This window comes from Primulina tabacum, chromosome 2, assembly GCF_025594145.1.
Source record: "Primulina tabacum isolate GXHZ01 chromosome 2, ASM2559414v2, whole genome shotgun sequence".
Taxonomy (NCBI): domain Eukaryota; kingdom Viridiplantae; phylum Streptophyta; class Magnoliopsida; order Lamiales; family Gesneriaceae; genus Primulina; species Primulina tabacum.
The window spans coordinates 18,071,446-18,143,534 of NC_134551.1; the positions used below are offsets into that span (position 1 = coordinate 18,071,446).

General features: G+C 36.0%; 2 protein-coding genes and 1 non-coding gene across 7 annotated transcripts; 1 reads left to right on the forward strand and 2 right to left on the reverse strand.

Moving 5' to 3' along the window:
• The first annotated feature begins 344 nt into the window (after positions 1 to 344).
• On the forward strand, positions 345 to 1,663 carry LOC142537553 (uncharacterized). The gene is made up of 4 exons (XM_075643061.1): positions 345 to 451; positions 578 to 737; positions 1,236 to 1,335; positions 1,403 to 1,663. Exons 1-4 carry the CDS (start codon positions 385 to 387, stop codon positions 1,661 to 1,663), a joined length of 588 nt encoding a protein of 195 aa, XP_075499176.1. The 5' UTR covers positions 345 to 384.
• A 13,310-nt stretch (positions 1,664 to 14,973) lies between these two features.
• On the reverse strand, positions 14,974 to 21,923 carry LOC142530777 (uncharacterized). 5 transcript variants are annotated; one of them, XR_012816164.1, is made up of 3 exons: positions 16,166 to 16,501; positions 15,742 to 15,818; positions 15,076 to 15,197 (listed from the first exon to the last, which is right to left on the reverse strand). XR_012816164.1 is itself a non-coding variant. In XM_075636603.1 (2 exons), the coding sequence occupies exons 1-2, from the start codon at positions 21,496 to 21,498 to the stop codon at positions 15,127 to 15,129; spliced, it is 1,374 nt and encodes a 457-aa protein (XP_075492718.1). In that variant the 5' UTR covers positions 21,499 to 21,923; the 3' UTR covers positions 14,974 to 15,126. The 5 variants fall into 5 exon arrangements, 1 of the variants encoding a protein (XP_075492718.1); XR_012816165.1 differs by having other exon boundaries at positions 15,082 to 15,200; XR_012816166.1 differs by having other exon boundaries at positions 15,168 to 15,197; positions 15,762 to 15,818.
• A 45,194-nt stretch (positions 21,924 to 67,117) lies between these two features.
• On the reverse strand, positions 67,118 to 67,222 carry LOC142538178 (small nucleolar RNA snoR100). The gene has a single exon (XR_012818715.1). It is a non-coding gene; the product is annotated as a small nucleolar RNA snoR100 (small nucleolar RNA).
• Between the last annotated feature and the right edge of the window lie 4,867 nt (positions 67,223 to 72,089).

Below are 72,089 nucleotides of genomic sequence, written 5' to 3' on the forward strand. Positions count from 1 at the left end.
AATAATTACTCCTCGTGGGATCGATATATGTACTCTAACCAGTACTAAAACTTGACACCGTACACTTGCGGTAGTAAAAATACGCAACACATGGCCTTTCATAATCACATCAATTATCAATTAATAATTTCGGATTACAATGATCAAATCTCAGGCCTTACAATGCAAGAGCTAACTTTGGTGATTTTGTTGACGTAGTGGTAAAAGAAGTTGTTTCTGATTTGGCTAAAGAAAAGAAAGAGTTGGATGAATCTCATTCGTGTAATGCTTCGGTTGATGAGAGCATTGGTGGTAGTTTTGTTGCTACTTCTGAAGTAGAGAAGAAATCTTCAATTGCGGATCATGTGAGGGCTAGGGATGATCGTGTGAAGAAAAAAAGGTTCCATGTTTGTGACTTCACCTTGCTCAACACCAAGACGTAAGAGGAAGGTGACAAAACAGGTAATGAAATGTCAATTATTTCCAAATCGATTGTATTAAGTTTAATTTAGTTTTTCTGTTTTCCAGTACTATTGTTGGTATTGATGTTTGGATTTTTTGTTATATTTTGAATATATCGCCGCTTTTGGACATGAAGTTATAGACGTTGAGAAGAAAGGCAATACTCTTGGCAAGGTTGCCATGGATGAGTTTCAAGGTAGATCAGATTTCTGTGGACATGAAGAAGCTAATGATGAAGAGAGAAAATTGGTGACAAACTTTCTTGCTAGAAAAGAATTGGAGTACGTTGATCTTCCGTATGTTTCTTCTTCTTATTTTCGTAATAATGTGTCCTAATTTTTTTAATGAAATTGAATTTTCTATTTTGTAGTGTTGTCGTTTGGCAAGATATGGTTATGAGTTTAAATGGACCGATATTATGTCATTTTCTTTTTGGTGATTCTGTCGAGTCTGAGATAATTAATGTTTACATGAGAATTATGCAAAAGCAAAGTTTCCAGCATGGATTTAAGATTTATTGCATTGATACAATGGTGCAGGTTCGTAGCAGTCCGAGTTTTGCGTTTTTTTTGTTTTCGTTTTACTTTATTAAGATAAATGAGTATATATGTTCTTGAATGTGTAGAAAGAAGTCCTTACGAAATTGGAATAACATGGGAAAAGATCAAAGGTACATCGGGATGATTATGGAGCTTTTCTTTCACTGATGACATCTTTCACGATGGGTAGACTGCAGGAACTGACTGAGAATTATTTAGAAGATGCAGATACATCATTTTCCCTATGAATGACAGGTGGCATTGGTTTTTGTTTGTTTACAAAAGAGATGAAGGGATATTTAAACTGTGGAACTCCATGCATGATCCATTCGCAGTTGGGAAAGCAGAAGTTTATGTTAGTTTAACCATAATATATTTAAATACAAATTAAGATTAAATTTTGAAAGTATTGTTTGTTGCAGACAAAGTTTTTGGCTGGTTCCATACGTCACTTATGGGGATTCGACCTTGTAAGTGAGCCAGTGTTAAGAGAACCTTGTCGTCAACAAGGTGCAACCCTCGATTGTGGCGTCTATGCATGCATGTGGTTGGAGTGTCTAGCCCGTGACACATATGAGATCTGGAGCTATGCACAAGATGTGAAGATGGACACTTATAGAGCACGTTTGGCAGCCACAATATTATCTTATGAAAATGGATTGTTAAAAAACAAGTTTGAGTAATTAATTACTCCTTACTATTCTGATGGTTAAGAAGCTACAGTAGTACTGGAGTTTGAACATTTCAAGTGTATGTTGTTTTGTTGGTTTAAATTATGTAATGAAGACACAATTGATTATTATCGTGATTGTGTTAGCTGTTACGTACTTCAATATCTATTTCTGTTAAAATTTATTTGTTTCTGGGAAAGTTTGGTGTATCATTTGTTCACTTTTCAGAGTTTGGTTTACGTGGTATTTTAAATGGTACATATCAATTTAGAACAGAAAATTGAGTACAAAAATTGCTTTATTGGGTATATTATGTGTAACTACTGAGTACAAATGTTAAACAATCGAGTATATCTAACTAATCTAATATTTAGTCATACATTAGAAAACACACAATAGTATTTAACTAATCTAGGAAAATGTACACACAAACTGAGCACAATATACACATGAATGGATTACAATATACATATGTATTGAGTACGGTGTACCCATAAATTGAGTACAATGAACACATGAATCGAGTACAATGACTTGTCAATCCAGCACAATGTAGAATAGTTCATCTATTCATGCTAGGATCACCAAGTCATTATCTGGGTGAAGTTGTTATTATTTCAATTTTAAAGTACATAAAATGTCCGATTGACTATATAAGTTAAATAATCCAGGATAATTTAAATGTTTACTGAGTACAATATCTCTTCCATCGATCACCAAGATATAATATTATCTAGAGTTGTAGTGTGTCAATTTTGAGGTACGTAAAATGTCTAATTGAGTATGTAAGTTAGATAATCGAGAATAATTTACACGTTGGTTAAGTAATCAAGGATAATGTACACACGATTTGAGTACAATAGATGAATATATTGAGCACAATATACACATGAATTGATTACAATGTACATATTTATTGAGTACAGTGTACGCATAAATTGAGTACAATGAACACGAGAATCGAGTACAACGACTTGTCAATCCAGCACAACGTAGAGTAGTTCATCTATTCATGCTAGGATCACCAAGTCATTATCTGGGTGAAGTTGTTATTATTTCAATTTTAAAGTACATAAAATGTCCGATTGACTATATAAGTTAAATAATCCAGGATAATTTAAACGTTTACTGAGTACAATATCTCTTCCATCGATCACCAAGATATAATATTATCTAGAGTTGTAGTGTGTCAATTTCGAGGTACGTAAAATTTCTAATTGAGTATGTAAGTTAAATAATCGAGAATAATTTACACGTTGGTTAAGTAATCAAGGATAATGTACACACGATTTGAGTACAATAGATGAATATATTGAGCACAATATACACATGAATTGATTACAATGTACATATTTATTGAGTACAGTGTACGCATAAATTGAGTACAATGAACAAATGAATCGAGTACAATGACTTGTCAATCCAGCACAACGTAGAGTAGTTCATATATTCATGCTAGGATCACCAAGTCATTATCTGGGTGAAGTTGTTATTATGTCAATTTCAAAGACCATAAAATGTCTGATTGAGTATATATATTAAAATAATCGAGGTACAATACACAATAAATCTGGTATACATGTTTTAAAATCAGATATACATGTACATAAATCGAGTACTCAAATTGAAGATATATATATTTCATGAAATTGACATATAACATGAATTTTAGTACTCGATTAATGTACATGTATACCTGATTATAACACATGTATACCCGATTTATTGTGTAATGTACCTCATAACATATTATATGTAATTTCATCAAAATATAGATGAATATGTTGGATTTACCTTGAAAATAACCTATGTCCACCCGGAAAACACACCAAGAAGAGAAGTGATCTTGTACGCTTTAGAAGTTCTTGTACAACACATCAAGTGATGATACTATAAAATGATATTCATCCTTCTACTTTACTTGGTGAAGTATTGTATCTCATATGTATTCGTCTATAAAGAAGTTGTTATTATGTCAATTTCAAAGACCATAAAATGTCTGATTGAGTATATATATATTAAATAATCGAGTTACAATACACAATAAATCGGGTATACATGTTTTAAAATAAGGTATACATGTACATAAATCGAGTACTCAAATTGAAGATATATAAAATTCATGAAATTGACATATAGCATGAATTTTAATACTCGATTAATGTACATGTATACCTGATTATAACACATGTATACCCGATTTATTGTGTAATATACATCATAACATATGATATGTACTTTCATCGAAATATAGATGAATATGTTGGATTTATCTTGAAAATAACCTATGTCCACCCGAAAAACACACCAAGAAGAGAAGTGATCTTGTACGCTTTAAAAGTTCTTGTACAACACATCAAGTGATGATACTACAAAATGATATTCGTCCTTCTACTTTGCTTGGTGAAGTATTGTATCTCATATGTATTCGTCTATAAAAAAGTTGTTATTATGTAAATTTAAAAGACCATAAAATGTCTGATTGAATATATATATTAAATAATCGAGGTACAATACACAATAAATCAGGTATACATGTACATAAATCGAGTACTCAAATTGAAGGTATATAAAATTCATGAAATTGACATATAGCATGAATTTTAGTACTTGATACATGTATACCTGATTATAACAGATGTATACCCGATTTATTGTGTAATATACCTCATAACATATGATATGTACTTTCATCAAAATAAAAATGAATATGTTGGATTTACCTTGAAAATAACCTATGTCCACCCGGAAAACACACCAAGGAGAGAAGTGATCTTGTACGCTTTAGAAGTTCTTGTACAACACATCAAGTGATGATACTCTAAAATGATATTCATCCTTCTACTTTACTTGGTGAAGTATTGTATCTCATATTTATTCGTCTATGGGTGAAGTTGTTATTATGTCAATTTCAAAGACCATAAAATGTCTGATTGAATATATATATTAAATAATCGAGGTACAATACATAATAAATCGGGTATACATGTTTTAAAATCAGGTATATATGTACATAAATTGAGTACTCAAATTGAAGATATATATAATTAATGAAATTAACATATAACATGAATTTTAGTACTCGATTAATGTACTTATAACACATGTATACCCTATTTATTGTGTAATGTACTTCATAACATATGATATGTTCTTTCATCAAAATATAGATGAATATGTTGGAATTTACCTTGAAAATAACCTATGTCCACCCGGAAAACACACCAAGAAGAGAAGTGATCTTGTACACTTTAGAAGTTCTTGTACAACACATCAAGTGATGGTACTATAAAATGATATTCATCCTTCTACTTTACTTGGTGAAGTATTGTATCTCATATGTATTCGTCTATAAAGAAGTTGTTTTGTTAATACTCGATTTATGTTTTCATGCCATAATTTTGTACGTAACACTGAAAATTTGTACATATATATCATTGCACGAACTACTCTACGTGGTGCTGGATTGAAGATACATTGTACTCAAGTCACGTGTGAATTGTGCTCGATTATTTAATATATATACTCAATCAGACATTTTATGTACTTTGAAATTGAAACACTACTACTCTAAAGAATATTTTATCTTGGTGATGGATGGAAGAGATATTGTACTCAATAAACTGTTAAATTGTCCTGGATTAAGTAACTTATATACTCAATCGGATAATGACTTGGTGATCCTAGGCAATAAGAGATGAACTACTATACGTTGTGCTGGATTTACAAGTCATTGTAATCAATTCATGCGTATATTGTACTCAATACATGCGTCTGATGTACTCAAATCAACGTATAAATTGTTCTCGATTGTTTAACTTATATACTTAATTAGACATTTTACGTACCTCGAAATTGACAACACATCAACTCTGGCGAATATTTTATTTTGACTTGATCGATGGAAACAATATTGTACTCAATAAACTGTTAAATTATCCTAGATTATGTAACTTATATACTCAATCGGGCATTTTATGTACTTTGAAATTGACAAAATACAAGAACTTCATCGGATAATGACTTGGTGATCCTAGGCATGAATAGATGAACTACTCTACGATGTGCTGGATTGAAAAGTCATTGTACTCAATTCATGTGGACATTGTTCTCGATTCTTTAATGTATATACTCAATCGGACAATTTATGTACCTTGAAATTGACACATTACAATTTCGGCCAAAAATATATCTTTTTCTCTAGCTCAAAATATACTCGATTATTTAACATTTGTACTACAATTTACACATAGTATACACAAGAAAGTGAATTTTGTATTCAAATCTCTATTCATATTAATGTATGACTAAATATTACATTAATTAACTAAAGTTTGAATAGTAAACAACTTCTAATTTGAACATATATTTTGTACTTTCGGTATAATATTAGTACAGTTTTCTTGTGCACAAAACATACCTAATTATTTACTATTTGTACTCATATTTACACATAATATACCAAATTAAGCAATTTTTGTAATCAAATATCTGTTCAAAATTGATATGTACCATTTGAAACACCCCTTAAACCAGACATTAAAAAATGAACAAATGAAATACCAAACCTTACAGAAACAAATAACAATAAATAGAAATATATATTGAAGTGCTTAACACCTAACACAAACAAAACAATAAATTCTCTAACTTAAAAAATTAACATAAACAACAACCTAAAGCCCGAGTTTTTTTCCATAGAATATATAAGAATACAAGACATAAACAAGCACTGAAACAACATGACAGTAAGGCAAACCAACTTTTTCCCAACATTTTCAAAAACAAAACAATCACATAATGTGTAAACCACCAATGCTTTCACTCGAATGCGTACGACTTCTCACTGGTATCAACATGCTTGATTCCCCTTTTAGCACTCTCTTTTTCCTGTTAAAGTTTCGAAAAATCTTTCAGGTGTCAATCATAAACAAAAATACTGAATATTGAAAGATACTAACAGTAAGACAGTTAGTAATAATAAAAACATTGAAACACCATTTTCATGAAACAATAACAGCTAGTTTATAGCTTCTTTGCATCTACGTCTGTTATGTCCTCCCTTATGACAACGACTACACTTTAACACACGTGATTCGATTTGCGATGGTATCCTCTTGGTTTTCCTACGACCAGGCTAACTCCTCACATCAGGAACATTGATTACATTTCCATCATCAAGATAAGACTCATTAATGTCAAACATTGGGATGGGATTAATAATTCCTCTGTAAGTTTGGCGGTACATTTCAATTTTGAAATACTTGTCGCAAAAATCATAAAACGACATCGACTTCGACTCAATAGCGGCGCAAGCATGCTTGCAAGGAAGCTTGTTGATTTGTCAATATCTACATGAACAGGTCATGGCTATCAAGTCAATAGTAAATGATTTTTCACCATCGACTACTTCAAACCTTCAATTACAAGACCGGTGCACTCTCGACTTCCGAGATTCCACATATACACTACCAATAGCTTTCTCCTTTTTTGGACTTAATTCTTTAACCATCATAGCTGTTGATTCACGTCGTTGGTGCATAATGTTCATGATCTGCACTCGTATATGGTCCACCATACCCACGATAGGGAGATAACGAGCTGTGTTAACCCAATTATTCCAACATTCGGCGATGTTATTATTTATAACACCCCATCTATTGCCAAGAAACAATGCATTTGCCCAACTCTGTGGTTCAGAATTTACAATAAAATCCCTAGCAAGTGGCATGGACTCCAGGATATTTTTTATATGTTGTTCATGCTCCTGCAAAGATAGAGCATAAGCAGCTTTGGTTACAAAAAATTCAGATTAAATACATCTATTTATATACAAAACAAAATCGGTCTAGATAAAAATAAGTAATTGATTATGTGTAGAGGCCCGTGTTTCATATTTGAAAATTTGCGGAATAATTTAAAATTTTTCTCTTTAAATAAATAACAAGCCTCATCCATAAATAAACTGATAAAAGATTTAATGCTTAAAGTAGCAGCGGAAGTAAATAATGTTTTCAAAACCACAACTTAAAATAATTCTTCAAAGTAAAAACTGAGTTTGAACAAAAATAGTAAATGATAAACATGAGGTCCTCGGGTTCCTACTACTGCTGACCCAAGCTATCTCACTGGTCCCCGCCCTCAGCCTCGACATCATCAGTACCTACAAAAATCAAGTCTAGTGAGTCTAAAGACTCAGCATGCATATATCGTGAATAACAAGTAAAATATATCATAAAATTTCGTGCCATGTAACGATATCATATCGTAAAGCGTGATGTAAAAATCGTGTCATAGATAATTATAAATACGTGCATAACTAAAAATCATACGTAAAATGTTTGCTCGATAGAGCCCTGTCATAAAATAGCATATCCTAATTTTCTGTTGAGATAATGTTCTACGCAAGTGGCCCATAACATATCATAACATAACATGCACGTCTGATCATACTAAACCACAGTATACTGGGCGGTAGAGATCATCACAGCCCTTGGACTGGATATCCGTACCCATACATGAACATGAACCGGTCGTAAGTCATCGGGTGAAGTAATAATCCCATAAGCTGAATCCCATAAGCGTGAGGTGACCACAAGACATATAGCATATATCTCAAAAATAAACATTTTCTATTTTTATGCACGTAATATAATTAAAATCACATTTTTTTTACCAAATTGGTTGGATCGTTCCCAGGCTCGCTGCGACCTAATTCTAACATGGGAAACATTCAAATAAGTTAACTTGACCAATACTTCAAAATCGAACTAAACTGAGACTATTACGCCCAACAAACTTAATATTCAACCATGGCTTCGTACCAACCCGAACCGACATTGAACCATCATTTAGCCATGATTAAAATACACCTAAAATACTGGAAAACATGACCCTAGGCTGTAGTACACGAAAAGATGTGAATGATGGCCAAAATTGTGAAACACTCTTTCGAGAGTTACTTTGGCACATTGCACCATAAATTCTCGTACGACCTCTAAACTTAACCAAATCATGAACGGCCAAAAACATGATATTTCTAACTCAATGAGGTACTGTGCAGTCCAAGGCCATAGGCTAAATGCCAAATAAGAACTCGAAACAAGCCTCTGAACCGAAGCCCAAAGCTGCTGTCAAAAAAATACAGCAGCAGCTACTGTGCTTCCTTGTTTTGTTTACAAGGCTAATGGCCATTGGGGCTTGAACCACCGACCAGAGCCTATTCCCAACATCCTAAGGCATGGCTTGGACCATGGCTAATGGCTACAAGCCAACCACAAACCAAGCAAATCCATAGGACAATGCCAAGCTCCACCCGAGAACACCATGTGCTGTACGTGGGGGGTGTTGCTTGTCTTTGCTGTCATGTATCATTCCAGTGGCCATATGATTGACCATGTCTTGATCTAGTCATCATAGGGTATAGTGTGAACCGTGGCTAAGGGCTAGAAGCCAACCAAGATCCACACAACACCCTAAAATTCGAAACTACTCACACAAACTCGGAAAAATGAAAACCGAAGGGGCACTTGTGTTGTTTGTTTAAAAATATCGATGAGACCATGAACAAAGCAATGAAAGGCTGACTTGGTCACGCCCTAGGCATGCTAGGGGAGATTTATAACCATGGCTACAGGCCCTAGGCCAACCACAATCCAAACCCTAATCTTAGGCATCCAAACAACAAAAATCGAGACACATATTGCAACTATGGGGAAAGTTGCAATCACGTCTCTTCCTAACGTGCATGGGCTGGAACCAACAAACCAACATGATCTTAATGTTAGAGTAGGTGCCCGATGAGCCAAGTGTTGGTCGAGGGTTCATGTTTAAACTCTATGTATAAACAATCTTTATTTTAATAATATTTGAAATTATTGTTTTGGCACTTCTTTATCTGTACACTCATGCTAGTTGCATAGATAAAGCCCTTGAATATACAAATAGTAGAAAGAATATGAGATGCTCATATGATGAGTATCATGAAACTCATATTTGTAATACTGTATATTCTAAACAGTTCCTAGTAGATTCAGCCGCCGCTAAGAAGGATATAGGCCGCTCGAGTTTGAAACTAGTATCTGCGATGTGAGTACCAAGTTTCATTGGTAGGGGACATTGTGATGTCCGAGCATGCAGATAGGTGCTCCTGGTACAGTGCACTGAACAACCCTCCATAAAGGACATTCCAAGTGGTTCTCACTTATCGAGTGGAAACGTCCTAGTTTATTGTTGTACACCATTAGTCCTTATGACCCGAGACAACATTGAGACTCTATGTGCTAGCATTACACTTTGACATGTTTACCGAGTCTCATGGGGTCATGAGGTGGCAAGGTTGGTTGTTTTGTCGAAACATATAGGAGTCGATGCATTGTAGTCGGGGATTCACCGCTTACCTTCGGGTATGGATATCCTATGTGATCTCATGTGTATGTAGTTTGAAATCTCTGATCAGAGTATGGTGGTAATTAAGAAAGGGGTTTCTTATATTACACCATTGATGCAACTACGACATGACACATAGTATTGATTCATTGACAACTGTCGATATACCAATGGTTGTCGAATCGGTCGGGATATATGAGATGAAGGGACCGTACTGTACGCTAACCATAATTGAATGGTTCTTGCAGGCACTATCATTTGATACCTAGGGAATCATGTAAGCAATGCTGCTAGGCGTTTAACATGATTGGTTGGGTACTATCAGACTTGAGTTCTGACGTTCTTGTTATCAAGGAGTTGATAAGTAAGACTGGAGCAATTGGGGTATGCTCATATAAGGACATGTTTAGTCGAAATCACATGGAGATGTGAACCCACGGCTAGTTGTATCAATGAACCATTGAGGGCCACACAAGTACTAGCTTTCTAGATCCTGTTGAGAAGTAAAATAGTTCAATGTGTTGAACGGCTTATAAAGGAGTTTATAAGTGTAAAGAAAAATAGAAGTATGACTTCTATGAGGGAAATGTAACTTTTAATTTGTGGAAGTGTTCCTAAATTAAAAGTTGGCCAAATATATAATGTATTTGAAAATTGTGATTTTCATAAACATTATTATGGACTAAATTAAATTAATTCAAGTGTTGAATTAATTAAACACTAGTGGACCTAGTAGAGTCCAAATAATTAAATTAATTCAAGTGTTGGATTAATTAAATATCATTAGGCCTAGTAGAACCCAATTAGAAATAATTATTAAACTAGTGGGTTTGAGTAAAATCAAGTAAATGTTAAATGGTCTTAAATGTGTTTGAGGACATTTAAATAAAGTCCATGGGCCTTGTAATTGTTACAAGCCCAAGTCAAAAGCATGTTTTGGAGGTGAAGAGTTGGGGAATAGTTTTTATTAAAAAAATTGCATGGCATGCAAATACTACTTTTTACTTTTTTACACACCAAGGCAACTCATCCTCCCCTTCATGAGACATGAAATGGCCGAAACTTTGAGTGTCTTCTCCCTCATTTTTCTCTCAATTTTCTTCTTCAATTATTGAGGATAGAAAATACTTCTCCTTGAAAAATCTTCTTATTTTTCTAGTGCAAAATAAGAAGGGTTCAAGCTAGTTGGTGGTGGGCCTAATTTTGAAGAAAGGAGGAAGCTTGTAGATCTTCTTGCCATCAAGAGCTAAGGTGTTTACACCTTAGTTGGAGCCAAACATCAATCTCAAGAGATTGATAGGTATACTTTCTAAACACACTATGTATGACATTTTTGTGTTTTCGTATTTGCTACAAACTATAGTTGAGGTGTTCGGTTTTTCTTGCTAAAAATTAAATTTTTGAAACTTCCGTTGCGCAACCGGCACCGTAAACGATCCTCTTTCAAGTGGTATCATGAGCTAAGGATACTATTTTGTGTAGCATATACATAATATTATATTGAGGTCGATTTCTAACCGCATGAGATGAATTTTTGCAACAAAAATCGAGGCCGTCGTGGGGTGTTTTTGGGCAGCAAGTTGCTGCCCATTTTGGGCAGCTCGGGCTGCCCGAGGGGCTGCTCATTTTGGGCAGCAAGGGCAGCCCGAGGGGCTGCCCGAACAGCCCCTAGTTTTTAATAAAAAATTTTTTTTTGTTTGCCGGAATCCGGCGACGGTGATGACGACTAGGGTTTCTAAAAGTGTTTTGAATTATCAAAGTGTCATGAGCTTTGAAGTTGTTGGGCCATGAGATGGCTAACATATTTGTGAAATTTAAATGGGCCAAAATGTTTTTGGTGAAAAATGATTTTTTGGGCCCTTAAGTTTAAATTTACAAAAGTTGCAAATATTATCTCATGAAATAAATAATTTAAGTTGGACTTTAATTATTTATAGTAAATGGTGATTTAAAAAAAATTCGGTTATAAATAAATAAATAATAAAGTAGGCAAAGGAGTTTGTATACTTTGTTAATTTAGTTTATAATCGTGGCGTTTAGTGATTGGATCAAGATATATAATATTGGATCAATTAATTATTGTGATAATTAATTGATGGTGTATGATATGTGATATTATGCATGAAGGATGATCAAAAGCCCAAGCCCAATTTGCTAGGTGTATGCTAGGATATTTTGTGTTGAATGATTGTAATAATTATCAAATTTAAAGTGGGCTTGGTTTATGGCCCGTTCCCACCCCATGAGATGTATCCCTATTTGCCATGGATATATATTTGTAAATATTAGAATAGTGGAAGATCAAGATTAGAAGATGGTGGCCTTGATGATTATGAAGATCGAAGACATGTAAATATTGGAAGCTTACGTAATAGTTGCATTTGCATCCCATGCATTTCCCTAGGATTGGACATAGGCCCGTGCTTAGCTCACACGGGCCATTAGTTTTGGGGCAATTGATCATCCTTGTTTTGTTTACTGTTTATAATATATGCATGATATGTTATAAATAATGAGTATGTGCGTTATTATTATGATAATAACAAAGTTGCATGAATCCGGAAAACATACGATCAAACATGGCGAGCTTTTAAATAAAATTAATGATGAGACCTTTCAAAATTAAAAACCCTCATTTTGAATAAGATTCAAAATTAATATCAAGCCCGAAAAGAGGAATTATAAAGTTGTTTATAATTTCCATGTCTTCCATCGACAATGGGTGCATGATGAACGCTACCCGTGCTCGGGGCTCGGCTCATATTATTGGGGGGCCCCTGGGTGCCGGAAAGATGTGACATCCATTGACATGGTGATGTGAACTACGTGGAACTCCCATGATTTCAGCTCATATTATTAAAGGAACTCATGGCGACCGTTCATTAAGGTTCAACATCGATGGGTAAGGCTTGACACGTAAATATGAACGACGTCATATTATTGGGTCCTAATCAAACGTGAGACAAAAGTTTACGTAGAGGGTTGTATGGTGATGCAATTGGAAACCACCTTTTAGGAATTGTGATTGGCTGATATTATTCGGGATCATAATTCGTTAATTGGACCTTGCGTACCTACTGAGAAAGGAGTTTCCCGTTTTCACTAGAGGGTAGTGAAATATGTCAAAACAGTGGGAGCGAAAATTTATAAAGTAAAAGTCCATGCTTTATATCTTATTAAATATTTTAAAATAGTCATTAATATTTATCTGTTTACTTTTCAGTACAATTTTTGATAATGTCTTCGATTCGCAATCCGCTGTCTGCTATACTCGAAAAACACGTATTTACCGGACCTAATTACCTCACTTGGCTAAGAAACCTGAAAATCGTCTTGAACTTGGAAAAGATTGCATATACACTGACTGAGTCGCCCCCTGTTGCGGCTCCGACTAGCCGCACTCCTGAGGAATTGCAGACTTACAAGGAATGGTGTGACCATGACTTGAAAGCCAGGTGTTATATGCAGGCTTCTATGAACGATTAGCTGCAGAGGCGTTTTGAGGATGCAAAGAGTGCTGCTGACATTCATTTGCATCTCAAGGAGCTCTTTGGTTAGCAGACGCGGCCTCTTAGGCATGTTACCGTCAAGGAGCTGATTACTTTGCGCATGCGAGATGGGGCCTCGGTCCATGAGCACGGCCTGAAGATGATTGGGCTCGTGGACAAGCTCGTTGGCATGGATCTGGTGTTGCCTTCGGAGTTGACCACCGACGTGTTGCTTTTGTCACTGCCTAGCTCATTTGATCCTTTTGTGGTGAATTTCAATATGAACAAGATGGAGCCGACCCTTGAGGAGTTGGTGAACATGCTTGTGACCTTTGAGTCCACCATCAAGAAAGAGAAGCCGGTTCTTTATGTGGGTTCTTCATCTGGTACGAAGACCGATCCACGTGGGAAGGGAAAGAAGCGTTCTTTCCAACGTCCCAAGAAGAACGTGCCCTTGAAGAGGCAGACTCCGATTCCCGCTATGGCAGCCATACCAGTGAAAGCTGACAAGACTACTGATATTTGTCATCACTGCAAGAAGCCTGGACATTGGAGGCGTAATTGCAGGGAATATCTTTCCCAGAAGAGTTCTGGAAACGGTATGTTCTATATTGAAGTAAACATTTCAATTACCTCTACTTCTTGGGTATTGGATACCGGCTGTGACTCACATCTCTGTAATGATTTGCAGGTGATGGGAAGAAGTAGAAGGCTTAGGGAAGGTGAGACCTTCTTGAGGATGGGCAATGGAGCAAGAGTTGCTGTCAAGGCCGTAGGAGATGTTTACTTATTGTTGAACAATGATTTTAAGTTGATTTTGAGAGATGTTTTGTTTGTACCAGATTTGGTAAAAAACATTATTTCCATCTCTATGCTTGATAAAGATGGATTTTCTTGTTTATTTAGCAAAGGTGTTTGCAACATTTACAAAAACTAAGATATGGTTAGCGAGTAAGTTCTCGATGCAGGACTTGGGTGAAGCATCTTTTGTATTGGGAATACAGATCTATAGAGATAGATCAAGAAGATTGCATGGTCTCACCCAGTCCACATACATTGATACCATCGTGAAGAGGTTCTCGATGGATGAGTCCAAGAGAGGACATCTACCAATGTGCCGTGGCGTGTCCCTATCCAAGTCTATGTCTCCCAAGACTAATGCAGAGATAGAGGCAATGACACGCATTCCGTATGCATCTGCGATTGGTAGCATCATGTATGGGATGATATCTGTGGGGGCCCGTGCTCCTGATTAATCTTTAATGACAAAACAACCAGGATTTATTAATGTAAACAGCGAAAGCGATTAAAAATTTTCCTTTTGGGCCAATAGAAATTTCGACATGACCTTCACGTAAGTAGGACATCCCAAAAATTTCCAAACCATACAAACAACATTTATATACTCGAAATAAAGTCATAACATCAATTCACAACCCTATAGCCGCACTGGCCAGGACTAAACACATATAGAGCCGGCAAGGCTCGATCACACAACTATCAATACAAAACATCGTAAAAATAACAGTACAGCTACACGGGGAATCTCCCCGGTAAATGTATAACTCCATAATATAGTATATATATATCTGGGAACTCTCAACCATGACTCGACGATTGGGCACCACTACCTGACGCTCCACCAGACGCGTCAAATCCTCCTGGATAACCTGCTATGGCATCAAAAACAACCAAGCATAAAAAGAAACGAGGGGTCGGGCCCCAGTACGACGAACCAGTAATATTACGACAAATATAACTGACATGAAATAAAATCAAGTAAAATGCAATGCAATGCGTGTCGGTAACAACAAAATAATGGATACCAAAGTGGAGTCCAAATGAAACGCATCAGCAACAAGAACAGTGGCCACCCGTGCCAGGACTGCAGCAACGTAATATCATGCCGCCGCTCATCCATGCACGTAGCATCGAGGGTACGGGAGCGACCCGCTCAGTCCTCATGCAAGTCATCGGGAGTGCTAATCCTACCCACCCACTCCATCGATGACGCAACAACTCGATAGATTAATATCAATAGCAATCAAAGGAGTCAAGGCTCGAAATGCTATGCACTAATAGTATCAACTCAAATAAATGCATGAATGCAATCACGTATTCACAGAAGCACATAAGGCACGCCACAACTCATTACAAAGTACTTAACGTCATTTCACATCATATAGACGTCATAATAAAACAGTTCATGCGTACCTCAACTGACTTTAATTTACCACAAAATATTTTAAATCCTCAAGAAAGTCCGGTAAATGCCAACTCAGACAAATCACCTGAATATTAATTTAAATGGTCTTATCATCATATAAAAATTCTAAAACCATTTAAATTCACTAAAAATCCAATTTCAACAATTTAGGCATTTTAAATTCCTAAAATTCCAATATTCGACTAAATGCCTAAAATCAATTATTTCTATTTTATCGTCGCAAAATATTCTTTTTAGCTTTAAATGACGCTAAACTAATATTTAAGCGACTGCGATAAATTCTAGGTTCACCAGATTATACCTCCAACTCGCACAATTCCGGAACCTACAACAATAACCCAATAATTAATCAATAATGATACATTATTTGAGTCGAAATTGAATTAACTTCACGTAGGCAACAATTTGCACCGAGGTAGCTTGTAATCCGAACAACAGTGGCTGAAACCGAGCCTCAACCAAAGCTAACCGGCAACAGGCGGCAAACTCGCCGGAGAAGATGACCGGAATTACGCAGAAAACAGAGGGTTCTCGAAAATTTGCAAAAGTGGTATCAAAAGAAAGCTTATGACATAAGGAAAAAAACCCCTCAATCAATTTTTAGTTTTGAGCGGCGGAAGACGACGAATTTAGCGGTGAAAGATGCGGCGTTTTTCGTCGGGTTTTCGGAAATCACGATTTCACCTAGCAAGAGTGGTATCAATGGATAGCTCTCGTCGAGAGGATTTCGAATATGTATTTACTTAAATTTTTTGGGCGATCGGTGTGGACACAATCGACGGTCAAAGCTTCGAAATTTAAAAACAAATAAAACGCAGATCTCGGTCGGGAAGATGAAGACGAGGAGAGAGAAAAGAATTTTACGTTTATCCTTTTTTTTTAGCTTAATCTTTAACTTTGGGCTGGGCTTGGGGTTCACTTGGGCTGAGCTCTAACATTCTCCCCTACTAATAAAAGATTTCGTCCTCGAAATCTAGTATACACAATTTATACAAAAGTGGTTTACAAACATTTACCACTGATAGTACATTGGGAAATCAGAATACATGGAATAATTTATTACATTTTCAAACAAATGAGGCCAATCCTGATGCATCTTAGCCTCTAATTCCCATGTTGCTTCTTCTCTCCCATGTCTACTCCACTGCACCATAACCAGTGGTATCGTCTTATTCCTAAGTTGCTTTTCTTTACGATCAAGAATTTGAACTGGATGCTCAACATAGCTAAGGGAACTATCCAACTCCACCTCATCAGTCCTCAAGACATGAGAAGGATCCGGCTCGTACTTTCGTAACATAGATACATGAAACACATCATGTATCGCAGACAAACTCTGGGGTAAGTCCAAACGATAAGCCAAAGTGCCAATCCTCTCAACAATCGCATATGGACCAATATAACGCGGAGCTAGCTTCCCTTTGCGCCCAAATCTCATAGTACCACGAAACGGTGATACTTTCAAGAAAACCTGATCGCCAACCTGAAATTCTAAAGGCCTACGCCTTTTATTAGCATAGCTGGCTTGATGATCTTGTGCTGCTTTCATTCTTTTTCTAAACATTTCAACCTTCTCTTTCATTTCTTGTATAAATTCTGGCATTGACATCTGTCTTTCTCCTACATCTTCCCAGCATATCGGAGATCTACATTTTCTACCGTACAAGGCTTCAAATGGTGCCATTCCGATGGTTGCTTGGAAGCTGTTATTGTAAGAGAACTCAACAAGTGACAATGATTCCTGCCAACCACCCCTGAAATCCATCACGACTGCTCGCAACATGTCCTCGAGTGTCTGAATGGTCCTCTCAGACTGACCATCTGCCTGTGGGTGATATGCAGTACTCATCGCCAACTTTGAACCCAATGCTGATTGCAAACTACCCCAAAACTTCGAAGAAAACCTGGGATCACGATCTGATACTATGGTTACAGGCACACCATGCAATCTCACCACATGATCGATGTACATTTTTGCCATTTTCTTATAAGTACAAGTACGATAATAAGGAATAAAATGGGCTGATTTAGACAATCTATCAACAATCACCCAAATCGCATCACAACCACGATTAGAACGAGGTAGGTGTGTCACAAAATCCATAGTAATGTGCTCCCAATTCCACTGTGGCACTTCAAGACTATGTAACATACCACCAGGTCTCATTCTCTCAGCTTTAACATGTTGGCACGTCAAACATCTAGCCACAAAGTCAGAAATCTCTTTCTTCATACCTTCCCACCAGTAATGGGATTTCAAGATATGATGCATCTTTCTGATTCCAGGATGAACATTGTGTCGACTACAATGAGCTTCTCGAAGTATAGCTTCTTTTAAGTCTATCAAATTTGGAACCACAAGTCTACCATTATAGTGTAGACATCCATCAGAAGCAACACTGAACTTGTCTGATTGACCTGTCTGAGTCAATTCTTTCAATCTATGAACATGTGGATCAGTTCTCTGTGCTGCTTTGATTTTAGAAACAATCTGTGGTTCAACTTGTATAGATGAAACTATAAAGTAGTCGCCCTTAGACTGATAAGTCCATCCTGAAGTTCCCAAATGCTCATGAACCTTTGAAATAGTCAAAGATGCCAACATTTTAGGCTGAACCTTTCTGCTCAAAGCATCTGCAACTTGATTCATTCGCCCTGGTTGGTACTGAATCTCACAATCAAAGTCCTTAAGAAATTCCAACCATCGACGCTGTCTCATATTCAAGTCGGACTGTGTGAAAAGATACTTCAGACTCTTGTGATCAGAATAAATCACAAATTGTTCTCCGTACAGATAATGACGCCATATCTTCAATGCAAACACAATGGCAGCTAACTCCAAATCATGAACTGGATATCGAGTCTCATGTGGCTTCAACTGACGAGATGCATACGCAATCAATCGTCCATTTTGCATCAAAACACAACCCAGTCCATTTAGGGAAGCATCTGTACAGACAACAAATCCACCTGAGCCTGAAGGCAAAGATAGCACTGGAGATGTGGTCAATTTTTCTTTCAAAGTCCGAAAACTAGACTCACATTCTGCAGTCCATACAAAACGTCGATCTTTCTGTGTCAATTGGGTAATAGGCCTAGCTATTCTAGAAAATCCCTCAATGAAACGCCTGTAGTACCCAGCTAATCCCAAAAAGCTTCGAATCTTAGACACATTGGTTGGTTTAGGCCAATTGATAACAGCTTCAACTTTACTAGGATCAAAAGATACTCCTTGTGCAGATATAACATGGCCTAAAAATAAAACTCTGTCCAACCAAAACTCACACTTAGAAAATTTGGCATACAATTGCGCTTCTCTGAGTGTTTGGAGAACTAATTTCAAATGTTCTTCGTGTTGTTTCTTTGATCTGGAATAAATCAAGATGTCATCAATAAAGACGATAACAAATTTATTTATGAATTCCCGGAACACACGATTCATTAAATCCATAAAAATCGCTGGAGCATTAGTCAAACCAAACGGCACGACTAGGAATTCATATTGTCCATAACGTGTCCGAAATGCTGTCTTAGGAACATCTTCCTCTCGGACTCTAAGCTGATGGTATCCGGAACGAAGATCAATCTTGGAATACACAGAACTACCCTGCAACTGATCAAACAAGTCGTCAATAAGCGGCAAAGGATACTTATTCTTCACAGTAGCCCGGTTTAACTGCCGATAATCGACGCACATTCTCATCGTTCCATCTTTCTTCTTTACAAACAATACTGGAGCTCCCCAGGGCGACATACTGGGTCTGATATAGCCTTTCTCCAGTAAATCCTGTAGCTGTTCCTTGAGTTCTTTCAACTCTGTTGGAGCTAAACGATATGGTGCTCTAGAAATAGGATTTGTCCCTGGCATTAATTCAATGCTAAGATCTATTTTCCTTTGAGGCGGAAAGCCTGGAATCTCATCAGGAAATACATCTGGAAAATCCTTGACAACGGGAATGTCTGAAACTTTCAATCGTTCTTCCCGTGTTGCATCAAGAGCATAAATAAAAAATCCTTCATTGCCGATTGACAACAACCTGAACATTTCCATTGCAGATACTAATGGAATTCGAGACTGTGAATCATAACCATAAAAATTCCATTTGCTGCCATAATATGGTCTAAATCTGACAACTCCATGGAAACAATCCACAGTGGCTCGATAATTCGTCAACACATCCATACCCAGAATACAGTCAAAATCAGTCATGGCTAATTTGATTAGATTTGTTATCATAATATTACCCTCAAATCTAATCACACAGTTCAAAACTATCTCACGGGACATCAAATATACACCGGAAGGAGTAGCAACTGACACAGTATCCAACAAAGGAATAGTAGCAATCTCATGCTCATCAACAAATACAGCAGATAAAAATGAATGAGATGCTCCTGTGTCTATCAATGCGTGCAGGATAGTAAAAAACATAACAAATACCTGCAATCACTCCTCCTGGTGCATCCTGAGCCTGGTCCTGAGTCAAAGCATGGACTTGGGCTTGCTGTGGCCCTGGAAATTGCTGCTGAGTAGGACCTCTGGGAGGTGGATAACTGGACTGCTGAAATGATGGAGTAGGAGCATATGGTCTAAAGACTGGTCCACGGGGAACTTGACCAAGCTGCTGTGGCTGGAACTGCTGTCTCCCTGCATTAGGACATACCCTGGCGTAATGTCCAACCTGACCACAATTATGACAAGTCCCCTGAACTCCTACACATTGGGAACTAAAATGTCGACCACCACATCGATCACAATGCACAGTGCTAGACGACCCAACAGAACCTCCCCCTCGTGCACTACCTGAACTGGAAGAGCTGGATTGAGACTTCTTCTTGAATTGCTTTCCTTTTACTTTGTACCTCTGCTGTTTGGGTTGTTGGTATGCCTGTACAGGCTGATATGGAGGTAAATCCACTGGCATTGACATACTACTCCCAAATCCCTGAGAAACAGATGATGGACCTGGCTGTGGGTCTCCTCTGAGCAAACTTGCTTCAATTTTCTTCGCCTTTTCCACTGCTTGAATATACGTATTAGGCGATCCAGTCATTACCAAAGTATGAACAGTCCGCTGCAACCCGTACAGAAAACGTAATAGTTTAGCCTGATCATTCCTGGCAACATGTGGAACATAGGGCAAAAGAGCAGAAAACTGTGAAGCATATTCCACCACTGATTTGTTTCCCTGCACCAACTGATTGAACTCTTCTTCTTTAGCAGCATAATATGATGGTGGTGCATATTCTTGGGTAAAGTGAGCACGAAAAGCATCCCAAGTAATAATTTCACCAGAGTCCTTCATTGCTTCCTCTGTGGCTTCCCACCAGAGTTGTGCTCGGTCTTTAAGTTGGTAGATGGCAAGCTTCAATTTAATAATTTGGGAATACTCCAACAAATTAAATAGATGATTTATACTTTTCAGCCAGCCTGCTGCTTTTTCTCCGCTCTCGTTGCCAAAGAATTTTGGAGAACGTAATTCTTGGAACTGAGAAATTATTAACTGCATTCCTCCAACTTTCTGTGTCAGCTGTTCCACTTCTTGCTCAATAGCTACCTGTCTAGCTCCAGGTCTTTCAGGTCGATGAGGTTCTTGGTTCACTTCTTCTTCAACATTTTGAGCGACTTGTCCTCGAGGTCGACCACGTCTACCTCTAATGATATCTGCAAGTCCTCGAGCATTTTGTGCCTCAGATTCTTGCGCTATTTCTTTTCCTTTTCTACCTCTTCCTCCAGGTGCCATTCTACGAGACACGAGGATTAAATCCACAGGTAGATAACAGGTAAAAGAAAGTTATAGGCAATTTCTAAATTACATACCATGCCTAATCAGCTAGTCATTCTAACGCATGTAAATTCAAGAAAATCACACCAAATAATTCAAATAAGAGCAAATAGTCAAACACATGCACAATCATGTTATTTGTGTCTAGACTCAAGTGCCCTAGACTCTAATTCGAGCATATCCCAGTTACGCTCTGATACCAACTGTGGGGGCCCGTGCTCCTGATTAATCTTTAATGACAAAACAACCAGGATTTATTAATGTAAACAGCGAAAGCGATTAAATATTTTCCTTTTGGGCCAATAGAAATTTCGGCATGACCTTCACGTAAGTAGGACATCCCAAAAATTTCCAAACCACACAAACAACATTTATATACTCAAAATAAAGTCATAATATCAATTCACAACCCTATAGCCGCACTGGCCAGGACTAAACACATATAGAGCCGGCAAGGCTCGATCACACAACTATCAATACAAAACATCATAAAAATAACAGTACAGCTACACGGGGCATCTCCCCGGTAAATGTATAACTCCATAATATAGTATATATATATCTGGGAACTCTCAACCATGACTCGAAGATTGGGCACCACTACCTGACGCTCCACCAGACGCGTCAAATCCTCCTGGATAACCTACTATGGCATCAAAAACAACCACAGCATAAAAAGAAACGAGGGGTCGGGCCCCAGTACGACGAACCAGTAATATTACGACAAATATAACTGACATGAAATAAAATCAAGTAAAATGCAATGAAATGCAATGCAATGCATGTCGGTAACAACAAAATAATGGATACCAAAGCGGAGTCCAAATGAAACGCATCAGCAACAAGAACAGTGGCCACCCGTGCCAGGACTGCAGCAACGTAATATCATGCCGCCGCTCATCCATGCACGTAGCATCGAGGGTACGGGAGCGACCCGCTCAGTCCTCATGCAAGTCATCAGGAGTGCTAATCCTACCCACCCACTCCATCGATGACGCAACAACTCGATAGATCAATATCAATAGCAATCAAAGGAGTCAAGGCTCGAAATGCTATGCACTAATAGTATCAACTCAAATAAATGCATGAATGCAATCACGTATTCAAAGAAGCACATAAGGCACGCCACAACTCATTACAAATTACTTAACGTCATTTCACATCATATAGACGTCATAATAAAACAGTTCATGCGTACCTCAACTGACTTTAATTTACCACAAAATATCTTAAATCCTCAAGAAAGTCCGGTAAATGCCAACTCAGACAAATCACCTGAATATTAATTTAAATGGTCTTATCATCATATAAAAATTCTAGAACCATTTAAATTCACTAAAAATCCAATTTCAACAATTTAGGCATTTTAAATTCCTAAAATTCCAATATTCGACTAAATGCCTAAAATCAATTATTTCTATTTTATCGTCGCAAAATATTCTTTTTAGCTTTAAATGACGCTAAACTAATATTTAAGCGACTGCGATAAATTCTAGGTTCACCAGATTATACCTCCAACTCGCACAATTCCGGAACCTACAACAATAACCCAATAATTAATCAATAATGATACATTATTTGAGTCGAAATTGAATTAACTTCACGTAGGCAACAATTCGCACCGAGGTAGCTTGTAATCCGAACAACAATGGCTGAAACCGAGCCTCAACCAAAGCTAACCGGCAACAGGCGGCAAACTCGCCGGAGGAAGATGACCGGAATTACGCAGAAAACAGATGGTTCTCGAAAATTTGCAAAAGTGGTATCAAAAGAAAGCTTATGACATAAGGAAAAAAAACCCCTCAATCAAGTTTTAGTTTTGAGCGGCGGAAGACGACGAATTTAGCGATGAAAGAGGCGGCGTTTTTCGTCGGGTTTTCGGAAATCACGATTTCACCTAGCAAGAGTGGTATCAATGGATAGCTCTCGTCGAGAGGATTTCGAATATGTATTTACTTAAATTTTTTGGGCGATCGGTGTGGCCACAATCGACGGTCAAAGCTTCGAAATTTAAAAACAAATAAAACGCAGATCTCGGTCGGGAAGATGAAGACGAGGAGAGAGAAAAGAATTTTACGTTTATCCTTTTTTTTTAACTTAATCTTTAACTTTGGGCTGGGCTTGGGTTTCATTTGGGCTGGGCTCTAACAATATCTACACGTCCTGACGTGGCTTTCGCACTAAGTGTAGTGAGTAGATATCAATCGAACCCCAGTCTTCCACATTGGAAAGCTGTGAAAGACATCCTCAAGTATTTGAGAAGGACCAATAAATTGTTCTTGGTCTATGGGGGTGGAGAACTGAAATTGGAAGGCTATACCGATTCTAGCTTCCAAAGCGATATCGATGACTCGAAGTCAACCTCTGGATTCATATTCATGCTCCATGGTGCTGCTGTCTCTTTGAAGAGTTCCAAGCAAGACAGTACAGCGGATTCCACCACTGAGGCAGAATACATTGCTGCATCAGCTGCAGCAAAGGAGGCTGTTTGGATAAGGAATTTCGTCCAAGAGTTGGGCGTCATTCCTAATGGAGTTGCTTCTAGTCCCGGTGTTTTGTAACAACACGGGAGCCATTGCTCAAGCAAAGGAGCCAAGGTCTCATCAGAAGTCCAAACATGTATTGAGAAAGTACCACATCCTTCGAGAGATTGTGGAAAGAGGAGATGTCTCGATTGACAAAGTCGGCTCCGCAGATAATGTTGCTGATCCGCTTACTAAGCCTTTACCTGGACCATTATTCGATAAGCATCGCAAATCGATGGGTTTGAAGCATATGGGTAGTTGGCTCTAGTGCAAGTGAGAGATTGTTAGAGTAGGTGCCCGTCGAGCCAAGTGTTGGCCGAGGGTTCATGTTTAAACTCTATGCATAAACAATCTTTATTTTAATAATATTTGAAATTATTGTTTTGGCACTTCTTTATCTGTATACCCATGCTAGTTGCATAGATAAAGCCCTTGAATATACAAATAGTAGAAAGAATATCAGATGCTCATATGATGAGTATCATGAAACTCATATTTGTAATACTGTATATTCTAAACAGTTCCTAGTAGATTCAGCCGCCGCTAAGAAGGATATAGGCCGCTCGAGTTTGAAACTAGTATCTGCGATGTGAGTACCAAGTTTCATTGGTAGGGGACATTGTGATGTCCGAGCATGCAGATAGGTGCTCCTGGTACAGTGCACTGAACAACCCTCCATAAAGGACATTCCAAGTGGTTCTCACTTATCGAGTGGAAACGTCCTAGTTTATGGTTGTACACCATTAGTCCTTATGACCCGAGACAACATTGAGACTCTATGTGCTAGCATTACACTTTGACATGTTTACCGAGTCTCATGGGGTCATTAGGTGGCAAGGTTGGGTGTTTTGTCGAAACATATAGGAGTCGATGCATTGTAGTCGGGGATTCACCGCTTACCTTCGGGTATGGATATCCTATGTGATCTATGTGTATGTAGTTTGAAATCTCTGATCAGAGTATGGTGGTAATTAAGAAAGGGGTTTCTTAGATTACACCATTGATGCAACTACGACATGACACATAGTATCGATTCATTGACAACTGTCGATATACCAATGGTTGTCGAATCGGTCGGGATATATGAGATGAAGGAACCGTACTGTACGCTAACCATAATTGAATGGTTCTTGCAGGCACTATCATTTGATACCTAGGGAATCATAGTAAGCGATGCTGCTAGGCGTTTAACATGATTGGTTAGGTACTATCAGACTTGAGTTCTGACGTTCTTGTTATCAAGGAGTTGATAAGTAAGAATGGAGCAATTGGGGTATGCTCATATAAGGACATGTTTAGTCTGAATCACATAGAGATGTGAACTCACGGCTAGTTGTATCAATGAACCATTGAGGGCCACACAAGTACTAGCTTTCTAGATCCTGTTGAGAAGTAAAATAGTTCAATGTGTTGAACGGCTTATAAAGGAGTTTATAAGCGTAAGGAAAAATAGAAGTATGACTTCTATGAGGGAAATGTAACTTTTAATTTGTGGAAGTGTTCCTAAATTAAAAGTTGGCCAAATATATAATGTATTTGAAAATTGTGATTTTCATAAACATTATTATGGACTAAATTAAATTAATTCAAGTGTTGAATTAATTAAACACTAGTGGACCTAGTAGAGTCCAAATAATTAAATTAATTCAAGTGTTGGATTAATTAAATACCATTGGGCCTAGTAGAGCCCAATTAGAAATAATTATTAAACTAGTGAGCTTGAGTAAAATCAAGTAAATGTTAAATGTTCACAAATGTGTTTGAGGACATTTAAATAAAGTCCATGGGCCTTGTAATTGTTACAAGCCCAAGTCAAAAGCATGTTTGGGAGGTGAAGAGTTGGGGAATACTTTTTATTAAAAAAATTGCATGGCATGCAAATACTACTTTTACTTTTTCACACACCAAGGCAACTCATCCTCCCCTTCATGAGACATGAAATAACCGAAACTTTGAGTGTCTTCTCCCTCATTTTTATCTCAATTTTCTTCTTCAATTATTGAGGATAGAAAATACTTCTCCTTGAAAAATTTTCTTATTTTTCTAGTGCAAAATAAGAAGGGTTCAAGCTAGTTGGTGGTGGGCCTAATTTTGAAGAAATGAGGAGGCTTGTAGATCTTCTTGCCATCAAGAGCTAAGGTGTTTACACCTTAGTTGGAGTCAAACATCAATCTCAAGAGATTGATAGGTATACTTTCTAAACACACTATGTATGACATTTTTGTGTTTTCGTATTTGCTACACACTATAGTTGAGGTGTTCGGTTTTTCTTGCTAAAAATTAAATTTTTGAAACTTCCGTTGCGCAACCAGCACCGTAAACGATCCTCTTTCACTTAACACACCCTATTACGTGTCTATATGCAGCTTTGAGCGCCTGGAACCGAGCCACACCCTGAAATCACAAAAACAATTCACCCGTGAAGCATGAAGGGATGGCCGAAAAATCTGTGCAGAATTTTGTTCAAGTTGCTGTCATGATTTCGGTTTTATCATGAATCAAGGACAAGGGTTTTAAAAAAATGATATATGACTTGATTGAAGAGCAAAGAAACCATATATACATGCCTGGAATTTGATTTTCGAAAGAACAAACCAAAACGACGAAAGCGGCGCGGCGGAGACGGAGTTCCTTTCATTTTCTTACTTGTTTCTCTCTTCTATTCCTTGATGGCTCACGATTTTTGCTAGTGTTTTCTCTCTGAAATTATCAAAAATGAGGGGGATGGGAATGGCTAGGAATGAATGGGGAAGTTCACTAATTAAATGGAGAGTTTAGATGGCAAATCAAATCCTTCTATCCTAGTTGTTTGTTAGATAGGAAAATGATATGATATTAAGGGATTGAGGGTTGATTTAGGAGGTGAGGTGGCCGATTTCTAGTGATCTAAGGCAAGGGAGAATATTGCTTAAATCATTAATTATTAGTTATTAAAATGAAGGAAATAATCATACCAAGAAAAGGATTAAGGAAGGGTATCAAAATGGAGAGTTGCCAAACTTAATTACGTCTACCATGGGGTGGCCGAAATCTTGGAATAAAATGGAGGGGAAATATTGCTTAATTATTGAATTTCATCTCCTTAAAGTTTTAAACACTAATTATATATTTTAGTGAATTAATAAATTAATTTAGGATAGTAATTATCTTGCATGCATGGCTAATTCTTTAAAATAAATTACTAACATGTTAAGTTACAATTTTTTAAATAAAATAAGCTTAGATTAATTTATCTCAATTGGTCATACATTTTAATTTAGGCTTTTAATTAAATTATTGGACATAAGGGAACTTATTTACTACTTAACTCCAATTAATTAGTTAAATCCCTAAACATTCTTTTTCATTAAAATAAATTATTCTTTATCTTAAATATATTTCTAGGAATATTTTCTTATCCTTAAATTTTATCTCAATACTCCAACTCCAGTCCGGCCTCGCTTATTTAACTGAAAAGATAAAACTAAACATCTGCGATTAAAATAAGTGATCATGACTAAACAACTTTTAAAATGCTTTAAATATAAAAGAAATCATTTTAATTTTTAAATAATAGTAATTCTGCATGGATAATACGTAGTCTGATTTAACGGATTCTACAACTCTCCCTCCCCCTTAAAAGAAATTACGTCCTCGAAATTAAAACTTATCGAATAACTCGGGATACCGACTCCTCATTTCTAGCTTAGATTCCCACGTAACTTCCTCCTCCAAATGATTAAGTCATTTGATCTTCACTAGCTTAACCAGTTTGTTCCGAAGCTTCTTCTTTGTCTGCCTAAGATTTGCACTGGTGTTTCTTCATAAGACAGGTTCGAAGTGAGCTGCAACGGTTCAAAATTCAGGACATGCGAAGGATTCGCCATATACTTCCTCAGCATAGAGACGTGGAACACATTGTTTACCCCGGCCAGATTCGGCGGAAGAGCGACACGATAAGCTAATGTCCCAACCCTGTCGAGGATCTCAAATGGTCCGATGAGTCTGTGACTAAGCTTTACTTTCTTCCCGAACCGCATGACACCCTTCATAGGTGCTATCTTCACGAAAACATGGTCGCCAACAGCAAACTCTAGATCTTTCCTCCTCTGATCCGCATAACTCTTCTGTCGACTCTGAGCAGTCCTCAACCTGTCACGGATCTTGACTACTACCTCGGTAGTTTGCTGAATAATCTCCGGACCCAATTCTGATCTCTCCCCTACTTCATCCCAATGAATAGGCGATCTGCACTTACGATCGTACAATGCTTCATACGGAGCCATACTTATAGACGACTGAAAACTGTTGTTATAGGTGAACTCTACCAATGGCAACTTCGACTCCCAACTCCCTGAAAAATCGATGACACATGCACGGAGAAGATCCTCTAAAATCTAGATAACTCTCTCTGACTTTCCATCTGTTTGAGGGTGGAAAGCTGTGCTAAACAACAACTTCGTACCCATAGTCGAATGCAAACTTTTCCAAAATGAGGAAGTGAATCTAGGATCTCGGTCAGACACGATAGAAACGGGAATACCATGAAGTCGGACTATCTCTCGGATATACAACTTTGCATACTGAATCATGGTGAAAGTCGTCTTGATAGGCAAGAAGTGCACTGATTTGGTAAGACGATCAACAATCACCCAGATAGCATTTGATCCTCTGACTGACTTCGGCAAACCGACAACGAAGTCCATGATACATTCTTCCACTTCCACTCGGGAATAGGAAGAGGCTTGAGCATACCTGCTGGTCTCTGATGCTCCGCTTTCACTAGCTGACATGTCAGACACTCGGATACGAAACGTCTGAAATCTGGGCCACCAGTACAACAACTGTAGATCTTTATACTTCTTCGTACTCCCAGGATGAATAGAGTACGGTGACATGTGGACCTCGGATAAAATATCTGCTCGAATGGAATCACTGCTAGGAACCCACATTCTGTCTCGATATCTCACAATACCATCACTAACTGTATACAAGATACTGTCATTGGCCTCATCTCTCTGCTTTCACTTTGCCAACTGCTGATCTATTGACTGTCCACTGCGAATACGGTCTAGAAGAGAAGACTGAATGGTCAAAGTAGATAGACGGGGAACTCTACCTCGAGGATAAGTCTCTAGGTCAAATCTCTGCATCTCAAACTGAAAAAGCCTCGAAATCGCTAGATGAGCCATCACTGCGACTTTCCTGCTCAATGCATCCACAACTACATTAGCTTTGCCAGGGTGGTAGCTAATGTCACAGTCATAGTCCTTCACTAGCTCCAACCAACGCCTCTGACGCATATTCAACTCTTTCTGTGTAAAAAAATGCTTGAGGCTCTTATGGTCGGTAAAGATCTGGCATTTCTCTCCGTACAAATAATGCCTCCAAATCTTCAAGGCAAAAACTACGGCTGCCAACTCTAGATCGTGGGTAGGGTAATTCCTCTCATGAGTCTTCAACTGACGAGAAGCATATGCTATTACCTTCCCATGCTGCATCAATACTGCGTCCAAACCGAGCTTCGAAGCATCGGTATACAAAACAAAATCTCCGGGCCTTGACGGCATGGCCAATACTGGTGCTGAGATAAGGGCTTGCTTCAAAGTATCGAAGCTCCTCTGGCACTCCTCGCTCCACACAAATTTCGCATTCTTCTTTGTCAATGACGTGAGTGGAACTGCGATAGAGGAGAATCCCTGAATAAACTTCCGATAATATCTTGCTAGCCCAAGGAAACTACGGATCTCTGATGCATTCTGCGGTACAACCCAATCTCTGACTGCTGCAACTTTCACTGGGTCTACCTCGATACCGCTGCTAGAAACGATGTGACCTAAGAACGCCATCTTCTCTAATCAGAATTCGCATTTACTGAACTTTGCAAATAGTTTATGCTTCTGTAGGGTCTACAAAACTGCGGTCAGATGTCTGCTGTGCTCCTCGTGATTCTTTGAGTAAACGAGAATGTCGTCTATGAATACTATCACGAACTGATCAATATACGGCTGAAATACGCAATTCATGATATCCATGAAGATCGCTGCTGCATTCGTCAAACCAAACGGCATCACAAGGAACTCGATGTGGCCATAACGAGTTCTAAAAGCAGTCTTGAGAACATCGGCGTCTTTCACCCTCAACTGGTGATAACCAGAACGCAGGTCGATCTTAGAGAATATTGAAGCTCCCTGTAACTGATCAAATAGATCTTCAATCCGCGGAAGGGGGTATTTGTTCTTCACTGTAACCCTGTTCAACCCCGGATAATCAATACAGAGCCTCATCGAACCATCCTTCTTTTTCACAAATAAGACTGGTGCGCCCCATGGCGAAAAACTCGGGCGAATGAACTCCTTGTCGAGAAGTTCCTGAATCTGCTTCTTAAGTTCTGCCATCTCTATCGGTGCTAATCGATACGGTGCTTTTGATATCGGTGCAGTACCTGGCATAAGCTCAATAGAAAACTCCACTTCTCGCACAGGTGGCATACCAGAGACGTCATCAGGAAACACGTCTAGAAAGTCCCTAACAATTGGGACATCGGAGGCTGATTGACTGGGTGCTTCGGGAACAGACACAAAAGTCGCTAAAAATGCTCGGCACCCTCTACGCATGAGCTTCTAGCCTGCACACAAGGTATAATGCGCGGTAAAGGAAAATAGCTGTCTGGTTCGAATAAGAACTTCTCTCTCCCTGGCGGTCGGACTAGCACAGATCTCCGCTGGAAGTCAATCAAAACTCTATTCCGTAATAGCCAGTCCATCCCCAGAATGATGTCGAACTCTGGCATCGGCAGCACGAAAAGATCCGCATAAACAAGATTGCCATGAAACTCGAGGTCTATGTCTCGGATCACATTAGTGGCTGTCAGCTCCTCTCCAGAAGGCAGTACTACTGAATACGCCACATCTAGCCCAATGGTCTTGACCTTGAGAAAATTCGCAAAGGTCTCCGAAATGAACGAATGAGTAGCCCCTAAATCTATTAAGGCATTCGTAGCCGAACCGGCTATAAAAATTCTCCCTGAAAGGTTGGAACATCAAGCTGAACCCAATAATTACTAGAACTACTTATAGACATGCGGAGGTTAAGGTTCTTCTAACCTAATTCCCGAAAGTAACACTGATTAGAGCATGCAATCCTTTAACAAATTCTAAGTTCAAAACTTTAACCCAAAACATTAAATTCCAAATATAAACTTAAAGCTTTAAGGTACCTGTCAAGAGCATCATCTCCGGGTTCGTCTCTGCGGCATGAAGTGCAAAAACTCTGCCTTGAGTAGGCAGACTCCCCTGAGGGAAATTCTTCGGCAAGTGGTCAGGACTCCCACACTTGTAGCACTTCCCTGAGCCATACATACAAGCTCCGACATGGCGGCGTGTGCACTTAGCACAGACTGGGTACTCTGGGTCCCTCGGGACTACCCGTCTTTGCTGCTGATGTCCCCTGTTCCTAGGTGGACCGTGGAAAGGTCTCTTATTTTGATGCTGCTGCGGAGGTGGGCGGTGCGGCACTTGGACTAGTCGCTTGCCCTGGCGGTCTCTCTCTATATCATTCTAGTCCTGCTCTGCAGCTAGAGCTCTGGAGACAAGCGACATCATAAGTAGTAGGGTCAGCCACCCTAACATCACGGCGCAAGATCGGCCGTAGACCATCCAGAAACTGTCTCAACTTGGTTCCCGCATCATTGGCAATTAGGGGCACAAAATGGCAACCCCTCTCAAACTTATGGATGAACTCCGTAACAGTCATGTCTCCCTACCTCGGGGTCATAAACTCTCTGGTCAACCTGGAACGCACCTCGTCAGTAAAATATTTGGAGTAGAATACCTCTGTAAAGCGCGTCCAGCTCAGAGTAGCCACATTCAAGGCTACGGATGCTCCTTCCACTACAAAAATAAATGCTTATGGTGACATTCATAAATGTCATCATATTCAATATTTAGTGACATTTAAGTTTTAGTGACACCTCCAACAAATGTCATCTATTCCAATGTCGTCTTAAACTTACTGACATTTTTTAATGTCATTATAAGATGTTAATGACAACTTCATACGTGTTACTAATTATTCATATAATGACAATTTTAAATGTCAGGAAAACTCATGTTTAAATACATTTATAGATGCCTTATTATTATAGTAATAATGACAAATTTATATTTCAGTTAAAATCATTTATAATGACAACTAAAAGTGTCGTGTATGTTATTTATAGTGACAATAACAACTGTGAGAATATTTGGGTTGGATAAATATAGGAGGAGGGAAAATTAGATAAAATAAATGTGAGAATAAAAAAACATATTAGATTAGTTATCCTGACATTTTTAATTGATGTCATTTTTTATATGGAGGGAGACAATTATTTTCCCTCCTCCAGTATTTATCTAACCCAAATATTCTCACACTTCTTTATAGTGAAACTTTTTAGTTTTTTAACGATTTTTTACGATGTGGGAAAAGTAATTGTTTCCCTTCCATATAAAAGATGACATCAATTAAAAATGTCATGATAACTAATCTAATAGTTTTTTTATTTATACATTATTAATTTTTTACAAGTGTCATTATTAAGTATTTGTAACAACATTTAATTAAAAGTGTCTACAAAAAAATGTCACAATAGCCATTTATTGTTGTAGTGTTCCCACCATAAGCGGGCGTCTCCTCCAAACAGATAGGTCGCACAACGAACTTTGTCCTCATCTCCAAGTCCCATGAACTCGAAGATAACCTCAAGGGACTTAATCCAGCCCTCGGCAATCATGGGATCTGTCGTCCCTGAGAACTCCTTCGGTCTCATCTTCATGAACCGCTCATAGGTAGTCTCAAGCCCAGTCTGCCTGGCTACCCCAGTAATGTTCCCCGCAAATTGTGCGAAGAACTGCGTCATTCCTGCTAGCATCTGGGCGTTCATGTCCGGTGGAGGGGGGCTGGAGGTACATTCCTCTCCTGCCTCTGATTCTCGCCGTCCTCCTGGCGAGGCTCATCATCTCTAGTGCGCTCAAGAATGCGTCTAGGAGGCATACTGTTCCATACATAACCCATACATGACCAACATGCATAATTTTTATTATTTCTTTAAATTTAAATAAATACTGCATAATCATAATCTTGACATAAAATATTTCATGAAAACATGCTGTTAAAATATTTCATGCTTTAAACGAAATGCAGTAAACGTAAAACTTACAGACCGAAGACGTGACTTCGTGAGCTTCTCGAGATCAGTAGTAGTACAACCCTTTACAAGAACATAGGCTCTGATACCAACTGTAGAGGCCCGTGTTTCGTATTTGAAAATTTGCGGAGTAATTTAAAATTTTTCTCTTTAAATAAATAACATGCCTTATCCATAAATAAACTGATAAAAGATTTAATGTTTAAAGTAGCAGCGGAGGTAAATAATGTTTTCAAAACCACAACTTAAAATAATTTTTCAAAGTAAAAACTGAGTTTGAACAAAAATAGTAAATGATAAACATGAGGTCCTCGGGTTCCTACTACTGCTGACCCAAGCTAGCTCACTAGTCCCCGCCCTCAGCCTCGACATCATCAGTATCTACAACAATCAAGTCTAGTGAGTCTAAAAACTCAGCATGCATATATCGTGAATAACAAGTAAAATATATCATAAAATTTTGTGCCATGTAAAGATATCATATCGAAAAGCGTGAGGTAAAAATCGTGTCATAGATAATTATAAATACGTGCATAACTGAAAATCGTACGTAAAATGTTTGCTCGATAGAGCCCTGTCATAAAATAGCATATCATAATTTTCTGTTGAGATAATGTTCTACGCAAGTGGCCCATAACATATCATAATATAACATGCACGTCTAATCAGACTAAACCAAAGTATACTGGGCGGTAGAGATCATCACAGCCCTTGGACTGGATATCCGTACCCATACATGAACATGAACCGGTCGTAAGTCACCGGGTGAAGTAATAATCCCATAAGCTGAATCTCATAAGCGTGAGGTGGCCACAAGACATATCGCATATATCTCAAAAATAAACATTTTCTATTTTTATGCACGTAATATAATTAAAATCACATTTTTTTTACCAAATGGGTTGGATCGTTCCCAGGCTCGCTGCGACCTAATTCTAACATGAGAAATATGCAAATAACTTAACTTGACCAATACTTCAAAATCGATCTAAAACGAGACTATTACGCCCAACAAACTTAATATTCAACCATGGCTTCGTACCAACCCAAACCGACATTGAACCATCATTTAGCCATGATTAAAATACACCTAAAATACTGGAAAACATGACCATAGGATATAGTAAACAAAAAGATGTGAATGGTGGCCAAAATCGTGAAACGCTCTTTCGAGAGTCACTTTGGCACATTGCACCGTAAATTCTCGTATAACCTCTAAACTTAACCAAATCATAAACGACCAAAAAAATGACCTTTGTAACTCAATGATGGACTGTCCAATCCAAGGCCATAGGCTAAATACCAACCAAGAACTCAAAATAAGCCTCTGAACCGAAGCCCAAAGCTGCTGTCAAAAAAATACAGCAGCAGCTGCTGTGCTTCCTTGTTTTGTTTACAAGGCTAATGGCCATTGGGGCTTGAACCACCAACCAGAGCCTCTTCCCAACATCCTAAGGCATGGCTTGGACCATGGCTAATGGCTACAAGCCAACCACAAACCAAGCAAATCCATAGGACAACGCCAAGCTCCACCCGAGAACACCATGTGCTGTATGTGGGGGTTGTTGCTTGTTTTTGCTGTCATGTATCATTCCAGTGGCCATATGATCGACCATGGCTTGATCTAGTCATCATGAGATATTGTGTGAACCGTGGCTAAGGGCTAGAAGCCAACCAAGATCCACACAACACCCTAAAATTCGAAACTACTCACACAAACTCGGAAAAATGAAAACCGAACAGGCACTTGTGTTGTTTGTTTAAAAATATCGATGAGACCATGAACCCTCACCTTAGGCATCCAAACAACAAAAATCGAGACACATATTGCAACTATGGGGAAAGTTGCAATCACGTCTCTTCTTAACGTGCATGGGCTGGAACCAACGAACCAAAATGATCTTAACACACCCTAGTACGTGTCTATATGCAGCTTTGAGCGCCTGGAACCGAGCCACACCCTGAAATCACAAAAACAATTCACCCGTGAAGCATGAAGGGATGGCCGAAAAATCTGTGCAGAATTTTGTTCAAGTTGTTGTCATGATTTCGGTTTTATCATGAATCAAGGACATGTAATGGTTTAAAAAAAATGATATATGACTTGATTGAAGAGCAAAGAAATCATATATACATGCCTGGAATTTGATTTTCGAAAGAACAAACCAAAACGACGAAAGCGGCGCTGCGGAGACGGAGTTCCTTTTCTTTTCTTACTTGTTTCTCTCTTCTATTCCTTGATGGCTCACGATTTTTGCTAGTGTTTTCTCTCTGAAATTATCGAAAATGAGGGGGAGGGGAATGGCTAGGAATGAATGGGGAAGTTCACTAATTAAATGGAGAGTTTAGATGGCAAATCAAATCCTTCTATCCTAGTTGTTTGTTAGATAGGAAAATGATATGATATTAAGGGATTGAGGGTTGATTTAGGAGGTGAGGTGGCCGATTTCTAGTGATCAAAGGCAAGGGAGAATATTACTTAAATCATTAATTATTAGTGATTAAAATGAATGAAATAATCATACCAAGAAAAGGATTAAGGAAGGGTATCAAAATGGAGAGTTGCCAAACTTAATTAAGTCTACCATGGGGTGGACGAAATCTTGGAATAAAATGGAGGGGAAATATTGCTTAATTATTGAATTTCATCTCCTTAAAGTTTTAAACACTAATTATATATTTTAGTGAATTAATAAATTAATTTAGGATAGTAATTATCTTGCATGCATGGTTAATTATTTAAAATAAATTACTTTCTAAATAAAATAAGCCTAGATTAATTTATCTCAATTGGTCCTACATTTTAATTTAAGCTTTTAATTATAAATTGGACATAAGGGAACTTATTTACTACTTAACTCCAATTAATTAATTAAATCCCTAAACATTCTTTTTCATTAAAATAAATTATTCTTTATCTTAAATAAATTTCTAGGAATATTTTCTTATCCTTAAATTTTATCTCAATACTCCAACTCCAGTCCGACCTTGCTTATTTAACTGAAAAGATAAAACAAAATAATAGCTTAACTACCTTGATAATCCCAGAATGTCTATCAGAGAAAAAAGTGTACTCATTGAATGGAATGCTTTGATACGAAAGCAAAACACTTCTCAGATGATAACAAAACAATTCCCAATTAATATCATTTTTCGCGTCCACTACAGAATAAGCAATTGTGAAAAGATCATCATTGGCAACATTCGACACAGCAAGTAGGATACAACCTTTAAACTTATTCTTTATATGAGTCCCGTCCAAAAAAATCAACGGTCACAACCAGTAACAAAACCAACTGCACATGCCTGCAAACAAATAAACAATCGTTTAAATTTGTTAGTTTCGATATCAATCTCACACTCAGAAACACTTCCAGGATTCGTTTCTTTAACAGCTCGACAATACCATCTTAGTCTATCATAGCATCCCTTATCTGTGCCATGAATATCATGCATCGCTAACTCCTTGCCCTTCCACACATTGCGATAGTTTAACTCTACATCATAATCTCTTTGTAAGTCTTTTTGAATTGTACAAGGACGGTAAGAGGTCTCTCCTATAAGTTTGCCTTTCACCACATTAGCTATCCATGTTGCATCTGCTCTAGGATGTCTTCTACTACGTAGATTATTCTCACCACATGTATGCTCTAAATTTCATTTTCGGATCGCAAAAATATTGTATGCTTTGTATTTAGAAGCATAAATTTTCCATCCACAACTAGTCTCAGTACAAGTAACAGTGACTTTTTCGCTATCCTTCTTTCTGTACAAAAATGAACGTCTTGTAGCAACAACATAATTTTTAACACATTTTCTACAGTCAGCAGCATCTTTGAATGTTTGACCTACACCACAAATGCAATTAATCCAAGCATCTAGTGTATTTCTCAAAGAGGCTTGATCAGCTTCGTTACCACTATTTCTCTGTCCGTCTTCCTCATCAACCCTTACCAATATGATATAAGCTTGTTAAGTGCAAGATACAAAAATAACTTAACATAAAAAAATGCAAAATATGGAATGTAAATAATATTAGTATTGTCAAATAATTCATATCATGGCAATAAAACATATTTATATTATCATAACATAGAACGAATTATATAACCACAATATTCTCAACTAGTGCACAATTTCATGCTTGATAAATTAAAATATTAAAAAAAATTATCAAAACTAAATAGGGACATAAATCTAATATATTTTACCTCCGAATATTTTGTTTGCGGACATGTTTGTTTTTACTCTCTGCCCTCAATTCAATCATGTTGAGCTTCATACACATATGAAGATGAATCATATTTAGGACATCATCATCGTCGTTCAAAGTCACGTGTATCTTGTGTTGGGGGGCTACGTATTGCAGAATCATAGCTTCAGGAGTAATCTCAGCACATTTTTTTCCAAGCCTCTCAAAATGTCCATCAAACTACAACCGCTGAAAATCGAAAGCACAAACAACTGTTTCTTGCATTTACAGCTACCCAAAAACGGCAGGTTGCAAGACCCACTTTCATATTCCATTTTGCACATAATACAAAAAACATACAAAAGTAATTGATATGCACATTTCAAGACTTTAAAGAATTTTCAGAAAATTTTTAGACAAAATTAACAACTTTCTCATTCAAGAACTAAAACATAAAAATTGAGGATAAAATTGCATTAATCGAGAAATCTAAAAATAATTTCTGCATTCATCTTTACACTGCTTTGTATTCAAATAAGGCAGCCGTATGATTAAGGCCACAAGATACTTGTATTGCTTTTACGTTATTCTAAAAATCAATCATAATACAAAACCCTAAATTTTCAAAATTCAATCGGTGGAATTCAAAAAAGTAATAATGAATTTAAAAAAATAAAAACACACAATAACAATCAAAAAACATAAGAGAATCATTAAATTGAAACAAATAAACACAAACTCACTCGCCCTAAAAGCTGGAATTTCACGAAAAAATGAGAAAGTTTGAGGAAAGAAACTCACCTTCACTTTATTTTCCCTTCGATTAATTTTTTCTGCGCGACGTCTTCAAGATTTTGAGCTTCAAGTAAATGATGTTTCACACAGACCCACCATGGGATTTCTTCTCACGAAGCCGATGGAGGGATTGGGGTAATAGTATTAAAATCCCAAATACAGATGGATTCAACAAAATAAATAAGGGTAAAAATGGATTTTAATTAAAAATGAGGTCAATTAGGTAATTTGATGTTTACAAGGGAGTTATAATGTAAGGCCCGAGATTTTATACCGTGTTAAATTACGATTATTGATTTTTAATCGAGATAATTATGAAAGGGCTAACCGAGACACGAAATGAGATCGCGTGTGGAAATTGATGTGCGAGGACAGTAGCATCGGCGCACATGCGTGACCGGATGCGCGCACATGCGCCAAACAGGCAGAAGACCTCGCGCATATGCGTGGAAGATGTCGCGCATATGCGCGAAGCCTATGCGAGTAACTCCAGAGAGTCTCGCGCATATGTGCGGAGATGAGTCGCGCATAAGCGCGAGGCGATGTGCATGATACGTGCGGAGACCGAGTGTCTAGCGCATATGCGCCGATTGGGGTCGCGCATATGCGCGAGACGTGTTCTACAAAGATTAAGCCACTCGTCCTTTTGCATATACGTGGGTGTATATATATATATATATATATATATACAAACGTAAATCTTGAGTGAAAGTCGAGAAAAGGCCGAGGGAAGATTTTGATTTGAAATTGAAGATTTTGGGATCCGTCCGTCCGAACTTGAATCCGAGTACGACACCGTCTTCCTAGCGACGACAGCTACAACTGGGCGTAAGTTTTGTTACGTTTTGATATGTTTTGAAATTATGATGTTGTCAGAATTAAATGGAATTCATATATGATGTTCTTGACATGTTAGACATCATAGAATCGAAGTCAGATTAAAGAATAGACTGTTTATGAAATTTTTATAAATTTCAGAGTTGATTTAGTTGAGATCTATATCAGAGTTGTGTTATTATTCAGATTATGAGTTGTACTGATACTGGTTATGAATTCTGGTATTATATTTGTGATGTTGAGATAGACGGGGATTATCGTGACTGTATTGTTATGCCGTCGAAACATCAGTAGATTGATATTGATCAGATTCAGTATTGATTGACATTGATCAGATTCAATAATGATTTCGATTGTATCGTGATATCATTGATATGAATTAGATTGTACCTTATTCAGATATGGATTAGAATATATACCGATTTGAGTATTGATCAGAACGGGTCTTGAATTGAGTTATATACTGATATGGTATTTATATGACTTGTTATTGCCAGACTGGGTATGGACAGATTGACATACAAGACTTCGTCTTCATCAGATCGTGAAGAGAAATGTATAAATAAATGTTGATTCGGGATTGCACAACTCGAGTTAGGTTCCGACTTGAGTTTCCCAAAATCACATACTTTACTTTATTGCATTGATATTTGCAGATTATCAGATTGATATGTTTAGTCTATTGAATTATAGCAGAGCCAGAGTTTGAGTCTAGGGCATATAAGCCTAGCTAGGGTAGAACCGCCGAGTCTTTGTCAGAACCGCGTAGACTCTAGACTTTCGGTGTATCGATGGGCTTAGATGTAGATCGACGTCTATTGTAGACATTCGATACAGCATACCAAAGTCTAAATTAAACCGGGATCCCTAGACTAGATTAGAATGAGATATGAGTCGAGTCTTAGATATCGAGACTAGAACTTGATTTACAGATTTGTATTGATTTATGTTTCGTAGATTACGATTCAGATATTATTTACAGATTGGTATTGATACATGTTGTTTGATTATACTATATGTGATAAGATATAATTCATGCTTTTATGTTAATTCAGTTAACTGCATGTATACATTATTTATACTGGAATTTATTCTCACCGGAGTATCCGGCTGTTGTCTTGTTTGTATGTGTGCATGACAACAGGTGAGACAAGATCGGGGTCAAGAAGATGATAAGAGAAGACGAGTTTAGAGTGGAGACTCCGGACTTATTGTAGACTTGGTTTAATACTTGAAATTAGTAGTTGAACCTTAGACTAGCTTGAATGATTATTGTACATTATTGTACTTTTATACTGAGATGTATACTAGTTAAATTCCATTACGTTCCGCACTTACATTGTAAAAAGAAAAATTTTTAGACCCTGTTTATCTGAATTGATAATTAAATCCCAAAGATGATTAAGAAGATAATTAGCGTCCGGATCCCCACATAAAACATATGAAATGATTTTGTCAGGGAGTGAGAATATATTTGTTTTACACTAGGGACTGAACACAAACTTTAAAATGGTATTAGGGATTTTAATACAATTGTCCCTAACAATATTGCCTTTTAATATATAATTATAAAATTATCAACAAAATTAAACATTACCTTTAAGACTTTTTCGAATGAAATAGATGACAAAATCAACGTATAGTATTAATACATAATAATATTAAAAATTACAATCATAAAATAATATTACCAAAAAAAATTAATTCAGTAATAATGTAAATTTAAGAATTACCTGTGAAATACCTACAAAATGCAATCTTAGTTGATAACAAATTTTAATATATGTCACATATTGCAAAAATATTGATGCTCTGATGCAGCGTAATCAGATTTGAGAAAAATGTAAAAGAGAGAGGAAGAATTTTGCGCAAATTAAATGGAGGAAATTGACGCAAACATATTTAAATGAATTTGTGAATGTGTGTCACGGATTCAAAATTCGTGACAGTCTATCACATATTCATTTGAACATGTAACTCTACTTTTTAAAAAAATAGAATCCGGAAGAGTTTTCCTAAAAGCTTCAATTATATAATATTTTAATAAATAATTTTTTAATTTATATTATTTAAAAAAAAAAAAACCCTCTGTGGGGACGCTGTCTTTTTCACCAAAATAGCGTGCCCGTCACTTCTGCACCAAATCTGGCTTTGAAACCCTGTGACAAATTTTATATAGTTTTCAATGATTAAAAAATAATTGATAAAACAATATAATTTCTAATGTAAACATTCGAACTCACAAATTTATTTATAATTAAAAAAATATCGTTTATATATATAAACATTAATCATAATCATAATTTTAAATATTTTTTAATTTATATATAATACAGCAACACTTATGCTAATTATATGAAATTATGATGCAATTTTAATTTTGTTTAAACTTACATGGTTTTTTTCTATTTTATAATTAATATCTATATATTATGTCAATTTAAAAAATTAATAATTGTTATTTTAAAATTTTACAAAAAATTTCTTTCTTTATTTTTTTTTTCGTAACACATTCGCTAGTATATATTAAATAATCATAAAAATTACAATTTAAAAAAAATTCCTCGAGAATTTTATGATAAATGTTAGAAGGGTATTTTGGTCAATGAAAAGGAGAGAGAAAACTGAAAATGTGACACGCCATAAAGTGTGATCAACGAAAGTAAGAGTACTGCAGCTGGCTAGCTGGAGAATGGAGTGTGGAAGAAGCAAGGCATAATGTGATAATGACCCTACCCGCGTATGATTGAAGCGCATCCCGAAACCACCAGGTATATTCTGGCGTCGTTCTTTGGGTTTTGATGATTTGTAGCTTGAAAATATCAAGAAGAGAATGATGGTTTTTGTTGCTTTTGAAACTCTGGATTTTTTTTTTTTTTTTTTTTGGTGTGAATGATGGGAAAATGAAGGAGATGGTTGCAAGCTCGATCCCACAACACTGAAAGTTCCATACATGGAGCTGCTGTGAGAAGTGATAATGAGTAATAAAATATGATGCGCTGGTTGGCCACAAAATGTAAAAACAAATTTTTTAGAGTTTTAAAAAGTATAAAATAATAGAATCGATCGTGATATCTGGTGGGATTTTTCTGTTTGGGGTGATTTTGAATTAGAAGACCAATAAGAGGAATAACTTGTTCCATACTATGTGTTTTGTAAACGAAAAAAGTTTGCAATCTTATTTCAGATGGAGATAATTGTACAAATGTAGCTAATTGTGAGATGATGGAGAAGTTGAATTTGCTTAATTTAAAACATCATCAACTATATTAGGCTACAATGGTTGAATGACTGTGCCAAAATGAAAGTGAACAAGCAAGTTTTGGTGTTGTTTTTTTATTGATAAGTATGTTGATGAGGTATTGTGTGATGTGGTGTCAATGCATGTTTGTCGAAAAAGTAAGATGACCTTAGAAAAAGAAAATATATGGTCGAAAGAAAGATTGAACAAAAGAGTGAGATAACCATAGAAAGAAAAAGAGAAGAAAATGATGAGAGGAAAGAAAAAGAAAAAGAAAAAGATGCCAAATAAAAGAAAAATAATTTGATGGCCCTAAAGAGTGAGATATAGAGTTGTTTATTCTTGCATAAACCTTTCATATACATTTGTACAAAGTGGTTTATTCACATTGTGATGATATAGCCGGTTCAATCCCGAGCACTGTTAATCTCATTTCCAGGATTCTGATGAAGTTATGATGAAGAGGTGAGCAAATGTTGATGTTGTAAAAATGCAATGGGATTATACATATGATGCTGAGAGCAATCACCGTGAGGTAAGGGTAGTTGCCACCACAACAATTGTGAGGTATGATTTGCTTCCTTACCTCAATTTTGTGTTGTTTTTATTCAAGAACTTGAGGAATGGGTTGTAAATGTGGTGGTTAAGGGACTTGATGTAAATTTATCTTTATTCTTTGACTGTTATGGTTTTGAGAGTATTGATAAATTGCACGTATCTATTATGAATTTTGATTGCTCACGAGTTACTAAGTTGATGGGATTTGTTTGCTACAAGGGTTTTATATACAATTAGACTTAGATTTTTGTGATGAGATAAGAGATTGCATGGATAGTACATAAGACGTGTCCTATTTACATGATTTATATTTGTTTGGTGATGGTTTTGAGATATTGATAATTGATATAATGCTTGATTATATGTGTTGATTGCATATGAAATGACATGTTGAGTGTGAATGTGAGACATGCATTGTATATAGGGGAATGACATGTCGACTATATTCTTATGTCATGCCTTGGTTATGTTTTATTCCTAGTGAGCTATGGTCGTACACATGTATGGATTTTATCCTTGTGTTAACTAGGTCTAAGAAGATGAGGAATATGATATTTGTGATACTTAATGATATTTTATCATTTGGTGTCATTTATTATTTGATGTCTGGTGTAATTGATGATTGATTACATGAAGAGGGCAACCCAGGAGTTGGGGTTCCAAACAGTCAAAGAGCACGTGGGTGACAGCGCCTACAATCTAATGTTGAAAGATAAGCATGTTGATAATTTAATTATTTTTATTAATAACATACTACGTTTTTTCGTGGGTAGTCAAGATTTGAGGACAAATCTTTTTGAAGAAGGAGAGTATGATATGAATCTGGCTGGACATGACGTGCTAAATCTTGGAAGTAGAGCCAAACAGCTGCGTTGTCAAGATCATTAAAGCAAGATTCTAAGCTTCAAAGAATTCGGCATACATAGCAATGAAGTTGGAAGACATATCAATGTTATCCAAGTACTAAATTATGAAGATGGTGCAAAATCAAGACCTCGGACCCGAGAGATCCACGCTAGGACGGTAAAATATCGCGTCCGAGCGCGTGCCTGGAGCCAAGCGGTAAAAAGTCGCGCCTGAGAACCACACTTACTGGACGAAACGATGATTTCCAGAACACTCGACGCCCGAACGGTCAAATCTTACCGCTCGAGCACGTCCACATGCGGAAAATTTCCTTGTTTCCTAGTTTATAGTCCAAATTATTTGGGAAATAGATTTTGATATCTTTTTTTTATGTAATCATATTTTGGACAAAATTTTGAACACTTTTGACAATTATCTTGAGTTTGTACAAAATTTTTGAGTTTTTCTATCAAACATTCAAAGCTTTGATTTGTTCTTCAAAAATCAAACTTATCAAAGATTTGATCTTTGTGGCATTTGTCGATTGATCTCATACGGATTATCAAAGACAAGCTCTTTGAAGGTTCGTCAGATTCTCAATTGTTTCAGTCGTGAATATTTGTTGCTAAGTTTCATAGCTTAGTGGTGGATATTGTTAGAGTAGGTGCTCGTCGAGCCAAGTGTTGGCCGAGGGTTCATGTTTAAACACTATGTATAAACAATCTTTATTTTAATAATATTTGAAATTATTGTTTTGGCACTTCTTTATCTGTATACCCATGCTAGTTGCATAGATAAAGCCCTTCAATATACAAATAGTAGAAAGAATATGAGATGCTCATATGATGAGTATCATGAAACTCATATTTGTAATACTGTATATTCTAAAGAGTTCCTAGTCGATTCAGCCGCCGCTAAGAAGGATATAGGCCGCTCGAGTTTGAGACTATTATCTGCAATGTGAGTACCATGTTTCATTGGTAGAGGACATTGTGATGTCCGAGCATGCAGATAGGTGCTCCTGGTAGAGTGCACTGAACAACCCTCCATAAAGGACTTTCCAAATGGTTCTCACTTATCGAGTGGAAACGTCCTAGTTTATGGTTGTACACCATTAGTTCTTATAACTCGGGACAACATTGAGACTCTATGTGCTAGCATTACACTTTGACTTGTTTACCGACTCTTTAGGGGTCATCAGGTGGCAAGGTTGGGTGTCTTGTCGAAACATATAGGAGTCGATGCATTGTAGTCGGGGATTCACCGCTTACCTTCGGGTATGGATATCCTATGTGAATTCATGTGTATGTAGTATGAAATCTCTAATCAGAGTATGGTGGTAATTATGAAAGGAGTTTCATAGATTACGCCATCGATGCAACTACGACATGACACATAGTATCGATTCATTGACAACTCTCGATATATCAATGGTTGTCGAATCGGTCGGGATATATGAGATGAAAGAACCGTACTGTACGCTAACCATAATTGAATGGTTCTTGCAGGCACTATCATTTGATATCTAGGGAATCATGTAAGCGATGATGCTAGGCGTTTAAAATGATTGGTTGGGTACTATCAGACTTGAGTTCTGACGTTCTTGTTATCAAGGAGTTGATAAGTAAGAATGGAGCAATAGGGGTATGCTCATATAAGGACATGTTTAGTCCGAATCACATGGAGATGTGAACCCACGGCTAGTTGTATCAATGAACCATTGAGGGCCACACAAGTACTAGCTTTCTAGATCCCGTTGAGAAGTAAAATAGTTCAATGTGTTGAACGGCTTATAAAAGAGTTTATAAGCGTAAGGAAAAATAGAAGTATGACTTCTATGAGGGAAATGTAACTTTTAATTTGTGGAAGTGTTCCTAAATTAAAAGTTGGTCAAATAAATAATGTATTTTGAAATTGTGATTTTCATAAACATTATTATGGACTAAATTAAATTAATTCAAGTGTTGAATTAATTAAACACTAGTGGACCTAGTAGAGTCTAAATAATTATATTAATTCAATTGTTGGATTTATTAAATAACATTGGGCCTTGTGGAGCCCAATTAGAAATAATTATTAAACTAGCGGGCTTGAGTAAAATCAAGTAAATGTTAAATGGTGTCAAATATGTTTGGGACATTTAAATAAAAGTCCATGGGCTTTGTAAATGTTACAAGCCCACTTACATTGCATGCTTGGGAGGTGAAGAGTTGGGGAATACTTTTTTATTAAAAAATTGCAAAGCATGCAAAAGGTGGTCTTAACTTTCTCACACACCAAGACAACTCATTTACTCCTTCCCTCCCTCACTTGGCCGAAAATTGGATCTCATTTTCTCTCCAATTTCTCTTCATTTTTGGTTGAGAAATTCTTAAACTTCTCAAAGATAAATCTTCTTATTTTTCTAGAGCAAAATAAGAAGGGTTCTAGCTTGTTGGTGGTGGGCTTGATTTGAAGTAAGGAGTCCAAAAGCTAGGTGAAGCTTGTAGATTGTCTACCATTGAAGAGCCAAGTGGTTTACAACTTGGTTGGAGCCAAACATCAATCTCAAGAGATTGATGGGTATACTTTCTAAACACACTATGTATGACATTTTTGTGTTTTGTTTTTGCTACACATCTTAGTATGAGGTATTCGAATGTCTTGCCTTTGAAAATATGATTTTCGAAAATTTTAAACTTCCGTTGCGCATTCGGACACCTTAATCGATCCCCTTTCAAGTGGTATCATGAGCTAAGGATACTATTTGGTGTAGCATTTACATAATATTATATTGAGGTTGATTTCTAACCGCATGAGATGTATTTTTGTAACAAAATCAAGGCCAAGACAAAGGGGATTTTCGGGCAGCTCAGGCTGCCCGAGGGGCTGCCCGAACTCCTCTTTTAAAATAATAAAAAAAATTTGTTGGCCGGAATCCGGCGACGGAGCTACGGCAACGGCGATGACGACTAGGATTTCCAAAAGTGTTTTGGAATATTAAAGTGTCATGGGCCTTGAAGTTGTTGGGCCATTAGATGGCTAACATATTTGTGAAATTTAAATGGGCCAAAATTAAATGGGCCAAAATGGGCTTGGTTTATGGCCCGTTCTCACCCCATGAGATGTATTCCTATTTGCCATGGATATTTATTTGTAAATATTAGAATATTGGAAGATCAAGATTGGAAGATGGTGACCTTGATGATTATGAAGATCGAAGACATGTAAATATTGGAAGCTTATGTAATAGTTGCATTTGCATCCCTTGCATTTCCCTAGGATTGGACCTAGGCCCATGCTTAGCTCACACGGGCCATTAGTTTTGGGGCGATTGATCATCCTTGTTTTGTTTACTGTTTATAATATATGCATGATATGTTATAAATAATGAGTATGTGCGTTATTATTATGATAATAACAAAGTTGCATGAATCTGGCAAACATACGATCAAACATGGCGAGCTTTTAAATAAAATTAATGATGAGACCTTTCAAAATTAAAAACCCTCATTTTGATTAAAATTCAAAATTAATATCAAGCCCGAAAAGGGGAATTATAAATTTGTTTATAATTTCCATGTCTTCCATCGAGAATGGGTGCATGATGAACGCTACCCGTGCTCGGGGCTCGGCTCATATTATTGGGGGGCCCTGGGTGCCGGAAAGCTGTGACATCCATTGACATGGTGATGTGAACTACATGGAACTCCCATGATTTCGGCTCATATTATTGAGGGAACTCATGGCAACCGTCCATTAAGGTTCAACATCGATGGGTAAGGCTTGACACGTAAAGATGAACGACGTCATATTATTGGGTCCTAATCAAACGTGAGACAAAAGTTTACGTAGAGGGTTGCATGGTGATGCAATTGGAAACTACCTTTTAGGAATTGTGATTGGCTGATATTATTCGGGATTATAATTCGCTAATTGGACCTTGCATGCCTACTGAGGAAAGGAGTTTCCCGTTTTCACTAGAGGGTAGTGAAAATGTCAAAACAGTGGGAGGGAAAATTTATAAAGTAAAAGTCCATACCTTATATCTTACTAAATATTTTAAAATAGTCATTAACATTTATCTGTTTACTTTTCAGTACAATTTTTGACAATGTCTTCGATTCGCAATCCGCTGTCTGCTATACTCAAAAAACACGTATTAACCGGACCTAATTACCTCACTTGGCTAAGAAACCTGAAAATCATCTTGAACTCGGAAAAGATTGCATATACAGTGACTGAGTCGCCCCCTATTGAGGCTCCGACTAGCTGCACTCCTGAGGAATTGCAGACTTACAAGGAATGGTGTGACCATGACTTGAAAGCCAGGTGTTATATGCAGGCTTCTATGAATGATGAGCTGCAGAGGCGTTTTGAGGATGCAAAGAATACTGCTGACATTCATTTGCATCTCAAGGAGCTCTTTGGTGAGCAGATGCGGCCTCTTAGGCATGCTACCGTCAAGGAGCTGATCACTTTGCGCATGCGAGATGGGTCCTCGGTCCATGAGCATGGCCTGAAGATGATTGGGCTCGTGGAAAAGCTCGTTGGCATGGATTTGATGTTGCCTTCGGAGCTGACCACCGACGTGTTGCTGTTGTCACTGCCTAGCTCATTTGATCCTTTTGTGGTGAATTTCAATATGAACAAGATGGAGCCAACCTTTGAGGAGTTGGTGAACATGCTTGTGACCTTTGAGTCCACCATCAAGAAAGAGAAGCCGGTTCTTTATGTGGGTTCTTCATCTGGTACGAAGACCGATCCACGTGGGAAGGAAAAGAAGCGTTCTTTCCAACGTCCCAAGAAGAATGTGCCCTTGAAGAGGCAGACTCCGATTCCCGCTGTGGCAGCCACACCAGTTAAGGCTGACAAGACTGTTGACATCTGTCATCACTGCAAGAAGCCTGGACATTGGAGGCGTAATTGCAGGGAATATCCTGCCCAGAAGAGTTCTGGAAACGGTATGTTCTATATTGAAGTAAAAATTTCAATTAACTCTACTTCTTGGATATTGGATACCGGCTGTGGCTGACATCTCTGTAATGATTTGTAGGTGATGGGAAGAAGTAGGAGGCTCAGAGAATGTGAGACCTTCTTGAGGATGGGCAATGGAGCAAGAGTAGCTGCCAAGGCCATAGGAGATGTTTACTTGCTTTTGAACAATGATTTTAAGTTAATTTTGAGAGATGTTTTGTTTGTACCAGATTTGATGAAAAATATTATTTCCATTTCTATGCTTGATAAAGATGGATTTTCTTGTTTATTTAGCAAAGGTGTTTGCAACATTTACAAGAATGAATGTTTAATTGATACTGGAGAACTTGAAAACGATCTCTACACCTTAAAATACAAAGATATTCCACTAAACAATGTCCAAGCAATAACAACAACAAACAAGAGAAAACAAGATACTCTAAATTCGGCACAATTATGGCATGCTCGATTAGGACATATTTCCCTAAGAAGGATGAACAAGCTAGTGGGAGTAGGCATGTTTGATATGTCTGATATTAATGCTCTCACGACTTGTGAATCCTGTCTGAAAGGAAAGATGATCAAAATTCCCTTTAAGGGCCATGTGAAGCGAGCCAAAGGGTTATTGGATTTGATCCATACCGATATGTGCGGTCCGTTTAGCATCACCACTAAGCATGGATATGTGTATTTGATGAAATACAAGTCTGAAGCCTTTGAAAGGTTCAAAGAATTCAAATGTGAAGTAGAGAAGCAGTTGGGACGAAGCATCAAGACACTTCGATCGGATCGAGGTGGTGAGTACTTGAGTGCCGAGTTCTAAGAGTATCTTAGAGAGAATGGGATTCTCTCGCAGTGGACTCCGCCCACAACACCACAGTTGAATGGTGTTTCAGAACGTCGTAACCGGACCTTGACGGACATGGTTCAGTCAATGATGGGGTTCACGGAGTTGCCGCCATCTTTTTGGGGATATGCACTTGAGACAGCGGCACTGTTGTTGAACAATGTCCATTCTAAGGCAGTTGATAAGACACCATATGAGATATGGATGGGTAAGCCTCCCAAGTATTCTTATCTTAGAATATGGGGGTGCCCTGCTTATGTGAAGCAGGTAGTGGGAGATAAATTGGATAGTCGATCCGTTTTATGTTACTTTGTTGGATATCCAAGGAATTCAGTTGGATACTATTTCTATCATCCCCAAGAAACAAAGGTGTTTGTTTCTAGGAATGCAACCTTTTTGGAAAAGGAATTTCTATTGGATAGAAAAGGGGAGATGATAGAACTCGAATAGGTTCGAGAGACACCCACAATTATAGAACCCACGCCCGAAGAGCCAAGAGAGGAGATACAAGCTCCTAGAAGATCCGAGAGAGTCTCGAGACCACCTATGAGGTATGATATGCTTCTTGAAGAGGGCCATGATGAGCCTAACCATGGATGTGATCCGAGGACCTTCAAGGAAGCGTTATCTGATGCTGATTCAACCAAATGGCTTGAAGTAATGGAATCTGAGATGAATTCCACGCATTCGAACCATGTGTGGAATCTCGTGGATCCACCTGAGAGAATTTTTCCCATAGGGTGAAATGGATTTACAAGAGGAAACTTGGGGCGGATGGGAAGGTATTGACTTTCAAAGCGCGATTGGTAGCAAAAGGATATATTCAAAGACAAGGAGTTAACTTTGAGGAAACCTTTTCTCCAGTTGCAATGTTCAAGTCCATAAGGATATTGCTAGCCATAGTTGCATGGTATGACTATGAGATATGGCAGATGGATGTCAAGACAGCCTTTCTTAATGGGGATATTAAGGAAGAGATTTACATGTCTCAACCTGAAGGGTTTACATCTGTCGGAAGTGAGCATATGGTATGCAAAATTCAGAGATCTATTTATGGTCTAAAGCAGGCATCTAGGAGTTGGAACCTTAGATTCGATAGTACAATCAAAGAGTTTGGTTTTACTAAGAATCCTGAGGAACCCTGCGTGTATAAGAAGGTCAGTGGGAGTGCTGTGACATTCCTGGTGCTTTATGTTGATGACATTCTACTCATTGGGAATGATGTAGGAATGTTGCAATCAACTAAGATATGGTTAGCGAGTAAGTTCTCGATGCAGGACTTGGGTGAAGCATCTTTTGTATTGGGAATACAGATCTATAGAGATAGATCAAGAAGATTGCTTCGTCTCACCCAGTCCACATACATTGATACCATCGTTAAGAGGTTCTCGATGGATGAGTCCAAGAGAGGACATCTACCAATGTGTCATGGCGTCTCCCTATCCAAGTCTATGTCTCCTAAGACTGATGCAGAGATAGAGGCGATGACACGCATTCCATATGCATCTGCGATTGGTAGCATCATGTATGGGATGATATCTACACGTCCTGACGTGACTTTCGCACTAAGTGTAGTGAGTAGATATCAATCGAACCCTGGTCTTCCACATTGGAAAGCTGTGAAAGACATCCTCAAGTATTTGAGAAGGACCAATAAATTGTTCTTGGTCTATGGGAGAGGAGAACTGAAATTGGAAGGCTATACCGACTCTAGCTTCCAAAGCGATATCGATGACTCGAAGTCAACCTCTGGGTTTATATTCATGCTCAATGGTGCTGCAGTCTCTTGGAAGAGTTCCAAGCAAGACAGTACACCGGATTCCACCACTGAGGCAGAATAATTGCTGCATGAGCTGCAGCAAAGTAGGCTGTTTGGATAAGTAATTTCGTCCAAGAGTTGGGCGTCATTCCTAATGGAGTTGCTTCTGTCCCGGTGTTTTGTGACAACACGGGAGCCATTGCTCAAGCAAAGGAGCCAAGGTCTCATCAGAAGTCCAAACATGTATTGAGAAAGTACCACATCCTCCGAGAGATTGTGGAAAGAGGAGATGTCTCGATTGACAAAGTCGGCTCCGCAGATAATGTTGCTGATCCGCTTACTAAGCCTTTACCCGGACCATTATTCGAGAAGCATCGCGAATCGACGGGTTTGAAGCATATGGGTAGTTGGCTCTAGTGCAAGTGGGAGATTGTTAGAGTAGGTGCCCGTCGAGCCAAGTGTTGGCCGAGGGTTCATGTTTAAACTCTATGTATAAACAATCTTTATTTTAATAATATTTGAAATTATTGTTTTGGCACTTCTTTATCTGTATATCCATGCTAGTTGCATAGATAAAGCCCTTGAATATACAAATAGTAGAAAGAATATGAGATGCTCATATGATGAGTATCATGAAACTCATATTTGTAATATTGTATATTCTAAACAGTTCCTAGTCGATTCAGCCGCCGCTAAGAAGGATATAGGCCGCTCGAGTTGAGACTAGTATCTGCGATGTGAGTATCATGTTTCATTGGTAAGGGACATTGTGATGTCCGAGCATGCAGATAGGTGCTCCTGGTAGAGTGCACTGAACAACCCTCCATAAAGGACTTTCCAAGTGGTTCTCACTTATCGAGTGGAAACGTCCTAGTTTATGGTTGTATACCATTAGTTCTTATGACCCGGGACAACATTGAGACTCTATGTGCTAGCATTACATTTTGACTTGTTTACCGACTCTTTAGGGGTCATCAGGTGGCAAGGTTGGGTGTCTTGTCGAAACATATAGGAGTCGATGCATTGTAGTCGGGGATTCACCGCTTACCTTCGGGTATAGATATCCTATGTGAATTCATGAGTATGTAGTATGAAATCTCTGATCAGAGTATAGTGGTAATTATCAAAGGAGTTTCATTGATTACGCCATCGATGCAACTACAACATGACACATAGTATCGATTCATTGACAACTCTCGATATACCAATGGTTGTCGAATCGGTCGGGATATATGAGATGAAGGGACCGTACTGTACGCTAACCATAATTGAATGGTTCTTGCAGGCACTATCATTTGATACCTAGGGAATCATATAAGCGATGCTGCTAGGCGTTTAACATGATTGGTTAGGTACTATCAGACTTGAGTTCTGACGTTCTTGTTATCAAGGAGTTGATAAGTAAGAATGGAGCAATAGGGGTATGCTCATATAAGGACATGTTTAGTCCGAATCACATGGAGATGTGAACCCACGGCTAGTTGTATCAATGAACCATTGAGGGCCACACAAGTACTAGCTTTCTAGATCCCGTTGAGAAGTAAAATAGTTCAATGTGTTGAACGGCTTATAAAGGAGTTTATAAGTGTAAGGAAAATAGAAGTATGACTTCTATGAGGGAAATGTAACTTTTAATTTGTGGAAGTGTTCCTAAATTAAAAGTTGGCCAAATAAATAATGTATTTTGAAATTGTGATTTTCATAAACATTATTATGGACTAAATTAAATTAATTCAAGTGTTGAATTAATTAAACACTAGTGGACCTAGTAGAGTCTAAATAATTATATTAATTCAATTGTTGGATTAATTAAATAACATTGGGCCTTGTGGAGCCCAATTAGAAATAATTATTAAACTAGCGGGCTTGAGTAAAATCAAGTAAATGTTAAATGGTGTCAAATATGTTTGGGACATTTAAATAAAAGTCCATGGGCTTTGTAAATGTTACAAGCCCACTTACATTGCATGCTTGGGAGGTGAAGAGTTGGGGAATACTTTTTTATTAAAAAATTGCAAAGCATGCAAAAGGTGGTCTTAACTTTCTCACACACCAAGACAACTCATTTACTCCTTCCCTCCCTCACTTGGCCGAAAATTGGATCTCATTTTCTCTCCAATTTCTCTTCATTTTTGGTTGAGAAATTCTTAAACTTCTCAAAGATAAATCTTCTTATTTTTCTAGAGCAAAATAAGAAGGGTTCTAGCTTGTTGGTGGTGGGCTTGATTTGAAGTAAGGAGTCCAAAAGCTAGGTGAAGCTTGTAGATTGTCTACCATTGAAGAGCCAAGTGGTTTACAACTTGGTTGGAGCCAAACATCAATCTCAAGAGATTGATGGGTATACTTTCTAAACACACTATGTATGACATTTTTGTGTTTTGTTTTTGCTACACATCTTAGTATGAGGTATTCGAATGTCTTGCCTTTGAAAATATGATTTTCGAAAATTTTAAACTTTCGTTGCGCATTCGGACACCTTAATCGATCCCCTTTCAGATATCACAAAATTGTTGTTTGTTTTAAAAGATCAGGACAACACAACGTTCTTTGTTCATCGAATCGAGGGCGTGACTCTATTTCTGAGCACGTTTGCTTTTTGTGATTGAAAAATCGTATCACAGGCACATGCAGCTTTAAAATAAATTTTTTTTGATAAAATAAACTGACGTAAAAAATCGTAAACATATATAATTTTCGTAAATCATATAAACATGCAATATCATCCAGCTTCCTCCACATAAATCATTTTAGCATATAACATCATAAATTTTTTACTCATCATATATCATTTTGGGTGAAGTTTGATCCTTGAAAGTGATTATCGTTTATCCTTTTATCATTCATCCTCCGGTCGACTGATCAGTCTATATACACCAAGTACCTTGGGAAGGGGCGTCAGCAACTCTCATCACTGGACCGTGGTCAAATATGGAAATACGATCGTCAGGCTCCCTCTGGGGCCTTCTCCCGTAAACGGGCTCCCTCTAGAGACTTTTTCCTCCCGATATTCTCATTTTTATCCCTTGCGTCTGTAGCATCCTTACCCGAGCCACTACTAAACAGACTAATAAACATGTAACATTAAACTTAATAACAACAATTAAACAACAGAAACTAAATACTTAATCATCTTACAACCCAAACGAAAACAGAACAATAACAACAGTCTTAAACATTAATACAACCATATCGAAAACATAATTCTGAACAAGAAAATGATAAACAACATAAAACCTCCACTAGATCACCACCGAAAATCCAACTGTTCTAGCCACTGTCCTGGCCGTGCGAACCGTCCAACCTAAGATTGCCCCGTGGAATGGGGTGTCCAAGATGAAAACAAGTACGTGAGCGACAATCGCCCAATACGAGAATGTACGAGTATACAAACTGATATGATGCATGAGAAATGCAATATGCTCGGATATCAAGGATTAAGTCAAGAATCTCATGTTCAGTCTAGAGGCGCCTGAGTGTGTAGTCTCTGATCTGTCCTAGGCATGTTTTGGCTCTCACACTCATAATCAAGACGTGGACCTACAATATCCAGGTCATCAGAGTCCGCGGGTCCTGTTGGACACTGTAGCTCTCGATGTCCCATCGTTCACAATACATAATAGGGCTGAGCAGCCCCAACAAACGAGGTATATCTCAAAAGATATCAGGCTCAACATGATATTTCATACATAATATGCCAAAGCAAGTAAAACATATATCATACAACAGATAAATATGCAGTATATAAGTGTGTATAATGCGTTTGGATATCTCAATCAGTACATCACGTACCTCACTAAAACAATATCACAGAAAGCTCTGAAATTAGACAATACCAATATAATGAAATCAATATCAAACCAGATCCTGAATTATCAAACATGCTACAAAGTTCTCCCAAATGATCCTTAAATCACTATTTAAGGCTTTAGGATTATACCTGCAGTCCGTCGTCAGCCCGCTGATGATGTCTCGATCTCAGTTCACCAACCTCTCCTCGAGTCGACACTAGCTCCGAAACTTCCCGACGCCAAAGTGCCCCAGAAACTGGCTAGAAAACCTAAGGTATATGGTTAGAACTCTCTCTGAAGAATGTGGTGTAAGAAACAAAAGAAATCAGCTTCCATTTATAGGCTGCATCCAGACTAGTTCAGAAAATCCGAATCTATCTTATCTGCCACGTGTCAGAATCTCGTTTGTCTAGTTGGATTTCTCGTGATAATGTATAATCTGAAGTAGACCGAGTTGTCCATTTTAAATTCGGTGGATTCAAAGCTTGATCTCGAATTATCAATTCTCTAGTAATACTTAATTAACAACTCTGTAATTATCTCTTAATTTGTACTTCATTCAAAATAAGGATTCAAGTCATTACAGTGTCACGGTTAATTCACATCCTTAAAAAAAATTCTCTTTCCTTTTACTTATAAAATATCGTTTCCTCCCAAAAGTCATAAAATAACATATTTTCATGAAAAATTGTACAACCTTTGCGTATACCATAAAAATATCAATTTTTCATTATAGACATTTAAAATATCATTTAGCATGTATCATGATTCTTCGGGTGTCAGACCTCTCGACCTATCCGAGACGTAAAATGACCATTTTACCCTTGGACCTCGAACTTCCCAATTTTGACATTTCTTACTTTTATTGACTCGAGCCTATACCATAGTATCATCTAATCTTGTTTTTGACTTTTAATATTACTTAGACGTAAACCCGAGCCTTTCGATTTAATGACTTAATAGGTAAATCGTGAAGCGTTATAAACCCGAATAAATTCAAAACTTAATATTTTATTCTCAATTTTTAAACATAGACTTTTCATCCTTAAACTACCCCCGTAAGTCATGAACCATCCCCCGTGAACCACGGTTCGAGCCCCATCTCTTCCCTAACCTATATTTGAATCCTTATTCCCAAATCAAGCCATCACACCCAAAACTCTCGAACCAACATCTAGCCACGTTGGACCTGACCACTTCCAGCCCCTAACCTACCCTCCTGGACCCTCACTGACCAGCCCAGACATCATGCACCAGCCCCACGCACTCTACAACATAACCACGCCAAAACTGAGCCCTACTCCTTCAATGGTGGCCGCGGTTCCCTTGATCCATTCATCGGCAAGTCCAGCCATGCTAGGACTCTTCCTAGCCCTAGGACACAGCCCTCACAGTGTCTTGACCACACCTGATCGAGCCTCTGGTTCAGCTAACCCTAGCCGTCTCATTTTCCCCAAGAAAAACTCTTGAAAACCCTAGGTTCTAGCCTCACCCAAGCACGACTTGTTTTGCATATGACCAGCTGTCATCCTACCCTTAATCTACACTTTATCCGTCACTTAAATGTCTCGTATTGGAAGCGTACACTTTAGGAATCATAACCCGACTCAAACAACATAAAACATTAAAACTTTTAAAAATATTCATCTAATAGTCAAATAATTTGATCACTATAATTTGCATTCTTAAAAACATAATATAAACATATTATGATTTGAATGACGCAAAAGAAAAGATTTAGAAGCGTACTTTTGCGTTTAAAACGCTTGAAATACGAATACCGAAATGGTGGAACGTTGGTGACAAACGGATGATGATTTCTACCCTTTTTTCTCGTCAAAACCCCATCAAAAACCCGTCTTTGGATGCAAGAGAGTCAGTGATCGTTATTGGAGGAAAGAACGATGAAGAAAATCGAAATACGAAGAAGAAAGAATTCGAAAAATTCTCTTTCCTAGAACTCCATGTTTCAGCCATTGCTACCTTTCCTACGTAAATTGTATGTGTGTTTCAGTATATATTTAGGGGGGTGTGTGTTCCCTATGGTTTAATTATATATAAAAAAAACAAAAAACAAAAAGGCTTACTAATCACTTAATTAATGAGCTTTATTAGCCATACTTTTTAATTAATAAATTAGGCCTATTAAGATCAATAAAATCATTAGACCTCAAATTTAAAAGATTTAAAAGCACTTATTTCCAAACTCTCATTTAAATTACATAAAATGTCTTGCTCACTAATTAATTAAAATTTGACCTTAAAAATACTAAAATTCTTGAATTATTTAAAATATGTTGAAAATTAATAATCAAAATAGGTGTATTGAATATTTGAATGTTTAAAATAAGAGTTGTAAAAATTAGAAATTTGTGTGTGATGATGAAGATAATGATATAATTTATTTTTTGGATTATTACCAAATAAATTCTATAAATAGCATCACCATTTGTGAAGAAATTTACAATTGAGTTGAGAGAAAAATATTATAAAGTGTTTAGTTTGATAATTTTGAGAGTTTGATATTTTTACTTTTGTACCATAAATTTTTATTTTTTCTTAACACTTTATTAACACGAAGCTCTAAAAGTCTTCTATAATTTTCCAAGCTCCAAAACAGAAGAAAAAGGTAACAAAAGTAATAATATTTATTTTACTATTAATTTATTTATTGTGTATATATTTAATATATAATATAATTTTATTATATAATAAAGATCAGAAATAATAAAAATAAATTTTTCAAAAAACTTGTTATAAATCCTGGGAGGATGTTAAGACGACATTCCACACTCCCGGTAAGGGATACGACAAGTATAAAAGCCTATAAGATTTTTAAACAAAATACCTTATGACACCTCATTATAATAATGTGATATGATATACATAATTATTTAAACATGACTAATATTATATACACCATATTATTACCATAAAATTATACAAATACATACATTTATTTTTTTTGTATACCAACGGTCATAAACGGTAACAAAACGGCTAGTTTTTGCCCTATAAATATGATCTCACAAACACATTCAATCACTTCAACTTTCTCTTCTTCTCTAAAAAATTATTCTTCATCAAATTTTCGAAGAAAAAAAAAAGATGGTTTTCTCAAGGTTATTTTTAATTATTTTGGTTATAATACTCCGAATCTTGTATTTATCAGAGAATGTCCTCCTCGTGTGTTTTCTTTATTTTTACGAATACTTGTACTTGTTGTTTATCCATTACTTTGTATTGCAATATTCAATAACTAATAAAATGCATCATAATTTTTTAGTACCACCATGTCAAACTTGGCAAAACTCGAATTCATTGCTCTTGATATTACGGAGAAAAATTATATGTCATGGACTCTCGATGTAGACATGCATCTTGAGTCATTGGGTCTAAATGAGACCATAAAAGAAAATGGCATATCCACATCAAAAGAAAAGGCAAAAGCCATGATATTTTTGCGTCGACATCTTGACGAAGGATTAAAATGTGAATATCTAATTGAAAAAGATCTCATGGCTTTGTGGAAGTGATTAAAAGAAAGATTCGAACATATAAGGGAAGTTATACTTCCGACCTCCCAGGATGAATGGAATACATTGAGATTCCAAGATTTTAAGAAAGTCAGTGATTACAACTCGTCGATGTATCGAATAATCTTACAATTGAAATTTTGTGGGCACGAGATTACTAAATTGGAAATGCTTGAAAAAATATTTTCCACTTTTCACGCATCGAATATAACTCTACAACAACAATATAGAGTGTGTGGATTTTCGAGATATTCTGAACTTATCGTCTGTCTCTTTGTGGCGGAAAAAAATAACGAGCTGTTAATGAGAAATCATCAGGCACGATCCACTGGTTTAACGGCATTCCTGAAGTAAATGTCGTAAGCAAAAATGAATTTAAAATTGGAAATCAAAATCAAAGTTATAGACAAGATTTTGGTCGAGGACAAAATCGAGGTCGTGGTTGTGGACGTTGACGTGGTCGTGGAAGTGGTCGTGGTCGTGGTCGTGGACGCGGCCGTGGTTTTGAAATTAATCGAGATAATTACTTATATAACTCATCTCAAAAGAGCGTCCCAAACCATCCAATGAAAAGACATCATGAGAATATGAGTGTTAGTGAGAATCACTCAAAAAGATTTGAAAGTTCTTGTTTTATATGTGGTACTCCAAGACATTGGTCCGTATTTGTCGAGCCCCTGAGCACCTTTGTAAACTTTATAGAGAATCAATAAAGGAGAAAGAAAAGAAGACCAACTTCACTGAACACATTGAACCTTTGAGTGATTCAACTCATTTTGATGCTGGAAATTTTCTGATTAATTTCTCGGATAATGATCAATTTGCTGATGGAATAGATATGTAAAATATTTTATCTTTCCATGTACTCGTATGATAATGTTTTATCGTGTGTTATATTTTTACATATGTATTGTATTGTATTTTATTTTTATAAATGTATTGTGAGTAATTTTATTTCATTGCATTTTTTTTTAAGTTCAAATATGGGAAATGCTATGAACAAAGCTGAAGTTTGCATACCTGATAGTGGTACAACGCACACTATCCTTCGAGATAAAAGATATTTCTTGGAACTAAAATCAACAAAAACAATGGTGAATACAATATCAGGTAATGTAGACTTGATTAAATGTTGTGGTAGAGCACAATTTTTGTTACCTAATGATACAAGTTTTTGATCAATGATGTTTTGTATTCACCACAATCGAAAAGAAATTTGTTGAGTTTTAATGATATATATTCCCATGGGTATGATACTCAAACAATGAATAAAGGGAATGAGAAATATATGTGTCTTACCACATATAAATCAGGAAAGAAATATGTGATTGAAAACTACCGATGCTCCCTACTGGATTGCATTATACACATATAAGTCACATTGAATCACAGCTGGTGACTTAATCAACCAACGTCCCAGCATGGAAGAGTTTCGTCTGAAGAACAGCTAACCTGGTAGGCTTGGAACTGAAAACTTGTTCAATGAGCAATTTAGCTGTGCATCTTTGCAGATGATTCTCAGTCCCTTGTAGGTTGATTAAAACACCAAAGCTAAGAATCTAGACAAGTGGCTACAACGTTAGTTGCAGAACCAATCCTCTCAACTCTTTGCTAAAGAGCAACATATAAATATTTTCAAATAGTTTTGAAAATAGTATGAAATACTTTTAAATAGCTTTTAACAATATTTTAAAGTAGTAAATTTTAAAAACACAGTTTTCTTTAAATGTTCTTCTTAGAATAACCTGCGCTGATACCAATTGAAGGAACGAGTGTGCTAGTGCCTTTGAAGGCATTTCAAACACTATATTCTCCAATGAGCTGCAATAGCTCGTGTTCTAAGAATGTTAACACCGATGAATTAAATCGAGTTTGGTTTAAACCAAGAGGAAGAAACTCGAAGTAATTCTTCGTGAAGAAGACTGTTATATTAGAAAACATTTTATCTGATGTAAACTGAATAACCGAAAAAGGGTATATTAGTTTTTGCATTCATCAGTTCAGTTATGGTGACAACTGAACTGACGGATACCCTAACTGATCCAAACAGTTTGAAAACAATAGTTAATCAGTTAAATACACAATAAATGTTAATGGATGTTCGAAGACTTCAACTGCTCCTACGTCACCCCTTCTACCACCTCTAGTAGGATCCACTAGAAGACTTTGATTTATACAACACTTTGTACATACCCACTCAGCTAGGACTTACACTACTGCCTAAACTGAACTCCTAGCTACGACTGAAGGCAGCACCTTCCAACCAATACTTCTTTAACGTCTATGTGTCAAAGACTACATACACAAGTTTAACGTCTTTGTGCAAGACTGTATTCGAGTGGTTGAGAGTGTTTGTGTGTGAGAACTGAACAAGGATGTTCTCACACACTGACGGAAATAAGCTTCTAAACTAAGCAAATAACACGTTAAAGTGTCTCTCTGGGCTGATTGCTTCTGAAATCTGATGTGCAATGTGCATGCCCTTTCTTTTCCCTCTTGTTTGCGTTGAAGCTCCACTTTTTTTGTATATTGTTCTTCTTTGTATGTTTTTGTTATTGAGTCTTCACTGATCTTCTCTTTATATAGGCGGGAAAACTGAATGTACAATGAGACTCATTTATTGTATATGTTGCATCTTGAATTCGTTTTTTGGACTTTGTGTCTCGACTTTCCGACTGCCCTTCTGAAACGTTTTGTCTTTAATGCTCTGATGCAAAGTCCATTATTGTCTTTTGACTGGACAATGGCTTTGTACCTTCACGTACAGCTGGAATCCACTGAAAGAGTTTGTCTTCATCTACAACTGAAAGATTCCGACTGATGCTCCGAACTGGTCAGCTGAACTGATCTTTAGTTGGGCTGGTGAAATCAGTTGACTCGTCAGTTTAACTTATTTCACTCTCGTTCGGTTGAACTGATCAGCTGGGTTTTCTTCATCATTTGAACACTCCTTCGGCTGGCCAGGCTTCTGAGGTTCTCTTACTGAACAACCTATCAACTGGACAATCAGCTGGACTACTCAATTGTCGTAACAGTTAGACTGATTCAGTTTGTGCAATAAGTTGAGTCTTCAGTTTGCGATGTAAACAGATCATGACTGATCCTAGCTTCTGCACACTAAGGTAGATTATTAGTAACAAAAAATAACAAGTTTTTTTAATATCAAAATCAAGATTGCGATCTTGAAAAGTTTCAGCATTTCTCATCTGAGAATTTTTGAATGTATGGTGTATTTGCCTATTGCACCACCTCAACGAAAGAAAATGGGATCTCAAAGAAATATTGGAATTTATATCGGTTATGATAGTCCATCAACCATTCGATATCTTGAAGCTCAGACAGGCGACATGTTCACAGCACGTTTTGCTGATTGTCATTTCAATGAGGAAATCTTCCCAATTTTAGGGGAGAAAAGAATGATACCGAAAAGAAAATTACATGGTATGTATCATCATTGTTACATCTGGATCCAAGAACAAAATAATGTGAAAAAGATGTACAACAAATTGTGCACTTGCAAAGAATAACAAATCAAATACCAAATGCATTTACATATGCAAAAGGGGTAACTAAATCATATATACATGCTGTAATATGCTCCCGCTCGAATTGAAATTCCAAAGAAACAAATTGAAAAAACTCATAATGTCGTAAAACGCCTAAAACGTGGAAGGCCAGTCGATTTCAAGGATAAAAATCCTCGAAAAAAAATTCATCGAGAAACACGATGATCACAAAATGGAGATTGATGTTCTAGAAGAAACACATGATGATCACAAAATAGAAATGATGTTCCTGAAGAAACACATAATGATGAAAATGTTCTGTCAGAACCACAAACTGACGAGAATCGTGAAATCTCTATCAATTATATTAATGCTGGAAAAATATGAAACCGAAAAGATATAGAAGAAATTGATGATATATTTTCTTATAATGTGGCAATCGACATCATAAATGATAATGAAGATCATGAACCAAAATATTTTGGTGAATGTAAAAATCGGCAGTATTGGATAAAATAGAAAGATGTCATCCAGGTTGAATTGGATTCGCTAAATAAACGTAATGTTTTTGGACCTATAGTCCTTATATCTGAAGGTGTAAAACCTGTTGGATACAAACGAGTTTTTATTCGAAAGAGAAATGAGAAAAATGAAATAGTAAGATATAAAGCTCGACTTATTGCACAAGGTTTTTCTCAAAGGCCTGAAATTGATTATGAAGAAACGTATTCTCCCGTGATAGATGCAATTATATTTCAATATTTGATTAGCTTGGCGATATCTGAAAATTTAGAAATGCGTCTTATGGATTTTGTTACAGCTTACTTATATGGATCACTTGATAGTAATATATATATATGAAAATCCCTGAAGGATTTAAGATGTCTGAAGCACAAAGTTCAAAACCCAGAGAATGTTATTATCTGAAATTACAAAGATCATTATATGGGTTAAAGAATCCGACCCAATGTGGTATAATCGGCTAAGTGATCACTTGATGAAAAAGGGATATGTAAATAATTCAATATGTCCTTGTTTTTTCATTAAGAAAACAAAATCCGGATGCGTAATTATTGTTGTATATGTTGATGATTTAAACATCATTGGAACGAATAAGGAAATTTAAGAAGTTGTGTCATACTTGAAGGAAAAATTTGAAATGAAGGATTTTGGAACCAAGTATTGTTTGGGTTTATAAATTGAACAAAAAGAATGTGGAATATTTGTTCACAGACAAATTATGCAGAAAAGATCCTTAAATGTTTTAATATGGATAAATCAAATCTTTTAAGTACTCCAATGGTTGTTAGATCATTAAACATAGAAAAGGATCCATTCCGTCCATGTGAACACGATGAAGATATTCTTGGTCCAGAAGTACCATATCTAAGTGCTATCGGTGCCCTAATGTATCTTAAAAATTGTACAAGGCATGATATATCTTTTGCCGTAAGTTTATTGGCAAGATTTAGCACATATCCAACAAAGAGACACTGGAACGGAATTAAAAATATATTCCGTTATCTACGAGGAACGACAGACTTAGAACTTTTGTATTCAAAAGATGTTAGTTCAAGTATAATTGGTTATGCCGATGCCGGATACTTATCTGATCCACACAAGGTACGTTCCCAAATTGGATATGCATTTACTGGTGGAGGCACTGCAATTTCTTGGTGTTCACAGAAACAAACACTCGTAACAACTTCATCAAATCATGTCGAGATTATTGCACTACATGAAGCAAGCCGTGAATGTGTGTGGTTAAAATCAATGACCCAACATATCCAAATCTCATGCGGATTATCATTTGACGAGAAGCCTGTGATATTATATGAAGATAATGTTGCATGTGTTGCAAAAATGAAAGAAGGATACATAAAAAGCGACATAACTAAACATATTCCTCCTAAGTTGTTCGCATTCACCAAGGAGCTTGAGAAGATTAAATATATTGATGTTCGTCACATTCAATCAAGTGAAAACTCATCAGATCTTTTCACAAAGACATTTCTTACGACAATATTCAGAAAGCACATATATAAAATTGAGATGCGCAATCTACGAAATTTGTGAACAATTGTTCGTGTCAACATGAGGAGGAGTTTATATGACTGCACTCTTTTTCCCTTACTATGATTTTTATCCCAATGAGTTTTTCCTAGTAAGGTTTTTAACGAGACAGTATAAAAATACGTAATGAAGACAATCATTATAATTATCATCACAAGGGAGAGTGTTGAAAATTAATATTCAAAATAGGTGTATTGAATATTTGAATGTTGAAAATAAGAGTTGTAAAAATTAGAAATTTGTGTGTGATGATGAAAGTAATGATGTAATTTATTTTTTAGATTATTAACAAAGAAATTCTATAAATAGCCTCACCATCTGTGAAGAAATTTACAATTGATTTGAGAAAAAAATATTATAAAGTTTGTAGTTTGATAATTTTGAGAGTTTGATATTTTTACTTTTTTACCATAAATTTTTACTTTTTCATAACAAAATAAACGTTTTTTAACTAAAAATAAAATATTAACTTTTAAATCTTTAACACTTTAATCGTTTTCGGTTCTCCGTCCCCGACCAACTACCAATATTCGCATGAAAATCTTTAAATTATGCAATCGAACAAAATTACACAATTAATCATTTATAATAATTCAAAATATATCATTCATGCATATAAATCATTTAATTAAAATATTTTAGCAATTTAATAATTTTCATACATGCGGTCTACGTGGACTGATTTTCAGGCGTTACAATTTCATTTATGGTGACTACTCAAATATAAAATATATTTTCATGGGTATCCAATAGGCCAAATCAGGTATCTGATAACTTCATTTAAGTACTTTGTGAGCTAATTCAAATACTTACTCGTGTTTAATGGTTAGTGTAGAACAGTGTTTTTGTATTAAATTATACTTGTACTTCATGCTAATGCACTTCGATGAAAACTAAACATGGACTTCGTTTAGGGTGACAGGTTGAACATCAAATTAAGAAATTTTTGGCCAAATTAACATGACAAAAATCAGATATATGTTAAATCAAATTAAATTCATTTTATGCTGAATTAAGTATTTAACTTTATGTCATGATAATCAGGTAACATGTTTATTTAAATTTATAAACAACATTAATAAGACATCCTAATTAGGAGTGTTCATCGGTTGGTTCGGTTCGGTTTTCGGTTTTAGAAATATATAATCCGATATCCGAACCATTTTTTCTTCGGTTCGGTTCAGTTTTCTATCAAAATGATTCGCTTATTTCGGACGGTTAATTCGATTTTGGTATAATTATTTAAATTAATAATATAAATATATTGTAAAATATAATATATTAATTTTCTACATGTTTTCTTAGTAAATATTTAAATATAAAGTCTAAATTAATTAAACAAACAACAATCAACTAAAAATTGTTCAAAATAGTTTTTGATTCACTGAATATCATATCAAAATATATAATATAAATAAAAATATAAAAAATTATTAATTTAATGAAATTTCGGTTTTTTCGACTTTAACATATATAATCCGAAACCGAACCAAATAAAATTCGATTTTAACATTTAAATCGGAATTACGAAATTCAGCTTTTCCGTTCGGTTCGGTGTTCGGTTTTTATCGGCTTAATTTTCGATTTTTTTGGTTTTATCCGAAGTTTGAACACCCCTAATCCTAATGCTTCTTCCCTGGTAACACCAACACAACTTCATTTATGGTAGTCAATCAAAGATCGAGAATTTTCTCATCAAATTTGAATATTGACGTGGAAGAATCAGGTATCGACTAGATCAAATTTTTTACTTTTTTGGTCATATTAAGAATTGATATTTATAATTTTTACTAGATCATGTATATTTAAAAAAATAATAATATTAATAAGTTAGAATTGATATTTACACTTCATTTTTTGTTCCTTGCATTTCATTTGCGAATAAATTTGACACATATTTTTACATATGAAAATATAGTGTGGATAGAATAAAATATAGTGTAAACATCAACTCTCTTAATAAATCATCCCAATATACACATCATATTTCAATTTTTCTCATCTTAATAATTTATTAAGATTAAAATCAGATTCCAAAATAACTAAAAAAAATTATTTTGTTACACATAAACTTTCTAATAATAATACTGTGATATTAACACAACGAATAAAAATAAATTATATTACCAATAATAATTAATTAAAATAATTTTGTAATATAAAAATAGTAATCGTATTCCAATATATTTATTTATTTCTAAAATAAATAACATTAATAAGTCGTCATTTTATACACATCTTATTTTCAGTTTTATAAATTAATATAATTTATTAAAATTAAAATCATATTTTAAAATAATTAAAACAAATTTATATTATTATATATATTTTTAAAATAAAAATAGAATGATATCAATACAACTAATAAATAGTTAAACAATAAAAGTAATAATAAAGTTTTTGGGATATTAAAGATTGCTTAATAAAATTTATTGATATAAAAAATAACTTTAAATTTAATGCATGATTAGAGTTTTTTTTTAAAAATTTATCTTTAATTTTTTTAAAAAATAAATAAATTATTTTATTAATTACATTGTAAAATTTTATTATGAATCATAGCTGAAAATTTTCAATTTTACTTTCATCATTTCAATTCTTCAACAATTTTAAATATTAAACTGTTGGTAGCATTTTGGATTGAATCAGGAAGGGAGGGAGGGAGAGAGCGTCCACCAAACGGAACGATTAATAGGAAGGAAGGCATTCCAATCCCCAGACTTGGGAACACAAAGTTTTTAACCAAAATTTATATTCCATATTAATTGATCTAAAACCCATTTTGAAAATTCATATCCAATCCAGATTTCGAATAATCATAAGTTTTTACGTGTCGATTAAAAGGTAAACAGATCTCCCCAATTTTCAAAATTTAAACCAAAAAACCAAAAGTTGGAAAACACTAATCAAGCAAACAAACGTAAAAGAAAATCCAGGAAGTTAGATAGGAGTGAATATAGGTCTAAACCAGGCCCTCAAATCACGAGAATCAGAGAGAGCAGACATGCCGACCCGAAAATCTCATTCTCTGTGCACATTACCATGCTTCCTTCATTCTTTTCAGATCCAGAGCATCGGCTTATTGTGCACAGATCCATAATTCATTTACAACTAATATAAATTATAAAGGATTGAGATTGGATGCGGAGAAGCAGAGCACAAACAACTGTGATTTTATAGGCGGAGATCTCTATATCTAGGGTTTTTGGTATAAAATCCATGCTCAACTTTTGTGGGCCGTAGGCTCAGAATGAGCCTATTTATAAGGCTTTCACTCAAGGTTGGCCCAAATATTACTTTCGATTTTTTGTTTTTCATACTTTGGTATTATTTGATTTGCATGATAAAAAGTTATTGATTTTTAATCTTTCACTTATCATGTATTTAGTGTACATGATTAAAATTGTGATAGGTCCCGTTCAGTCCGCACCCGTCCCGCACTATATGCATTATTATTCTCTCGTTAATAATTATATAATCTTTGGGGGAGAAGAGATGATGTTTGATTAATTTAAATTTTCATTTGATATCTTAAAGTTTAAAATAATTATAAATTTAACAAATTTAATAATATTTAAATATAATTTTTAATTTGACTAATATTATAAATAATTTAATTATTATTGATCATATTTTAATTATTATATTATTTTTTAACCGTAATATTATAATTGTTTTTAACCATTATTTAATATTCAAATTTTTATTAATATTTTAATTTTCACAATAAATGTATATTTATGTTATTATCAAATTCTAGTTATTTTCTATAATATTAATCGATTTTTAGTTGTTTACGAAAATTGAAATTAGTGAAAATTTAATAATCAATATAATATTTTAATTTTATTTATAATTTTTAAAAAAAATTAATTCTATAAATTTTATTTATTTATTCAATCATTTTAACAATATATTACTAATTAATATATGATGAGGACATTTTAGTAATCATAATATAATTAACAAAAATAATAAAGCAATTTAAAATCATGTCAAACATCATATAATTTATCATAATGTGTTATTTATACTTAATTTTTTCAAACTTAGTAGTGTTGGAGTATGGTTTTCTCGCATCCAAGATACGTCGGAAATTTTAAAATTTAATTTTGATAATTAAAACGTCCTTGGATATCATATGATTCAAATCTCAATAAAAATTGTTTAGTTTTTTTTACCTTTGCACACCAAATTATTCCAAGATTTTAAGCGGAGATGACTTTTTTTTTATAAATCCCTACGAACAATCAACTTGATTGTACGTCGTTCTTCAATCCGCCTAACCAAATTCAAGATTGAAAATTTAGTTATTTGTTCAGATTGCACTAGAAAAATAAACAAAATTTTGCGTTGAGAATCGTTGGCCGGAAGGTGGTGAAACAATGATGGCAGCATAGTGGCGGCGGTGTGTGGTGGAGATAGCAGTGGTCGGCTGTGATTTTCAAGCAAAGTGTTCGAGTCCTATCTTTGTGAGGGAGAGAGATAATCTTGTGTTATGTATATTATCAACTTTTGATAATATATGTATACATAAAGATAGTCTCTCATGTGTACTAAAATCTATCTTGAACTAGGACTATGAGATTTTATATGGTCAAAATTCTTATGATATCTTCTCATTTTTGAGAAGATTAGATAATCATTTTCTAATCATGAGATTCTAGAACCTTCCAGAATTCTCATTGGATGATTCTCACTTGGTGAAAATCTTACTAATCAGTATTTGATTAAAATATTTCATGTTTACTAACTAAACATTTAAGGATTGTAGATTCCTCATAATCTCGATCAACGATCCAACATCGCCGATGTGAAGATGATAAAAACTCGTTATTATAGTGAAAATTGAAAATTTCGAAGATCAAATTTTTTTACTAATCTATTTTTGCAGCCGGTTATTTTGGCACTCTTTCACTAAATTAGACATTTTCACTCTTCTTATAAAATTAGCAGTCAAGCTAACTTAAAAACTTTCAAATACGGAATTCACTCTCTAACACATTTATAAGCAATATGTTTGATATTCGTCAAACTAAGTAATCAAATTCAACTATTTGAATTCAATTATCTCAACGGGAATACATAATTTAATACTTGTGTGACCTTAAATGGATCAGAGATATAGCTAGTTGTTGGTTCACAACTCATATGATTCAAGACAACATGTCTCTTATATGAGAACATAATTAGCTTCATTTTGTGCATCAACCACTTGATCAAAAAAACGTCAGAAATCAAGTTTGATTACCCATCAGATCAGGGTAAGAGCGTATAGTAGCATCATTTCATGATCTCCTAAGTAACACTGATAGTGTACGCAAAAACCAATAGATTTTGGTTAACGTACAATACGGTCCTTCAACTAATATATCCTGATCAAATCTACAAACAACGGTATATCGAGAGTTGCAAATGAATTCGATAACAATGTGATGTATTTTTTAGTTATCATAGTGGCATCATGTGTGCAACTAAGAAAACATTTTCCTTAAGTCACAACTCATACTTTAACCAGAGATTTCTTGTACTATTAGCTCATCAGATCACTTAACTCACCACATCATAGATGTTAAACTCAATGTTAGGATCGGTTTGTTGTGATAAGTGTTTAGGAGGGGGGGTTGAATGAACACTTGACAATTTTCACAATATTTTGATGGATGAATAAGTTTAGTGATAAATTGAATTCACGAATCTTATTGGCAATGTCAATCAGTTAGCTTAATAAAAGTACAGAAATAACTGAAAGACAGATATAATAAAACTTATAATAAGAAACATAAGATTTATGGATGTTCGAAGATTTCAAACACTCCTACGTCACCCCTTCTATCTCGAGAATATGATTTTTACTAAAAGACTTTGATCTATACAATGCTGTGTACAAACCCACTTCAGTTTGGACTTAACACTGCAAAGATTGAAACTCTTAGTATCGATACAATTTTTATCAGTACTTAACATATGTAATTTTTAAGCACAACTGATCTTACAATGATGGAATAAAACAATAATAAATATTTGTGCTTGTAGCTCAAAGTATAGCCTGAAAACTATGGATATGTATCATAAGCGTAGGATTTTGTAAAATTGAGCTTTGAAAGAATGTACGCAGAGTTTTTGCTAAACTTGTAAAAATCAGTGTGGCTTGGATAACCTTCATTACTTCTGCTTCAGCTAATCTTCTCGGCTATTTATAAGCTTTGATTACAACGGTTACAATGAATGCATTTTGAATCTTTATATCTGTTGAATAACCATGTCAACATCCTTCTGACAATCATACACTGTAGCTTTTCTGAAATGCGGCGTTCGCACTGCTTCTGTACAAACTATCGGTTGTTGGTTACGTCCTTAACTGATGGCATGTAATACTGATAAAATCAGTTGACTTCTTTAGCCGATAGAATCAACTGATTAGTGTGTAATTGATTAGTTTCAATTGATTGTTGTGTAAATGATCTCTCTCAATTGATCGTTCAGTTGACAACACAACTCAGTTGCCTAGAATTATATACGCATTAATCTTCAGTTCAGGCAACTATAAGTTTAGAAACTTTAGCTCAGTTACCTTCAGTTGTCTTGATCAATTGTTTAATATTTTTACGCTTAATTTGTCAAACTCCGAAATATGGTTTCCAACACTGAAGTTTGAGCTGTCATTATCAATATTTTAGACATTTGAATCGACCAAAAATTAATTTAGAACTTACAATAACTTATAAATGAATTTCATGATCGCCATCACACGTACGATCTCATAGTACCATGGATTTTGTATGTGTATATAGATAAAACACGACCTCATACGCCATCAATGTATTTATTTATGCAGCTTACATGTATAAAGTTAATTTCACAATTGGATAACAAGTGTCAATAAATCTCAAACAACAAGTTGTCTCACTGGGAATATGCTCTAACAATCTCTCAATTACTTTATAGCCAACAACCCATGTTTCTCAAACAATTGTCTAGATCGTGGCTTCATTAGTGGATTAACAACGTTATCTGATCGTCGATCGAGATTATAATGAGTTCACAATTATTTATTTAATGAATTTAGAATATTTTAATTAAATTATAAACTAGTTGTAATGAAAACTAAATATAATATTCTCGTGGGATATTATAAGAGGGTCTAAAAGTATTTAATTTGATTAATAATTAATTAAGTAATTAAATAATGATTATTTATTTTCAAATACATATATATACATACATATATATACATATACTTACGTACATACATATATATATAAATATATCAAGAGCTAAAAATAATCAATCATGCATAATATTTTAAAAACTGATACACCATATGAGAGTTTAAAATAGTGAAAATATAGAATCAAGATACGAGGAGAATCCTTGTGGGATTGAAACATTGAGTTCATTAAATGCGTGATATCAAATAGTTAAAAAAAATTTAACAGTTATCAACATGAAAATCAAGTCTATTTTCTCTCACCTTCTCTCTCCCCTACAATACTCGACCACCACCTTGTCCAAGGCTCATGACCAAGAACCACTACGACATCATTGTGATGCCGACGCAGCGTCACCGAAATCTCAATTTCCGACAATTGATCAATTTATTCTCAATGCAAAATTTTGAGTGGATTTTTAGTGCAATCCACACAAGGAACAAAGTTTCTGATCGTGGACCTGATTAGAAGGTAGAAGAATGTTCGTAGGGATTTACAACAAAGTGCTAATATCTGACTAGTTTGGTGTCTAACGTTCTTAAATCCAAATGTAAATAAAATCTAAATATTATATGAATGATTTAAATCATACGACGCCCACAAATGTTTTGAATATCAAAACAATTTATTTTAAATTTATCGTCATATCTTGGGTGCGAAAGAAAGGTACACCAACAATGGTATCATATCCAAGTTTCTCAATCGTATGATTC

Coding starts and splice junctions, on each gene's coding strand:
- LOC142537553 (XM_075643061.1), top strand. CDS start 385: ATGTTTGTGACTTCACCTTGCTCAACACCAAGACGTAAGAGGAAGGTG. Junction 738..1,235: donor TTGGAGTACGTTGATCTTCC/GTATGTTTCTTC, acceptor TATGAATGACAG/GTGGCATTGGTTTTTGTTTG. Junction 1,336..1,402: donor TTGGGAAAGCAGAAGTTTAT/GTTAGTTTAACC, acceptor TGTTTGTTGCAG/ACAAAGTTTTTGGCTGGTTC.
- LOC142530777 (XM_075636603.1), bottom strand. CDS start 21,498: ATGGCACCTGGAGGAAGAGGTAGAAAAGGAAAAGAAATAGCGCAAGAA. Junction 15,198..20,195: donor ACCAGGAGGAGTGATTGCAG/GTATTTGTTATG, acceptor ATGCCATAGCAG/GTTATCCAGGAGGATTTGAC.